The sequence below is a fragment of the Cornus florida genome, unplaced genomic scaffold (assembly GCF_030987335.1).
Source record: "Cornus florida cultivar Cherokee Brave unplaced genomic scaffold, ASM3098733v1 CherokeeBrave_3.0.0_Hap2_Chr11, whole genome shotgun sequence".
In the NCBI taxonomy this organism is placed as follows: Eukaryota; Viridiplantae; Streptophyta; class Magnoliopsida; order Cornales; family Cornaceae; genus Cornus; species Cornus florida.
The window spans coordinates 139,819,613-139,891,701 of record NW_026775581.1 but is presented as its reverse complement, the minus strand read 5'-3'; the positions used below and the strand labels follow the sequence as shown (position 1 = coordinate 139,891,701).

The following is a 72,089-nucleotide window of genomic DNA, read 5'->3' as shown; positions in this document are numbered from 1 at the left end:
AAGCTGACTTCTGCACCGGTTCTGGCTACTCCGCAGAGCGGGATAGAGTATCTTGTTTACACGGATACTTCATTGCAGGGTCTTGGATGTGTATTGATGCAGGAGGAGCGACCGATTTCTTATGGATCTCGGAAACTTAAGCCTCATGAGCTTAATTATCCAACACATGATTTGGAGTTGGCAGCAGTGGTTTTTGCCTTGCGTATTTGGAGGCATTATCTGTTAGGTGAGTCCTTCAGATTATTCAGTGATCACAAGAGTCTGCAGTACTTATTCACTCAGCGGGAGCTGAATATGAGACAGCGCAGATGGTTGGAGTTTGTAAAAGACTATCATTTTTCTATACAGTACCATCCAGGGAAAGCGAATGTGGTGGCGGATGCACTCAGTCGCCGACCTGTTGGTAGTCTTTCTGCTATATTCGCTATTGAATGGAATGCTTTGAAGAATGCAGATGAGTTGTCAGACGCTTTTATGGCTTGCATGGTGGTTACACCTTCCATCATTCGCAAGGTTTTACAAGTACAACTCACCGATCAGCAGTGTGTCGACAAGGTCGCAGAGATAGCTTCCGGAGAGGTTCCATTCTACTATGTTGGGGCTAATGGAGGTTTAAGGTACAAGGGACGGTTAGTGGTACCTTCTGCTGATAATTTGAGGAAGGATGTGATGACTGAGACTCACCACTCTGAGTTCTCTGTTCATCCAGGAGGCGATAAGATGTATCAGGATATGAAACGGCAGTTTTGGTGGGCAGGTATGAAGAGGGACATTGCTCTTTTTGTTTCTCAGTGCAGTACTTGTCAGATGGTTAAGATTGATCATCAGAGGCCGCCAGGAGCTCTACAGTCACTACTAATTCCGGAGTGGAAATGGGAGAGCATATCTATGGATTTTGTGGAAGGGTTGCCGAATTCTTTCAAGGGGCATAATTCCATATGGGTCATTGTGGATAGGTTGACCAAGTCAGCTCATTTCTTGCCTATTTGCACTGACTACACTTCGGAGCAGTTGGTGAGGCTTTACATTTCAGAGATTATGAAGCTACATGGCATTCCATTGTCTATTATATCGGACAGGGATTCGAGCTTTGTATCGGGATTTTGGAAGAGTTTTCAGCAGGCTTTAGGTACGGAGTTACACCTTAGTACTGCTTATCATCCTCAGACTGACGGACAGACTGAGAGGGTGAATCAGATTATGGAAGATATGCTTCGGTCGTGTGTCCTGGATTTCAAGGGCCACTGGGAGGAATATTTGCCACTTGTGGAGTTTGCTTATAACAATAGTTTCCAGAAGACTATTGGGATGGCACCTTTTAAGTCGTTATACGGTCGACCGTGTCGATCACCTGTTTGTTGGATGGAGGTGGGAGAGAATCGATTCTTAGGTCCTGAGTTCATCAAGGATACTTCTGAAAAGATTGCTCTTATTCGAGCTCGCATGCGTACTGCCCAAAGTAGGCAGAAGAGCTATGCTGATCGTCGCACTCGTGCTTTGGAGTTTCGGGTTGGGGATCAGGTTCTTCTCAAAGTATCTCCTATGAAGGGTGTTATGCGCTTTGGGAAGAAAGGGAAGTTGTCTCCGCGGTTTGTCGGTCCATTCATGATTACGGATCGAGTTGGAGCTGTCGCTTATCGGTTGGCACTTCCGGATAATTTGGACCGCATACACAACGTATTCCATGTGTCCATGTTGCGGAAATTTCTGCGTGATGAGGATCGGTATCAACATATCGATGTTGGGGAGATTGAGTTGCAGCCGGATGCAACTTATTTGGAGCCACCATGTCGTATTGTTGATCGTCGGGATCAAATCCTTCGCAATAAGGTTATCCCTTTGGTTCGTGTGCAGTGGAGCCATCACAATGAGGCCGAGTCCACTTGGGAACGGGAGGATGTCATTCGCTCGCAGTTTCCTGAAATATTGGAAGAAGGTAAGGGCGAATTCCGAGGACGGAATTCCTTTTGTTAGGGGGAAAGAATGTAATACCCCTAATTTTAAACGGATAGTCTCGGCATTTATTTATTATTTTTATTGTATTTTTGCATGATTATTGTATTTTTGCATGATTATTTGGATTAATTATTTTTATTTATTGTTTTGATGTAATTGGTTACCTATGTGTCATGTGTTTTAAATTGATTAAGTTATTTTTTATTCTTTAATTGGCGTTTATTGTTTAAGTGTTTTTAGTTATTTAATTGGGTTATTTAATTGAAATTAATTAGTTAAGTGGATTTAATTATTTAATTTTTTTTTTTTTTTCATTTAATTCTGTTTTAAGTTACAGTTAAATTTAGGGTTGCAATTACATAGGTGGCCGACGTAGGTATTTATCTTAGGTCGGTTTATGGGCCGAGATGGGCTCTGGCTTAAGGTTACATGGATTAGGGTTTAATCACTAAGCCTATAAGTATGTGTGTCACGGTGGTTTAGGGTTTGAGAATAATTAACCGGAATTTCTGTAAAAACAACAGAGACCGTGAGATACAGAGAGAGAGAAATAGAGAGCAGTTGTGGGAAAACAGAGTGAGGCTTAAGAGGATTTGTACAGAGAGGACCAAGGAGGTTGAGTAAGGATTAGAGACAGAGTTATAGGAAGCTTGGCGGCGTTCAGAATTGCAGGAAAACTTAGAGACGACACAGGGATTTCATAATTGAAATCACAGGCAAGTTATTCTCTTTCTCCTGCCCTTTGGCTCGTGTTCTGTGCACTTAGATAGTCTCTAGGGATTAACTAATTAGTAAATGAAACTTATGTGTTCAATGTATGCTTGTTGATGATTTGTTTGCGTTGAATCCAAATCTGTTTATAGTTCGTGTATTGTTGCTTCCTGTTCTGTTCATTAAAGCACATTAAAAATCTGTTGAGTTTTGGTTATGATTCTTGCCTCTATCTTCTGTAAACAAACCCTAGGGATGTTAATGGGATGTTATAAGACTCCTAAGATCAGTTTGTGAAGAGAAACAGAGAGGTTGGAATAAAATTATAATTTCAGTTTTGTTCCTAACGCACGTTAGTTCGGTAGCAAATTTAGTCTCTGTAATTGTTTTTAATTGTTGTTATCAAGCCATTGGGATGCTACTGGGTATTAATATGACACCTAAGTTTGGTTTTAAAAACTAACAGAGGGTTAGGAATAAGCCGGAGAAGGAGCACAAGAGCTGAAACGCGCACCGGGGACGAAGGCTCTCACAGGAGGTGAGAGCCGGCTCCATAGAAGTGGGAGCCGGCTCCCACAACAAAGTGGAGCCGGCTCTAGGCTGGAAAAGAGCCTGCTCCAAATTCTGGAGCAGGCTTCCTTGTTCTTTTTGGTTTATTTTAATTTTTTTTAAGTTTTTCTACGTACTATGTTCACTGTTTGGGCAATCTGGGTTATTAATCGGTTTTAAAATTTTAGTTGGGTGTTAAATAATAATTTTAACTTGTAAATAAGGTCTTGAATTGTATAAATTTACCCCTTAGTTTAAATGGAATTAACAGTACGCTATTTGACAACTTTGCGTACAGTTAACGGCTGGAAGGAGATTTGTTGACTAATTTTAATCTGATGGTTTAGGGTGCTATAAAATGATTCTAAATTTATTTTTGACGCACGATGAAGTCTTTTAAAGTAATATATTGGACTTGTGGCATAGTGGGGGCTCTGTGCTAAAGGTTACAACACAGTATAAGTATATGATTTAGTATTCTGTTACCGGATGGAGGGAACTAGATCGCTTAGTTTAATCTAGCGATTTATTGGACTATAATATTATTATAGAACTAATTTTAAATACACGATAGGGTCATTGTTTTTATTAAATTTGAACTATGCATGTGTTGGATGTTAATTGTTAGAATAGTTTATTCTCCGATGCAATTACATGGATTATTACTGGATTTTATTTGCTAGATTGTTAAGATTCCTTCTGCAAGTATTGGATGGTGGTTTTTGGACTGTAAATTATTGAACTGTTATATATGTTGTAATTTACATGGATATGGAGGATTGTATGTACCGGTATGGGACGGTGACATACTAGGGACGGTTTAGCTCAAAACGCATAAACCTAACCTAATGGATTAATGGAATGGATTGAAAGATATCGAATCCTAATTGTGGCTAAGTCAGATCAGCTGTAACCAAGTTGGATGACTTCCTGGATTAACGGATGGTAGTTAAGTCATATCCACTGAATAAGTTGAGTGACTAACTAGTTGGTTTATTGTAGGTCAGTTTAATAAATAGTTGAACTGCTTACCCTGGATTTGGACAGACTTTATATATATGTTTATGGTACCACGAGTTGAGCTTGAGTCTCAGACTCGTTGGTTAGGGTGCGTATATGCAGGGGATGCGTAGCTGGTTATAATAGGTTGAGGTGTACCCTGTTAGGTCTAGGTACTCATGCCCACCCTTGGGTGCGTATTCGCATGTTGCCTTCTATTCAGGTTGAGACCCCTATTATAGACTAGTGAATGTCCCTTAGTGTGGATATATTTATACGTATGGACTAGATAGATATTGTGAGGTGTCTACGGTATATCTGCGTATCGGGTCACTGTATGGATTGCAGTTAGATTAGAACTTGCTCGTGGGTCTGACCCACTCCTTCATTATTCTTTTCAGGTACAGGACGGTTCCAGCCTTAGAACTTGATCGTGCTTGTCGAGGACAGTCTCACATCCATCTGACTACGTAGGACTTCCCTCGATGTTTCTAGTATTATTTATTTTCAGTTTTCAGTTTCAGTTGAACTTTTAGTTAGGGGTCCATCAGTGGATTCCCAAGTTGTAACTTTGAAGTTTTGGAGGATTGGAGTTTCACTTTTCAGTTACACATGGAGGATTTTATTATTGTTATTTCTTTCAGTTTTATTCTATCTTTGTTGTTCTTTTTGTCATCTGTGTTCGTTTTAAAATACTTTAATTGTTTGATATTCCTTCGGGTTTGGACCTGGGCCTGATCAACCCGTGTCTCGGATCCGAGGGGTATTACATGCCCCCTTGTCGGTCCGAGAGGGGTCAAAGAATGAAGACGGTGCACTAAAGCTGCTTCGATGAGGAGGAATCAATGCCGTTGGAGGGAGAGCCTCCATCTCCCTAGGAAGAGGCGTCCGTTGAAGTTGCGCACTGAGGGCCGCGCGCACCAAAGTTCGTGCTTAGTCCTTGGGTGATGCAAACCAAGGTGAAGGGCGAGCATCAAGTCGACAGGAGGCCCTTGCTTGCTCGGCATGTCGCGGAGGAGGCATGACGGAGAAGAGTCTCGTCCTTGAGGAGTGGACATCCCTTTGGTCCGAGGCCTATCATTGGGCGAGTGCAGTGCAGGGAACTGCACAAGGAAGCGATGGTGGGAAGGCGAGCATACCGCATGGAGGCAGACTTTGTAAGGGAGTGGACGCAGTAGTGAAGCGTTGCACTGCGACGAGGGCGTCGCAGGATTTGGGTGGGGGAGAGTGTCACGAAGTGATTCCTAAGACGCTTGGAGTATGGAAGACACGCATGCTGGTTGGCAAATAGCAGAGTTTGACTGGGAATGGTTCCAAGGAAGGGGCGTGCAGGAGCACAGGATGAAACCTCTTCGACTTCAGGCAGGTCGACTCGGTTGAATGTGAAGAGCTTGTCGCTGGTCGTGGACTTGACTATGAAGAAGGGAGTTGGCCATCCCTGCACAAACTGGTCGGGAGCTGGAGCCGTTCCCTTGAAGAGACCAAGGCAGGTCGAAACTAGTTAACATGTATCCTTGGGAGGGCAGGTCGAGGTGGCTGACCAGGGCGCTTGCGCGAGCTGAAGCAACGCCTTGGTGCCGCACGAGCCGTGCCGCTGCGCCAAATCTCTAGGCCCGTAACACTAAGCTCATAAGGGTACACCATCCACCATTCTCTTTCAAGCCCTGAAAATGTTTAAAGTAAATGGGTGAGTACCACAGCTCAGCAAAGTATGCCTTAGGCATGACTCTTAAAGCCCCATGAATAAACACATATAGAAAAGGGAGAGCAAGGTAAGAGGATCATGCTATTACGGGGAAAATAACGGAATCAACAATACACAGGGACGAAGGCAGTTAAGGACTAGGGGGGATGTGCCCCCCTTGAATTTTCTCCAACTCTTATATTCTATATATATTTTATAATAATATATATGTTATTTTATAATAAAATATATGTTTTTTAATGAAAATATGGAAAGTCCCCCCCCCCCCCCCCCCGCCCCCTCAATTTTCTCATTCTTCATCAAATTCTATATATGTTTCATATTTTATTCTCCTAAATTGTTTCCTTAATACTTATATTCTATATCTGTAAATTAATTTAATGTCAAAAATATCACTATCTCTTATATATATATATATATACTTATATGCACATCCATTATATTGTAAATATATGTTATGGTATATAATACTTATAATGTGCCCCCCCCCCCCCCCCCCGAAATTTTTTTCTGGCTCCGTCACTGACAATACATGGCATTAGCAATAATCTATATGTATCGACTTAACCACATTCACATACACAAAAATCCACCACAAAATTAAAAATGCAATCAATTTTTATTCTATTAATCTACCCCGAAATCTCGGAAACAAGACCACCGCTTGTCTTCCGTTCATCACAACTTTACTTACTCAAAGTCGGAGAAAAAGTTTATTTGAAGTCCTTCAATGTATTGAACTTTTCCTCCAATGTATGACATGTGTGGTGTATTGTCAAAGCTACCCATGATGAATTTCTGATGTAAAAAAGTTGCTCCATCATCTAAAAGAAAGAAAAAAATTAAAATAAATAACAGTATGTTAGAAACATTTAAATATGTAGGTGTGTTTCTATCTAAAAATAGTGAATAAATAGGTATCCAAATACCATACTAAAATAAATCCACTGCTTGATAAATGAAATGGTTAAATACCTACGGAGCTTAAATTATAATAAGCTGTTTTTCAATTAAAAATGATCATTTCAGTATTGTTGGGACCTGCAAATGGAAGTGAAAACTTAATAAAAAGTTTTTGTAAGAAAATAAATAATAATAAAAAAAGACAAAAGTAAAAGGTGGAATCTAATTTTAGATACATTGAGTCCTTAGATAATCTTCTAATTTCAAACAGAAAAATAGAAGTAGACAATGACTTTAGCATAGAAAATAGACTGAATTTTCTTTTTTGTTTTCTAATACATGACAGGTTTTTTATTTTTTATTTTATTTTTTTAGCAAAGGTGGCAAGCTTTGATGACCCGAGCTTAATTGAAAATTATATATAGAATATCTCAAAGTACAGAAAATCCTCCTCAACTTGGAACTTTTTCCAGTAAACCCCCTTGTCAATTTTTTTACTAAAGAACCCCCCTCGACTTGTAACAATTTCCCAATAAATCTCCTTTGTCTAATTTTTTACCAAAGAACCCCCCTCAACAATTGAAGGGGCTAAAAGAGTTGATTTTTAGACTAAAATGCCCTTTTATTTAAATCTTAATTCTCCCGGACTTCAAAAATTCATATATCACAAACCATACATTTAAAAATTGTAAATAATATATGCACGGAAAGATTATGAAATAAGGATTTCACAAATATAAGACTTGCACAACAAACCTTCATAACCAGAGAGAAATATGTAATATAAAAATTTACTCCAACAATCATATTTTATTTTTTAAAAATAAATTACTCGAGATATTTGCAAGAAAATTTTAAGAACTATTCATTTACATATGGGGCCAAATATATAAAAAAATTAGCCCTAATAGAGATCGATTTCACGAGATATTATATTTTGCGTCAAAGTGTTTTCCTTTTTTTATATACTCACCATTTTAAAAAAAAAAATGAATATTCGGCCTCTATTGGGGCTAATTTTTTTATATGTTATGCCCCATATGAAAATGAATAATTCTAAAAAAATTTCTTGCAAATAAATTAAGTATTTTATAAAAAATAAAATTAAATTAAATTATTGCAGTAGATTTTTAGATTGTCTATTTCTATCTGGTTATGAAATTTTATTAAATAAATCTTATATTTCTGGAATCCTTGTTTTATAAACTTTCCGTGCATATATTATTTGCAATAGTTGGATATACGGTTTGTGATATATGAATTTTTGAAATTCAAAAAAAATAATATTTAAATAAAAGGGCATTTTGGTCCAAATATCAACTTTTTAACCCCTTTATATAGTTGAAGGGGATTCTTTGGTAAAAAATTAGACAATGGGGATTTATTGGAAATGGTTACAAGTCGAGGGGGATTCTTAAATAAAAAATTAGACGAATGGGAGTTATTAAAAAAGATTACAAATCGAGAGGGGTTTTCTGTACTTTGCTCCATAATAATATATATACATATACATATTTATGTAATACACGAGGAGGATAGGTTAATTGGCAAGTTAGGAGAGAGGAGGATTCTGTGCATGAACCCTTGATCAAAAGTATTTCATAACTTTTAAATTTTTTTCTATTATGTAAATGCCAATTATATTAGTATAAAATTAAGGGTCTAGACAGATAAATATCTTATCAACATGGGAAAGGAAATAAAAGATACAGAAGTAAACAGCTTAATGTAGATAGGCAATTTAGTAATTTCAAATAAATTTTTTTTATGTCAATTTTTTTGTTTTCAATAAGTGGGGGGTAATTTGTAATCTCCGATAGCAAATTGAATTTGGACTAAATTTTGCAACAATAGGTTTGTCAAGGGGTTTAAATGTCTAATTATTAGTCTAGGGAGGTTATCTGCTAATTTTGGATAGTCAAGGGGGTTTCTTGCATTTTTCTCAATATAATATATATATATATATATATATATATATATATATATATATATACCAATTTTTTCGTCTTCCCCAAACAACCACCTTAACCGTCCATGGGCTCCACCACCGCCTCTCTCTCCTCTCTTTACAATCCATCTTTCTTTTTTATCACTCCAACTATGACAATAAATTGAAGAATAGAATAAAAAATTGTAAAGTTCCTAAACCCTAAACTACAAGGGCATGCTTGGAATGTGTTATGATATAATTTTTCTGTTTGGGACGGCTGATATTGATTTGGAATAGTTCATAATATATAAGATTGTTTTGCCCAAACTCATATCACCAAATTGCAAATTTCCCAAAACAAATTTTCGTTACCAAACATGGTTCCAATTTTTATCCAAAACACTCTTACAACAAAACGGTTGTTTTGGTATTGACCAAAAACATAACGCCTAAAATATATTGCATACCAAACGGGCCCTAAACAAACAGCAAAACTGATGTGGGTTCATGAACCACCACCACCAAGCCATTGACTCATCTCTACTATTACCACTTTCATAGACCCATCTAAAGGTTGTAGAGAGAGAAAGTTTGGGTTTTGGAGAGGTTGCTAATTAAATTGGGTTTGGTACTCATGATATATATACACACACACACACACACATTGTATGTTTGACCAAAAGTTTGGGTTTGGAGGATTAATTGTATATGAAGGTTGCAGAGAGAGAAAATCACCGCCTCAATTGCACACCTCTGCCACCCACCCACCACCATCGATCATCACCGCCTATATTCGTCGGCAAACTTATTTTCTCCGACGAACTCTGTAATACCACTAATTTTAAAAGGATATTTCTGGTATTCTGGTATTTAATTTTTTTTTGTTTAATTGTCATTTTATTTGGTTAGTTTGTTACTTGTTTATGGTGTTGATTAAATGGCATATGTTTTGTTTAAATTGTTAATTATTTATTTGTTCATTCTTTGTTTAACTGTTAATTATTTATTTGTTTTAATTATTTGATTAATTGTTAATTGTTAATTATTTGTTAAGGGTCGTTTTATTTATTTATTTATCAAATTCATTGTTATTTTTTTTCTTGTACTTATAAACTCACGTAAGTTCATATAGCCGTCACTGTTTTAAACCTAGGTTGTTCAATGGGCCAAGTGCATTGTATTAGGGTCTAATTGAGCCTAGGGTTAGAGTGGTTTATAAATACTCATCTGAGGGGTCTGTCTAGGGTTTTAGAATACCATTACGACACAGTAAGGTTGTGAGAAGTTTTGGAGACGGCTGGGAGAAAACAGAGAGATAAACTAAGGTTTCGGCGGAGAATTTAGACGGGAAAAGGCTAAAGGCAAGTTCTAACCTCATCTCTTTCTCTTTTACTCGTGTTCTTTGCATGCCTAAGTAGTTATAGGAAACAATTAAATGGAATTAATTGATTGAATTAATTAACTTTGCATGTTCAGAACTCATTATATCTGTATGTATTGAAACTTACTGTAAACTGTTGTTTAGTGTCTAACTGTGCAATTGTTCTTTTAAATTACAATTAATCAATGCATGAAGGAGGTAGATGGCTTTTCTCTTGGTAGGTTTGATCACAAATAAAAGTGCTAAAAGCTGTATCAGAGAGGGACGAATGTAGTGCAGTCAAACGAAGACAACACAAGCATACCGAGAAGAGGGGGAAAGAGGAGACGGCTCCATGGAACCATGGAGCCAGCTCTACATGGTTAGGAGCCGGCTCTACCATGGTTGGAGCCGGCTCTAGCATAGGTGGAGGCGGCTCCACCTTGTGGGAGCCTGCTCTCCTTGTGTTTTTCCAGTTTTTTTTTTATTTTATTTTCTGCGAGGTTTGGACTTGTTTTGACATAGCAGATGTGTTTAGGGGATGTGAATGGGAATTGGGGTTGATGTCTGAGTTTAACTTATATCTTCATATGGCTTGTTAAAACATATTCAACCAATCAGTATTGTTGTTTGGAAGAATATAAAATTTCTAAGCAAACTAGTAAACTGTTTTGGAGATTTAGGATCTAAACTGCACAAACTGGGATATAGCAGTTTATTTGGTAATGGAGTTATGTTCTGTTCGTGTTCTGTGATGGACTATAAGCATGTAGGACTATAGAATTAATTACATGCCTGTAATGGATGGAAGGGGTGCACTTACATTAATTGTGTTCTTCACTCCTGAACAACGGTGGAGTTGTATAGGATAAGTATGTGATCGGTTGATCAACTATACATCAACCTTCGCAATAACACGAATCATTGTAAAATAGGGCTATTGGTCGGGTAAGTCGAACCACTGGGACTGCGCTAGTCTATGGCAACCTAAGTGTCTAGAATTGTTCTTAGAATGATAAGGGGTAATAAGGGTTTGTTTGATGGTCACTAAACTAGGAATTCAAATGTGCATCAAACAATAGTGACTTGCAAGAATTAGATGAGATAGAACAATAGAGAAGAGAATAGGGAAGAGACTCCACAACCATCAATAAGCATGCTAGGATATGATTTACTTAGGGGAATAACATATATGTATAACCATGGGATGCAACAACACATATTATTACATTCCCTTCAAGAAATTTATGAAATCAATAGGTAAGAATAACCTATCAAAGCATTGCATGTTTTGGTTACCTAAACTAGGTTGTAACCTTAGACATACTCACTAAGCATAGAGTTATCAAGCCCTTAATCACATAGTAGAAGTACATGACATAGAATCCAAGAATAATCTATCAAAGGAAGATCCTAAGCAATAGATTATCAAATCTCCTAAATATCATGCCATTAACAACACTTCCATAAACTCCATTCCATTGTCACTATGAAAATGTAGCAATATAATCATAGGAGAAAAACCATCTAAGACAAGATATTTAACTCAAGATGATTATGTATAGATATTGAAATTCATTACATCAAATGAAGAGCTCTAGTTCATGGAAGGATTACATACATATATTAACCCCCAAATATAAATCAAAACAAAGCAAAGCTTACAAAATGGAGCTTCATCACCTCCCTAGAGGAGGTTTAGTTACCCATAGGAGCAATGGAAGAAGGAAGAAGCTTGAAGACCTCCTCCATTTTCGTGCTCCCTTCTTCAAGCTTGAAGAACTCTCCCTCCTTGCTCTCTTCTCTCTCCTCTATCTTGTAAAAATGAAGCTTAATGTATTGTGTGGCTTCCCTCTCTTATCTTCTAGAGATAAGGCTCAAAAAATCCCCACCAACTAACATCTCCAACCAACCATTAAAGAGGGAAATTAGAATTGAGGAACCCAAGATGCAAGTGGCTAAAAATGGGCCATTTCCGGATGCAATTCTGCCCTGATTTCGAGCACTCGAAATAAGGGCTCGAGCACTCGAAATTGGAGCAGAATGCTCCATTCTTGCCTTGCTCCGCCCAGACCTACTTCGGTTAAACAGCCATAACTTTGCACTTTGAACTCCGAATGACGAACCGTTTAAATATTTGGAGAGCTGATTCAGAGCTTTAAAAACTTTATGTTTTGATAAAGACCCAAATCTCAAGTCTGGTTGGTCGAAAATGGGGAGAAAGGCAGTACTTTAGTGCTGCCAGGCAGTTCTGCGCACCTATGGTAACAAGGCCATAACTCTCTACTCCGAGCTCCAAATGATGAACCATTTGAAGATTTAGAAAGCTAATTCAGAGCTCTAAATCTTTTATGTTATGATGGAAGTCCAGTTCTCGAGCTTTCTGGGTCAAAATGGCGAGCAAAGTCCTGACTCCACTGCTAATCTCGTGAAGCAATCTGCCCTAATTTCGAGTACTCGAAATAAGGCCTCGAGCACTCGAAAATTGACCAGAATGCCCTATGCTTGGTTTGCTCCGCCCGGACCTACTTTGGTAAAATGGCCATAACTTTGCGCTCTGAACTCCAAATGATGAACCGTTTCAAGATTTGGAAAGCTAATTCAAAGCTCTAAAAACTTCATGTTTTGGTGGAGATCCAATTCTCAAGGATAGTTGGTCGAAAATGAAGATCAAGGCAGAATTTCATTGCTGCCAGGCAGTTCTGCGCATCTCTGGTAACAAGGCCATAACTCTCTGCTCCGAGCTTCAAATGATGAACCGCTTGAAGATTTGGAAAGCTGATTCAGAGCTCTAAATATGCCATTTTATAATGGAAGTCCAGTTCTCGAGTTTGCATTGTCAAAATGGTGAACAAAGTTCGGGCTTCACTGCTGCCAGAATTTCAGAATTGGCACATTTGATGTTCAAAACTCCACAAAGCATCCTTCTTTCTTCTTTTTGGCCAATGGACCTGAAAATGTGCAAAAACATACAATTGGAGATAATCTATATAAAATACACAAATAAATAACTTAACTAATGCAATTTAGGGCGCTTGAATATACAAGATTCGGCGCTTATCAGTATGTAAGTTTGTAAAACAAAACTGTCATGTTTACTTGGATTTATTTAAAGGTTATATATGTATGGTCTGTATTAACAATCATGGAACTGGGTGGAGTAATGATAAATAAGCTTGTTAAATAACAAAGGTTTAGCATGCATAATGTGAAACAGTTGATGTTTACAATTGACTGTTGATTGTTGGATATACTATAGAGTTGATAATTACATTTATTATTTATATGGTCAACTGTGGATGTTGGATTATTGCTGGATAGACTATATAGTTGATAATTGTATTTATTACCTGTGTTGTCAACTGTGGATGATTAGATAACATGCACCGGTATGGGACGGTGGCATGCCTAGGTTTAGATTAGTTCCAAAATACTAAATCTTACCTACACGGAATAAGGGAATGGATATTAAAATAAATCCTACTTATAATTGAGTCAAAGAAGCTGCATAAGCTGAATAACTACTCGGATTACTCGTAAGTTATGTTAAGTCAAAGAAGCTGCACGAGCAGAATGACTAACTGGACTTTGTATGGATAGGACGAACTTTAAATATATATATTATGATACTGCGATCTGAGCTTGAGTCTCAGAGTCGTCGGTTAGTGAGCGTATATGCAATAAGATGCGTAGTTGGATATAAGAGGTTGAGGTATACCCTGTTAGGTCTAGGTACTCATGCCCACCTTTGAGTGCATTTTCGCATGTTGCCTTATATTCAGGTTGAGACCCCCTCCATAGCCCCGTGAGAGTCCTGTAGTGTGAATATACTTATGTAAGGACTATTAGCTATTGTTGAACTGCTTATGATGTATATACGTATCGAGCATCCGCTTGGATTGTAGAAGGTTAGAACTTATTCGTGGGCTTGACCCACTTCTATTTTTCAGGTATACGACAGTTCCGGACTTAGACGTGTTCGTGCTGAGCAGAGGTTTCTATTCACTCTTTCGACGATGTAGGATTCTCTCCATAGTTTATTTTCTAGATTTTTATTTCAGTTGTTTTATTTCAGTCTGGATGTTTATTAGGGGTTCACCAGAGATGGATTCCCGAGTTGTAAACTGGTGGAGTTTTGAAGTTTGGATTGAATGGATTTCAATAATTATATTTTAAGGATTTTATTTTAGTTTCTTTCAGCTTAAACTTCATTTCTTAATTCGATTTGTATTCTATGTTTATTATAAAATATTAATTGTTTGATATTCCCTCGGGGTTTGGGCCCGGGCCTGATTAACCCGTGTCTCGGATCCGAGGGGTATCACAGTTGGTATCAGAGCACTCCAGGTTCAAGTGTCTCTAGGATTTTATCATATAAGACTTCCGCGTAGCGTTCTCTATTATTTAGAGCTTAAGTTTAGGATTCATTGTATTCCTTACGGTTCGTTTAGAAATGGTACTAATGTCTGTTCATTCCGTGTTAACAGATGGTTAACGCTAGGAGGGGACGGAACTTACAAGGGAACAGGCAACATAGGAGAGCTGCACGTAGGCAGCAGGAATGCCTACAGCGTCAGCAAATGGAGGAAGAGCCGCAAAGGGTTAGGTTTCAGGATGATAATAGTCAATTTTATGAGGAGGTTCAGCAAACTCGGATCAGGGAGGAGATCCAGAGTATCCTCCTCACATCAATGATCTCATTGCTCGGGCTATAGAAGCTGGGGTAACAGCTGCAATTCGTAATCAGCCTCAGGTACAGCCGGCATCGCTACCAATACCGGTTATTCAGACTGATACTTGAGAGAAGGCCAGGAGTGCTTTCACAAAGGGGAGCCCACCTGAGTTCATAAGTTCCAGCGATGCGAGAGTACCTCACCAGTGGAAACAGGACATCGAGCGACATCTTCGCTTGGTTCAGTGCACGGAGGTTTAGAAGCAAATGCTTGCTACCTTCAAGCTAGTGGGGGATGCACTGTAATGGTGGGAGTCTGTTACCACCATAGAGGAGAGGATGGCTTTGACTTATGATGAGTTCAGTGCACGCTTTAATGAAAAGTATTTTCCTTATGGAGTCAGGGCAGCCATGAAGACTGAGTTTCTCAATCTGCAACAGGGAAACATGACAGTGGTAGAGTATGAGCAGCAGTCTACACGCTTGTCTCTCTTTGCACCGGAGGAGGTGGATACAGAGGAGAAGAAGCGTAACAGTTTCGTCAAGGGACTGATGTAGTCTATCAAGAGAGCTATTACAGGTAGTCCAGCTTATACTACCTATGCTCAGGTGGTAGACGCCGCTCTATAGCAGTATCAGTTGACCGTGGACATCAGACAGGCCAAGGATGAAAAGCGGGGTGACAGAGACTCTGCTAACCAGTCAGCTGGGAAAGGGAATGGGAACGGACACCGACAGAATGACAAGGGCAGATTCCAGGGACAATAGCCTTGGAAGAAGCACAAGGGTGGTTCAGATGCTCCCAAGGATGTGGCACCTATTCAGCGTCAATAGAATGGGGGACCACAGGCAGGACAGGGTCAGCCATAGGCTAACCGACAAAGGAGGCCATTTGGTACTTTCCTGGGTAATTGTTACACTTGTGGAGAGTATGGTCACACTTCCAGACAGTGTCCTACAGTTAGACAGGGACAGGGACAAAGATAGGGGCAGGGACAGCATGTGCATCAGGGTCAGAGGGCGTCAGTGCCTCTACTAGCTCCACAGGTTCCACGGATTCAGGGACAGACACATCTGGTTTTACCGGCACCGCCGCAGACTCAGAGACAGGCACCACAGCAGTTGCACTATGGCAGGGTGTATAACCCCATGCCACAGGATGTTCAGGCACCTCAGACTGTTGAGGGTAAGTTTCCTATTCATGGTTTACATGGACGTGTTTTATTTAATACCGATGCTACACACTCATTTATAGCTAGGACTTTTGTTGCTTTATCGGGGATGAGGACGAGGGTATGTACTAGACCTCAGGGTATTTCCACACCATTGGGCGATATAGCCATTATACATGAGAGTGATGGGCCTGTGACACTAGATATTGGCAGACTCAGATTTCTAGCCAATCTACTGGTCCTGGACATGCACACTTACGATGTGATACTTGGGATGGATTGGTTGTCTCACTACCATGCCTAAGTTGATTGTTTTGATAGATCTATTATATTTACCATACTTGGTCAGGATATGTATGTAGTAGCTATGCCACGTTCTAAAGGGGGCGGTAGCACCTATTTGTTCCATGTGGAGGAGGAAAAGGAAGAGGGGATTACTGTGTCATTGGATCGCATACCGATTGTACAGGACTTTTTGGATGTTTTTCAAGAGATTTTAGGGTTGCCACCTAGTTGCGAGATCGATTTTGTGATAGACTTAGCTCCAGGCACTGCGCCTATTACTAGGGCACCCTATAGGATGGCACCGGTGGAGATGAGATAGCTGAGGGATCAGATTCAGCAGCTACTCAGTCAGGGTTTCATTCGCAGGAGTACTTCACCCTGGGGAGCACCAGTGTTATTTGTGAAGAAGAATGATGGTTCGTTCCACTTGTGTATAGATTATAGGGAGTTGAACAAGGTTACGATTCGTAACAAGTATCCTTTGCCCAGGATTGATGACTTGTATGATTAGTTAAAGGGAGCCACATACTTCTCCAAGATTGATCTGCGTTTTGGGTATCATCAACTAAGGGTTAGGGAGCAGGATGTTCCTAAGACAGCGTTTCTCATGAGATATGGTTCATATAAGTTTCGTGTCATGCCGTTTGGGACGATTAATGCACTTGCAGTGTTCATGGATTTAATGAACAGAGTTTTTCGAGCTTATTTGGATCAGTTTGTCATTGTCTTTATTGATGATATCTTGATCTATTCTAGGTCTGAGGATGACCATACTAGATATCTTCGCATAGTCTTGCAGACGCTTCGTGAGCACCAGTTATATGCCAAGTTCGAGAAGTGTGAATTTTGGCAGCGGGAAGTGAAGTTTCTGGGTCACGTAGTGTCAGAATGGGAGATAGTGGTTGATCCAGCCAAGGTTTCAGCTGTGGTAGAGTGGGAACAGCCTACTTCACTTACCGAGATTCGGAGTTTTCTCGGTTTGGTAGGATATTATCGTCGGTTCATCCAGGGGTTCTCTAAGATAGCAGGACTATTCACTCATCTGACCAAGAAGGGTGTACAGTTCATGTGGGATGAGCACTGTCAGCGAGCTTCTGATGAGCTGAAAAGGAAGTTGACTTCTGCACCGGTTCTGGCTACTCCACAGAGCAGGATAGAGTATATTGTCTACACGGATGCTTCGTTGCAGGGTCTTAGATGTGTTTTGATGCAAGAGGAGCGACCGATTTCTTATGGATCTCGGAAGCTTAAGCCTCATGAGCTTAATTATGCAACACATGATTTGGAGTTGGCAGCAGCGGTCTTTGCCTTATGTATTTTGAGGCATTATCTGTTGGGTGAGCCCTTCAGGTTATTTAGTGATCACAAGAATCTGCAGTACTTGTTCACTCAGCGGGAGCTGAATATGAGACAGCGCAGGTGGTTGAGTTTGTCAAAAACTATCATTTTTCTATACAATACCATCCAGGGAAAGCGAATGTGGTGGCGGATGCACTCAGTCTTTCTGTTTTATTCACTACTGAGTGGAATGCGTTGAAGAATGTGGATGAGTTGTCGGATACTTTTATGGCTTGCATGGTGGTTACACCTTCCATCATTCGCAAAATTTTACAAGCACAACTCACCGATTAGCAGTGTATCGATAAAGTTGCAGAGATAGCTTCCGGAGAGGTTCCATTCTACTATGTTAGAGCTGATGGAGGTTTGCGGTACAAGGGACGGTTAGTGGTACCTTCTGCTGATGATTTGAGGAAGGATGTGATGACCGAGACTCACCACTCTGAGTTTTTTGTTCATCCAGGAGGTGACAAGATGTATCAGGATATGAAGCGGCAGTTTTGGTGGGCAGGTATGAAGAGGGACATTGCTCTTTTTGTCTCGTGATGTAGTACTTGTCAAATGGTCAAGATTGATCATCAGAGGCCGCCAGGAGCTTTACAGCCACTACCGATACCGGAGTGGAAATGGGAAAGTATTTCGATGGATTTTGTGGAAGGTTTGCCAAATTCCTTCAAGAATCACAATTCCATTTGGGTCATTGTGGATAGATTGACTAAATTGGCTCACTTTTTGCCTATTCGCACTGACTACACTTCGGAGCACTTGGCGAGGCTTTACATTTCAGAAATTGTGAAGCTACATGGTATTCCATTGTCTATTGTATCGGACCGGGATTCGAGCTTTGTGTCTGGATTCTGGAAGAGCTTTCAGCAGGCTTTAGGTACGAGGTTACATCTTAGTACTGCTTATCATCCTCAGATTGACGGACAGACTGAGAGGGTGAATCAGATCATGGATGATATGTTACGGTCGTGTGTTCTTGATTTCAAGGGCCACTGGGAGGATTACTTACCACTTGTCGAGTTTGCTCATAACAATAGTTTTCAGAAGACTATTGGGATGGCACCATTAGAGGCGTTATACGGCCGACCGTGTCGATCGCCTGTTTGTTGGATGGAGGTTGGTGAGAGCAGATTTTTGGGTCCTGAGTTCATCAAGGATACTTCCGAAAAGATAGCTCTTATATGAGATCTCATGCGTACTGCCCAAAGTAGGCAGAAGAGCTATGTGGATCGTCGCACTCGTGCTTTGGAGTTTCGGGTTGGGGATTAGGTTCTTCTCAAAGTATCTCCTATGAAGGGTGTTATGTGCTTTGGGAAGAAAGGGAAGTTGTCACTGCGGTTTGTCGGTCCGTTCATGATTACGGATCGTGTTGAAGCTGTTGCTTATAGGTTGGCACTTCTAGATAACTTGGATCGCGTCCATAATGTATTCTATGTTTCCATGTTGCGGAAATTTCTGCGAAATGAAGATCGGTATCAGCATATCGATGTTGGGGAGATTGAGTTGCAGCCGGATGCAACTTATTTGGAGTCACCGTGTCGTATTGTCGACCGACGGGATCAAATTCTTCGTAATAAGGTTATTCCTTTGGTCCGTGTTCAGTGGAGTCATCACAATGAGGCTGAGTCCACTTGGGAACGGGAGGATGTCATTCGTTCGCAGTTTCCTGAAATATTGGAAGAAGGTAAAAGCGAATTCCGAGGACGGAATTCCTTTTGTTAGGAGGGAAGAATGTAATACCCCTAATTTTAAAAGGATATTTCTAGTATTCTGGTATTTAATTTTTTTTTATTTAATTGTCATTTTATTTGGTTAGTTGGTTACTTGTTTATGGTGTTGATTAAATGGTATATGTTTTGTTTGAATTGTTAATTATTTATTTGTTAATTCTTTGCTTAATTGTTAATTATTTATTTATTAATTCTTTGCTTAATTGTTAATTATTTATTTGTTTTAATTATTTGATTAATTGTTAATTATTAATTATTTGTTAAGGGTTGTTTTATTTATTTATTTATCAAATTCATTGTTATTATTTTTCTTGTACTTATAAACTCACGTAAGTTCATATAGCCGTCACTGTTTTAAACCTATGTTGTTCAATGGGCCGAGTGCATTGTATTAGGGTTTAATTGAGCCTAGGGTTAGAGTGGTTTATAAATACTCATCTAAGGGGTCTGTCTAGGGTTTTAGAATACCTTTACGACACAGTAAGGTTGTGAGAAGTTTTGGAGACGGCTGGGAGGAAACAGAGAGATAAATTAAGGCAAGTTCTAACCTCATCTCTTTCCCTTTTACTCATGTTCTTTGCATGCCTAAGTAGTTCTAGGAAAACATTAAACAGAATTAATTGATTGAATTAATTAACTATGCATGTTCAGAACTCATTATATCTGTATGTATTGAAACTTGATGTAAACTGTTGTTTGGTGTCCAACTGTGTAATTGTTCTTTTAAATTACAATTAATCAATGCATGAAGGAGGTAGATGGGTTTTCTCTGGGTAGGTTTGATCACAAATAAAAGTGTTAAAAGCTGTATTAGAGAGGGACGAAGGTAGTGTAGTCAAACGTAGACGACACAAGCATATAGAGGAGAGGGGGAAAGAGGAGAAGGCTCCATGGAACCATGAAGCCGGTTCTACATAGTTAGGAGCCGGCTCTACCATGGTTGGAGCCGGCTCTAGCATAGGTGGAGGCGACTCCACCTTGTGGGAACTTGCTCTCCTTGTGTTTTTCCAGTTTTTTTTTATTTTTTATTTTATTTTCTGCGAGGTTTGGACTTGTTTTGACATAGATGTGTTTAAGGGCTGTGAATGGGAATTGGGGTTGATGTCTGAGTTTAACTTAGGTCTTCAGAGGGCTTGTTAAAATATATTCAACCAATCAGTATTGTTGTTTAGAACAATATAAAAATTATAAGCAAACTAGTGAACTGTTTTGGAGACTTAGGATCTAAACTGCACAAACTGAGATGTAACAGTTTATTTGGGAATGGAGTTATGTTCTGTTCGTGTTCTATGATGGACTATAAGCATGTAGGACTATTGAATTAATTACATGCCTGTAATGGATGGAAGGGGTGCACTTATATTAACTGTGTTGTTCACTCCTGAACAACGGTGGAGTAGTATAGGATAAGTATGTAAGTTTGTAAAACAAAACTGTCATGTTTACTTGGATTTATTTATAGGTTATATATGTATGGTCTGTATTAACAATCATGGAACTGGGTGGAGTAGTGATAAATAAGCTTGTTAAATAACAAAGGTTTAGTATGCATAATGTGAAACAGTTGATGTTTACAATTGAATGATTGACTGTTGATTGCTCGATATACTATAGAGTTGATAATTACATTTATTATTTGTATGGTCAACTGTGGATGTTGGATTATTGCTGGATAGATTATATAGTTGATAATTGCATTTATTACCTGTGTTGTCAACTGTGGATGATTGGATTACATGCATCGGTATGGGACGGTGGCATGCCTAGGTTTGGATTAGTTCCAAAATATTAAATCCTACCTACACGGAATAAGGGAATGAATATTAAAATAAATCCTACTTATAGTTGAGTTAAAGAAGCTGCATAAGCTGAACGACTACTCGGATTTCTCGTAAGTTATGTTATGTCAAAGAAGCTGCATAAGCTGAATGACTAACTGGACTTTGTATGGATGGGACGGACTTTAAATATATATATTATGGTACTGTGATCTGAGCTTGAGTCTCAGAGTCGTCGGTTAGAGAGCGTATATGCAATAGGATGCGTAGCTGGATATGAGAGGTTGAGGTATACCCTATTAGGTCTAGGTACTCATGCCCACCTTTGGGTGCATTTTCGCATGTTGCCTTTTATTCAGGTTGAGACCCCCTCCATAGTCCTGTGCGAGTCCTGTAGTGTGAATATACTTATGTAAGGACTATTAGCTATTGTTAAACTGTTTAGGATATATATGCGTGTCGAGCATCTGCTTGGATTGTAGAAGGTTATAACTTGTTCGTGGGCCTGACCCACTTTTATTTTTCAGGTACACGACAGTTCCGGACTTAGACGTGTTCGTGCTGAGCAAAGGTTTCTATTCACTCTTCCGACGATGTATGATTTTCTCCATAGTTTATTTCTGGATTTTTATTTCAGTTGTTTTATTTTAGTCCGGATGTTTATTAGGGGTCCGCCATAGATGGATTCCCGAGTTGTAAACTGATGGAGTTTTGGAGTTTGGATTGAATGGATTTCAATAATTATATTTTGAGGATTTTATTTTAGTTTCTTTTAGCTTAAATTTCATTTCTTAATTCGATTTATATTCTGGGTTCATTATAAAATATTAATTGTTTGATATTCCCTCGGGTTTGGGCCCGGGCCTTATCAACCAGTGTCTCGGATCCGAGGGGTATCACAAACTCATCTTTGCCGACGACCACCGGCAAACTCATATTTTCTGGTTAGACAAACCCAAGAAAAGGCTACAAATTTAGTCGCAAAAGCCCAAAAAAATGTGTTTTCGTAGATCATTAAACCAACCCAATAGCAACTGTCCCCAAAATATGTGCTATTCTTTTTATCAATTCCCCTCTAAACACCAACCTCAGTGTTAGGAAACTAATACTAATTAGGCAGTCTTATTTTATAATTAGTATTTAATTAGGGTATCGAATTGAATAAAAACTAAGAACTTTTGTGGCTAATCCCCCAATTCAAAGGATTATTGGTGGTTGATCTCTAATCAACGGATCATTTTAGGGTCTAGAATCCCAACATCTTGTATCAGAGCATTCGATCTGAGACCCCTCAATTTTAATTATTTTCTTTCTTCTCTATTATCTTTACTTCTATTAGTGTTCTCAATATGACTGTCAAGGAACTCGGAGAAAAAGTTGTCGTTCTTACTACTAGTGACACTTTCGCTATTAGGGTGGATGCTCTTGCTACTAGGGTGGACGTGTTGTCTTCTAATTTTGAAGAGTTCATGCATGATAGACAAACCACCACTGCCATTCTTCAACAAATCCAAGAGATGTTGCAGAATAGGCAAGAGCCTCAACCTATTATTGATCATTTTCAACGTAACGATCGTGTTCTCCAAAACGATGTCAACCTTAATCCACCTATACATTGCGATAACAATATTGATTAGTGGGTTGGTCTGATTATTCAAGGTCAGACTCCCTGGATCAAATTTCCAAAATTTGATGGTGTTGATCCTGAAGAGTGGTTGTTTCAAGCTGAACAATATCAGCAACTCAATGGTATTTTAGATGAGCAGATGGTTCCATTAGATGCAGTGCATCTTGAAGGATATGTTATTTCTTGGTATCGTTGGATTAAACAATCCTTTGGTATTTTTAATTGGCAACAATTTTCTTGTGCAATATGTACACGTTTTGGGCCTCGACAACGTATTGACCATTGTGGTTCGCTAGCCAAACTCTCTCAAATGGGCACTGTTCGTGAATTTATTACTGAGTTTGAGCGACTTGCTAATATGGTTCCGGTTTGCATGAGTCGCATCAAGTTAGTTTTTTCCTCTATGGACTTTGTGTTAATATAACAGCTGGTGTTCGTTTGTTTCGTCCGATGAGTTTAACCGAGACATTTGAATTGGCACTCTGTCAGGAAGATGCAATTAGTGCAACCACAACTCATAATGTGCCAGAGTATGTTTGTCAGACATTATTTCGTGATGCCGGCTAGATTTTTCGGCTTGAGGACAAGCCGATGATTCGAGAGGGGTGGAATGTTAGGAAACTAATATCAATTAAGCAGTTTTCTTTTCTAATTAGTATTTAATTATTGTAGGTATTATATTATTTCCTTTTATATTTTGTTAATTCATCTATATAAGAATGTTATTGTAATAGAATTAGGGTGTTGAATTGAATAAAAACTAAGAACTTTGGTGGCTAATCCCTAATTTAAAGGATTATTGGTTACCGATCTCCAATAAATAGGTCATTTTAGGGTCTAGAACCCTAACACCCAGAAACTGAAAACAATTATTTGTCGAATGATTTTCGACCTTTTTGTCATTCTTATCATCATCGGAGTTGGAGGTCAAAAAGAAATAAAAGAGAGGTGGATTGGAGAGAGAGGGGTGGTGGAAACCATGGATGGTGCAGGTGGTTGTGAGGGAAGAAGAATAATTGTTGGGGAGAGAGAGCGATGGCGGTGGCGCCATGGATCGATGGTGGAGGTGGTGGCCATGGATGAAGGGTGAAGGTGGTTGGAAAGAGAGAGAGAGGGGGGAAGGTAGACGTAGGACGTATATCTGTGTATATATATGTGTGTGTATAAATGAAAGAGAGGGACCTATTGTTTTATAAGTGTATTTCTATACAATTTTATTTAATGGTCATAAGGTTATTTTTGTCTTTCTAATTTTTTTTTTCCTAATCACTGTCACGTGACTTGCATAGATGTATATTATTTTGGTCGACTAACGTTTTGCAACAAATGGAATAGTCTAGGGGTTAAATGTCTTTTTTTTTTTTATTATAGTTTAGGGGTTTTTTTTTTTTGGGAGAGAGAAGAAAGCTCACGGGTTTAATACAATTAACCTAATAAATACTCCGTATTTCATTTTCGTCGTTAGGCAGGAGATTGATGCTCCTTCCCTTTGGTAGCTGCAGACGGAAGAAAGAGGACTCTTTGCTTTTGCCGATCGAGATCGTTTTTCGAGATATAGTAAAACCCTGTTTGGGAGACCCATTTCAATTTGTCTGATAATTTGAATGAAAGTAGGGGTTTTGAGCTTCCTGGGTGGTTTAGTTTCAGCAAGATCAATATCAATGGAGGTTGTCAAAATATTAGTCCTAGTATTGACAATAATTTTGAGTAGTATTCTCTTTGTGGAAGTGGAATCCAAGTACATCGCATACAACACTTCACAGGGGATCGTCCCTGACAAAATCAACGTCCATCTGGTCCCTCACTCTCACGATGATGTTGGATGGTTGAAGACTGTTGATCAGTACTATGTTGGGGCCAATAATTCTATTCGGGTACGTCTAGCTCATTATCTATCTAGTATATCATCTCTCTCTTTCTATACACATGCACACATGTATATAGAACCTAACCTAGCAGAGTATTGTTTGTTTTCTTGAATAGGGAGCGTGTGTTCAGAATGTCTTGGATTCTGTAATTTCAGCGTTGCTGGATGATAAGAATCGGAAGTTCATTTATGTTGAAGTGGCAAGATTTTTCTATCCTTATTATCATATATATATATATATATATATATTTGTGTGTTTGTGTATATTTATTATATATATCTTTAGTGTTATCTTCTCCGAGTGTATCTGAGAAGACCAGTGGTTGGTTCTGTTTGAATTTTTTTTAGGCATTCTTCCAGCGATGGTGGAGACAGCAAAGTGAGGCACTTCAAACTAAAGTCAAGGAGCTCGTCAATTCTGGTCAACTTGAATTCATGTAGAACTATTGCATTCTCTTTATTCATTATCAATTTTTTGGTAAAAATTTGTATTTCTGTGAGTGATATATATATATATATATATATATATATATTCTTTGTAGAAATGGGGGTATGTGTATGCATGATGAGGCAACCCCACATTACATCGATCTGATTGACCAGACAACTATGGGACATCAATTTATCAAAGATGAATTCGGTCAGAAACCTAGAGTTGGTTGGCAGATCGATCCTTTTGGACATTCTGCTGTTCAAGCTTACTTGCTTGGTGCAGAGGTATGCCTTGTGAAGTCTGTATATCCTACTTGGTCATTCTTATTTTCCTTTTCCCTATTGGATTATTTTGCGTGCCTTCGTGTGAAAAGGTCGTTACCCAGGGGTAGGCTAGGTACAGGCCTGGATTTTGGCAATATCTGCACAAGGTGGCTGTCCTACCATTTTCACTAACTATCACAAGCTTTTACCATTGCACTGAATATTGCATGTGACAATTCAATTACTTTTGAATTAAGGGCGTCCGCTATAAAATTAGAAGATTGAGAGTTGATAGTCTTTCTATATATCCCATACATTGCATTAGCATTTTACCTTTTGCGGTATCTGAGCTTTAGATTCCATTTGAATTTTTACTTTCTTGCAGCTGGGATTCGACTCTCTCTTTTTTGCCCGGATTGATTACCAAGACAGAGCTAAGAGAAAAGATGAGAAAACTCTTGAGGTTGTGTGGCAAGGTTCTAAATCCCTTCGTTCATCTTCACAGGTTTGGGAATTAAAAACTCGTTTGAATCTCTTTTGAAATTTAAATTTTTGGGCTTGAGAATTTAGTTGTTGCTGTTGTTTCCTCATAACCTCCTCTTTATGATCATGAAATCAATAATGAGGCCAACATGGGATTCGGGAGGCACCCCTTGAAGTAAAAAAAAGAATTTGCATTCCCCTTCTTCAATCAATCCCTATTTTTTCCCCTTCAAAATTCTCACTTTTTTTTTTTTTTTTTTTTTTTTTTCTATTTTCCTCTTCTTTTTCAAATTTATTGATGCAATTTTTGAACTTAATGGTATTTAATGTTTCTGAAATTTCCTTTACTGCTATTGTTTGCAAATTGTGACATGCTGTTTGAATCTTGATTACTGCACTGTACTGCAATTCTATGTTATTTGGTAGAATTTTTATTTATTTATTTTTATCATGTTCAATGTGCCCCCACCGAAATAAATTCCTGGCTTTGTCACTGTATAAAATCTCAATAGATTTTTCATGCTTTAGCTACAATATGTGTAGTACCTGCAACAATCTTCTGATGCTCTCTAGAATGAAATCTAACTGTGCAGATATTTACTAGTATATTCCCCAGGCATTATGATCCTCCTGATGGTTTTACATTTGAAATAAATGATGTATCACCTCCTATTCAGGTAAATTCCTTAAAGATGGGCGTGTTTATTCCATGCCAGAACCTCTATTCACAATTCTCTTTTTTGAAGGATAATCCTCTCCTATTTGACTATAATGTTCAAGAGCGAGTCAATGACTTCGTAGCTGCCGCTGTAGCACAGGTAATATATGGGAAATAGTGTGTCCTGACTTTTCATGTTTCATTTACTCTTTTTATACTTTGTTTTCTTGTGCCTGTCACTTTTAACTATACACAACCAATTTTAAAAGAAAGCTTTGACCAGAAAGTATTAAGATGCTGTTAAAATAATTCCAAATCCCATTCTTTGAAGTTTTTGAAATCAAGTGTTTAAGAGAGTAATGCAGATTGGTGTGAGTGATCATATTTGTAAGAACTTCTGCTTTTCAATTATAGTTACGTACTTGTTTGGTTATGCCATTTCAAGTTTCAGGCAGGGAATCATCTTGACTTACCACAATACATAATGAAGAATTTAATTTTTCTGCCTTAAAATTTTCTAATCTTATGCAGTGTAACACACATTCTGCATTCTTTTTTAGGCTAACGTAACCAGGACAAACCATATAATGTGGACCATGGGGACAGACTTCCGATATCAATACGCAAATTCATGGTTCAGGCAAATGGACAAGTTTATTCATTATGTCAACATGGTATTCATTCTCTATAAGCCTTCCTGAATATGATTGAATTAAAAGACAGATATAAGTATTCCATTTTAGTGCTAAATGTTTCCATGCCCTAGTTTCTTTTTATTCTTTATTTTTGGACTCTAGTTTTGTATAAACTAAATCATCTTGGTTTCGATTACTCTCAGGATGGGCGTGTCAATGCTCTATATTCAACCCCATCCATTTACACTGATGCAAAATATGCAACAAATGAATTGTGGCCAGTCAAAGCTGGTGATTTCTTCCCGTGAGTGTTGTGCAAATATTATTTTTGCAGTGAACTAATCCCCTATGATTGTTATTTTTTTTTTTTGGTCCTGGCAATTAACTCCCCCAATGCACTTGGGGAGACTCGAACCCTCTAACTTCCAGATTGAAAGGAGAGGAAATACCACTAGGCCACAGGCCTTGGTCCCCTACTTATGCCCAATTCTCAGTTTTGCTCAAGGAATTCAATACTGTTTTTCAGGTATGCTGATCGTGAAAATGCATACTGGACGGGTTACTTTACTAGTAGGCCAGCCTTTAAAGGTTATGTCAGGATGATGAGTGCTTACTATCTGGTAAGATTTTGTGGCATCTTGTATTTTGGCCACACACATATATATTTTTCAGAAAGTGTGTTCTTAAAGTGTTGTCTTGTTGGACTGTCAGAACTTTTATGAATAATATTACTTACTTTGTTTCAGGCGGCAAGGCAATTGGAATTCCTTAAAGGTAGGAGAAGCTCGGGGCCAAACACAGATGTTTTGGCTGATGCATTGGCAATTGTTCAACATCATGACGCAGTTAGTGGTACGGAAAGACAGCATGTCGCTGCTGATTATGCAAAGCGACTTTCAATGGGCTATGCACAGGTGTAGATCAGTTTGATATTTTAGGGTACTTTAATATTAGGGAAGGCCAACTTGTGCTCCAACTTTTGTTGTACCAGCACCACCCTGTTATTATACCATATGGATTATTACAGAAAATTGCAGTAGAATTGGTGCTTCTGTTTCTATTTTTTCTGGCATTTGTGTGTTTTAAGCCTAATGTTCTAACATTTTTTAAGTAATATCTTCAGGCTGAGAAGGTGGTAGCGTCATCACTGGCTTTTTTAGCAGAGTCAAGATTAAGTATCAGACGTGAGAATTCAGTCACCAAGTTTCAGCAGGCAATATATAGTAACTAGCATATAGACTAAATTATATTTTATTAGAGTGTTGAGTATTTCACATTCTCATCATGTCTCGATGTGTCTATTTGATTATTTTCTGTTATACATGTGTGTGTTTTGTCACTTGAGCCATTAAAGCGGGCAATCTTTAAACATATAAACCTTAGGAGTTCCATATTGGAGTAAAAAATCTTGCTGAATCCTGATTTGTTAATCTTCTTTTGTCAGTGTCCTCTTCTTAATATAAGCTACTGTCCTCCTTCAGAAGCCGTTTTGTCTAATGGGAAAAGCTTGGTAAGAATAATAATTCATCTCATAATGACTATGATTATGATTATGATTATGATTATGATTATTATTACTATTGTATATTTGTTGCCTTGAAGGTTATAGCTGACATTTTTTTGGAATCCAAATTATATATTCTCTTTTGTAGGTTGTTGTTGTTTACAATCCTTTAGGATGGAAGAGGGAGGAAGTAATTCGAATTCCTGTGAGCACTCGTTCTTTGTGCTATTTAGTCTTCTAAGCGAATCTCATATCTAATTTCATAGAAGTTATGTGATTTATTGACATGTTATTTCTGTAGTAAATGCATTCACCATTTTCAGTATAAAACTTTCCAGCATGGATGAATTCATTTACATAATTTATAGATATTTTTTCCCCCTTTTCAAATCTTAAATAAGCAATGCATATGATTATATGCTTGTTTTTGAGGGACAAAATTGAATCACCACTGGCGTGCTGATTTCAAAGTTGAGACTTGGAAGTTTGTGAATGCACTGATTTCATGGCAACGTTGTAAAGATAAAAATATACAATATCTTCAAAACAATTGAAAATGTTCTGTTTTGATTTTTCCCTGACGTGCAAGAATACAAAAAAAGCTGTATTATCTTTTTTTCTTAGTACTCACACACACATGCCTCCACTGAGGCTCGAACCCCTAACCTCCCTTTGGGAAGTAGGGGCCTGGTACCGCTAGGCCACTAGCCTGTTGGTAAAAGTTGTATTATCAGTCACTGACTTAGACTCATTCATGGTGTGTCTGATACAAGGATAAAAATAATCTGAAGTAACCATTAAAAATTTTCAAATAACAAGAATTACAAATATTTGCACAAAATAAACTAAATGCTATTGCTTAAAGTATAATATTGTTTGAAAGATAGCCTTTCTACAATGTTACATAATAGTTGGATGATATCTGTTTATAATAAAATCCCAATATACATAGGTTATGCAAAGCAAATTAAATAGATAAAAGTTACTCATCATCATCACCATCATCATTATCTTCTCCAAACTTTCCTCAGCATCATTTGCATCATTATTTTTACCCCATCCTCATTCTCATCTCCACTTGCCTCATCACTATCTAATTCTCTTCTACTTGAGCATCCTAATTCTCCTCTTTCTCGTGATGCTTCTCCTCTATGTCATCCCATTCTTCTTTTTTGCAGAGCATTTGGTTGTGTAAGTAAGAACTCTTGACTTATTGGATTTGTGTCTAAAAATTTCTTGGGGATTGTAATCATGCAGCATAAAATTTTGCCCCTTTTCCCCCAATAAATGTTGTAATTTGAAGTAGAAATTAGAAATAATCCAAAAATTCTACATTTTTCGGAAAGATGGCAGATCCAAGTGTGGAACTTGGTTCCAAATTTTTATTATTTAGACATATTATTGATCTACAATTATTAACTGAAAATTAAATAACTTTTTTTTTTTTTATTTTCTTTTATAAAAAGCACTGGAATTTCAATAGTGAAAAAAGAACCATATAGATGTACAAGCGTTCACCTTGATCTAACTTCTAACATCTGTCATGGTATCACGAACATCTAATATGGTTCATTGTTCTGACATAATTTTTCAAAAAATCCATGTCATATGCATAATGAAACTGACAGCACTTTAAACGAAGGCATACTGTTGTGACAGAAGAAGGTTTTGGAAATCCAACCTAAAAGAATTGAAGAAGGATTTAATTGAATGTCTTGATGTAGGGAAGTGAATGAAAGCTTTTGTCTCAGTCGTGTTGAGGAGAAGTGTGCAAATGCGGAGGGAGGACAAGGAGGGAGAGGATAAGGGATGAGAAAAGTGGACGGTGGCCTGTTTGGCCAGCCAAAACATTATCCCAGTTTGACGTGGAATTGCCTTGTGGCAATTTATATTGCAAGTCACAACTGATCTGATGAGACAAGCAGACATTTAGCAAGTCATATATTTTCGGGTTTCAGGGTTGGCTGCTCCTGTCATGAACTTCAATTGGAACATGGAAGTTTTAAAGTAACAATTGAAGATTAACTTCTTTGAAGCAAATGTAGAGGTAATAGTGCTCAACTCAGACTTTATTCTTTATCAACAAGGAACAAAGATATAGTTGGAGGTCTCATTGCTTCTTTTGTGCAGAACACATATGTCTGGATAAGAGTTATGCTATTCCTTTTTGAGTATAAAGGTTCTCATTCTTATTAGCTTCTTTGGTGGGGACCTTGTTTCTTCAATGAATTGAGATTAGCCACTTAGAGAATGACAGTTAGTTTAGATCTTGATAGGAAGCATAGAACGATTTATAGAATAGGAGCTTTTTGGATTTTAGATACAAGGGCAGACATCTCTTATCCTAACTAGAAGAGGAAATGTAGACATCTTTAAGAAATAAAAGGTTGGAGCACCCTGAAGTTTTATGATCATTAAGATTTTCAAAGAAATGCCATTAGTCTTATATTTGGCCTCTTTGGCATCCATTGGGTTATGCCTCGGTCTTCAAGGGAGTTGATTGACATTTGGAGGGGCCAGAGGGTGGGGGCCCATTCTTGTGACTGTTGGAGGGTGACCCCCCTTTGTGTTTGGTGGAGCATTTGGAAAGAGTGAAATAAAAAATCTTTTGATGAGGAGGAAACCTCCATTGGGGCGCTGAAATTTTCTATTATTAGTTCTCTTTTTAGTTGGGTGAAGGGGAGAAATTGTATATCTTTAGATGAGACTCTGGACTTTTTGGGTTCTTTGGGACTTTTTCTCTTGGGATGCGTTCCCATTTTGAACGCTTTCTAATACATTTTATTTATCAAAAAAAAAAAAAAAGATTTTCAAAGAAATGAAATCCCAGCATCTGAAAGATTTGATGGAACTTCAAAGTCAGACAGGGGACCCCATAAAGGAAAGTCAGACAGGGGACCCCATAAAGGGAGTTGGTTCTAAAATGAATAAGGAAAAGAATCTTTGCAAATGTGTGCGCTCTTAAAACCAAATTTACGAGCTTTTTGTAACAATGAGTCTGGTGTGACAAGAGACCAATTTGCAGCAATTTTAAGGCACAACCTATAATTTGCAATGCTGAGATTGGTACTGGTTTAATTTTCTTTAGGCATAACAATTGGTTGACAAGTTTTTAAACTAAGTTTAAGTACATTTCGTTACCCGAAACTCTTTTATTTAAGATGCGTATACTTAGAAATGCCCTAGTGATAAGAAGCGGAGCCTTTTGCCTTAGACCATGGAGTTATAACATAAATAGAACAGAAACTGCCTTTCTGACTGCATTTATAGGAATTTGATGTTCACGTCAGTGTTTTCTTATAGCTTTTGTGTTTTGTTCTTGTATTATAACTGTATCACTGGTTCTACTATTCTTTATCATCTTAAAGTAGGCTTCACTCAATCTTTTTTATTTTTTCCCATGTAATGATAATCATTTACATGCATGCCGACTCACTTCATTCTTGTGATTTATTCTAGGTCCAATGATCTTTCAAATTGGTCAAGACTGTCTAGTTGTTGCTACATTGAATTTGCTAATTAGTGATATATGTGCTGGTCTAACATCCTTTTAACCCTCATAATCCCAATTGCTACTGGTCATATAGAGTGACTTGTTAAGAGGCCGTGATTTGGATAAATAAAAATCGTGTACAAAGTCCAAACATCAGACCCTACCTACCAAGGCTTTCTTTTGTTGGTGAGTTGATTTGCATAATTAATTGAGAATCAAAACTTGCTACAGGTTTCCACTGAGGGGATAGTTGTTCTGGATTCTGGTGGTAGAGTAATTGAATCTCAGCTTCTTCCTCTCTCAAATGCTTCTTTGAGCATCAGAAACTACCATGTCAAAGCATATCTGGGTAGTTACCCCGGTGACAAGCTCAAATATTGGCTTGCATTCTCAGCATCTGTACCACCTCTTGGATTCACTACTTACATTGTCTCAAGTGCAAAACGGACAGGTTAACCATAAGCTCAAGTGTCTAATGCCTTGTTTCCATAAAGCTAAACAAACAGTAAATTATATCTCCATGTTACTAATACAAAACAAAATATTATCTTCTTCTTTTTTTTTTTTTAATTATTATTATTTTATTCTTTATAATTAGGTACTGGTTCAACTATATCAGCAGTATATAGTTCAGAAGCAAATAAGGATACTACCGTGGAAGTTGGCCAAGGAAATCTAAAACTAATTTACAGTAACGATGAGGGAAGGCTTATTCATTACATAAATAGCAGAAATTTGGTATGTTGTGTTTGTGATGATTTAATTCCATTGTATGCCATCATATTTGCTTCTTGTGTTTCCTTCTCTGTGGAATTTAATTTTCTTTCTGATAATTATAACAAGAATAAGCTTATCCGTTGATTATCTTTTGTTAACGGAAAACTTTGATTTGTTTATGTTTTTTTTTTTTTTTTTTCTCTCTCTCTCTCTCTCTCTCTCTAAAGATGTTCTTTTATCCAATGTTGGAATCAATAATTACAACTTTCTAAATATTACTCCCTCTATCCCATATTTAATGTCCCTTTTGGGGAGTAGAAGTTTTAAAGAGGACATGTAATTATTACATTGGCTCCTTTGAAAATTTCTAAGTTACCCTTTGAAGTTTGAAAATATATATCAAGTTTGAAATTTTTTAAAACTTCAAGGGTATTTTATGGAAAGATGTGAATTATGTTGTTTGAACCTTTTTAAGTGGACAAGTATTTTGGGACAACCCAAAAGGAAAGATAGACAACTAAATTGGGACGGAGGGAGTATATGATAGCTAGTGACAGAAACAATATAGGCATTGAAAAATATCGAATGCCAGAACTTGAAATTGTAACTTTCTAAATATTGTATGATAGCTAGTGATGGAAACTGTATAGGTATGAAAAGATACACAATTTCATCAAATAAAGGGGGATATATTGGCATGGCATTGTTAGGGTGCGTAATTTTTCTATTTTTGTTTATTACTGAAGGTTACAGCTTCTGCAGAGCAATCATACAGTTACTATTCTGGATATAATGGAACTGATAAAGATCCTCAGGTATTTTATCTTCCTTGGCCTAATAAAATGCACATTATTGCATTGTTCTGTTTGCTATTGGTAATCATTGTGATGTTTTTGCTAATTGTTGAAGGCCTCTGGGGCATATGTCTTCCGTCCAAATGGTACATTCCCCATAAAATCTGAAGGCCAGGTAATCATTCTGTGCCATGTGCTTGACCTACATATTGTGATGATAAATGGAGCACTGTCACTATAAGTTAATTACTTGTTACAATATGTTTCTGACAGAAAATGGAGTTGATTCTTTGTTCCAGGTTTCCTTAACTGTTATGCAGGGTCCAGTAATGGATGAAGTACATCAGCATATCAATTCGTGGATATATCAGGTAGTTTACTTCTCAGTTGATATATAATTCTCTTTCGTGGAGTTGTGCTATTCCTTATTATCCAGACATGCATGGTACTTCTTGGTGGAATTTATTCATAGGAAGGTGCTTTTGGAGAAAACATTGATATTAAATGGTTGAAATCGATCTTCTGGAATCATGTCAAGTTCAATCTTACTAAAATGTGTAGATGATAAACCATCTGCTGTACTGGAAATTGTTTTTTGTGCTTCATACTTTCCATAACACAACAGCATGCATGCAGATCACCAGGGTATACAAGGGAAAGGAACATGCTGAAGTTGAGTTTAATGTAAATTTCTCCCTTCATATTGATTATTATAGCAAATGTTATGATTTTTAAAGGTGGGAGCTTGATTTGCTGACTTCATGTGTTTAATTTTAGATTGGACCTATACCTGTGGACGACAGAGTGGGGAAGGAAATAACAACTCAGATCACAACAGTCATGAAGACCAACAAAACATTCTATACGGATTCTAATGGACGGGACTTCATTAAAAGGGTATGTCTATGCTTGATACATTTCATTTTCACAATTAACTTAGAAATGAGCAGGGACTTTTGAATATTTATCTTCTATGTCGCCATATTACAGGCAATATGTCTCAATTTCTTCTCTTTATATATATGTGTGTGTCTCTGTGTCTGTGTATGTATTAATGCAGATACATACTTGACCAACATTTTACTTGCAGATACTAACTAATGTTCCTGGGTGGTTGAATTTTAAGGTACTGATCTGTTTTGCCATTACAGTTTGATTGAAAATGTTGTTTGCAGATTCGGGATTACAGAGCAGACTGGGATCTGCAGGTGAATCAACCAGTTGCTGGAAATTATTACCCTGTATGTCTTTGTAGATGAAATACCGCAAATCTATGTCCTACTTGCTTTTTCCACCCTCATTCCTCAGAATTGCCTTGATAAGTTTCTGGATTATATTTGGTCTCCATATTATTAGTTGGGAACAGATGCCATTACAAAAATGAATTTCTTGCTATTATTTTATATCTACTGTTTCGGTCTTAGCAACTTTAAATAGAAGACTCTCTTTAACCAAAAAGAAAGAGAACTAATGTTTTGGTTCAGATCTTCTGTTAATTGGTAGACCTTGCCACTTGGTGATAACTTCTTGATAGCATATGCTTCTTGCAGATTATGTGTTTGAAACCCGTTTGATTTGTATTCATTTATGCAGAAATAAATGAATAATTTGATAGTTACTTTACTTAAAATTCCATTTATATTTTTTTCCTTTCTGCTTTCAGATTAATCTTGGAATCTATGTGGAGGATGAAAGCATGGAACTCTCAGTTTTGGTGGATCGTTCAGTTGGTGGATCCAGTTTGGTGGATGGTCAAGTAGAGCTGATGCTCCATAGGTTTGTTTTTACCTATCATTTCTTAGTTCTTTTGTTAGTTTATATGTTCAGTTCTATTTTGATTATTGAAATAATACTAATTAGGATGCATTACATTGCCAGTGTCACTAATATATTTCTCTTTTATTAAATAGGAGGCTGCTTCGTGATGACTCTAGAGGCGTTGGTGAGGCACTAAATGAAGAAGTTTGTGTCCTTGATGAGTGCAAAGGTTTAACGGTAAGCATATCTCCAAATCATTTCAAAGTTTATATGTGATAGAAATCATCAGTTTATTTTGAAGATGGCATATACTGTTTAGCTAGGAACCTAATATGCCCAAAGCTTTCCAGCGGTGGTGGTGGTTCAAAGCATTTACTTCCAGGCTGCTACTTTTGTACCAAATAGTTAATACTGTGAATTTATTAAGCCATTAGACTCTTTTCTGATTCTTCTGAATAACAGACACATCTGTTTTTCTTTTCTGATGGAGCTCCCTTGGTTGCTTGGACACCGCATAATGATTACCGTACAATTTCCTTTTAACAATTATGTTGGGCTTGCATGAAACTACAAATTTTCTCTAGGATACCTGTTGTCTAAGCCAAGTTGATTTCAGCACTGGTGCCCAGGCTCTAACAGAGACACATTTGGCTTGAAAAAGGGATGTAGGAAAGACGGGGATGGAAGAGATGTCTTACATTTTAATTCCAAAGAACCAAATCCCCCTCCACCCTCTCCATCTTGTGTTTGCTTATGTTATCCTTAATCTCTAAAATCAACTATCTCTTATTGAAAAAGTATTGACCTTCCTCAAATAAAATGAAGTTCCATCCGGAACCTCTTAAAAGCAAAAGTATAATGACATTGTTAATTTCCCACTTCTAGTATCAATTTTTTTTTTTTTTTGATAAGTAATAATTGAAATAAAAAGGTGTTCAAGAGGGGAACGCATCCCTTATACAAAAGTGGAACTAGGGATTAAGACCCCAAAGAAGCCAAAAAAATAATTAAATCTTCGGAAGAAGAACAAGACTTCCTCTTCACGTAACTGAAAAGAGAGCGTATGATATGAAGTTTCAGAATCGCCGTGGACGATTCTTTTCCTTCGAACATTCTACTATTCTTCTCATTCCAAATGCACCACTAGATACAATGTGGTACAACTCTCCAATAATTGCGAACATAGCTACTCACACGGCTTCCTCTCCAAATGCGAATCAAATCCTTAGGATAACGAGGCATAACCCAACGCATACCAAACAGACAAAAGATAAGATTCCAACAATCCTTCGCCATAGGACAATGCATGAGAATGTGAGCAACTGACTCACCATCTTGTTTGCAAAGGCAACACCAGTTAACAAGACAATTGCCCCTTTTCCTTAGATTATCAATCGTAAGGATCTTACCCCATACAGCGGTCCAAACAAAGAATGCCACCCTAGTTGGAGCCATAAAATGCCAAATAGTTTTCCATGGAAAATCAACGATATTGAAATCAGAAAGACATAAGAATAAGGATCGAACTTCGAAGCGACCATGGGAAGAGGGAATCCATGTCATGTCATCACTACCTCTGCCAATTGCCTCCTATCGATACAACAAATTGCCTCCTGTCGATACAACAAATCCAGGAAAACACTTACCTCGTCCACCTCCCAATCCTGAAGAGAGCGCCGAAAGTGCATGTCCCACGCAATCCCTCTGCTATCAAGTCGATAACAGTTGGCTACGTAGGCATGTCTATCAACTACAATACTGTATAACCTGGGAAATAAAAAAGATAAAGGCCGGTCTCCACACCGAATATCCTCCCAAAAGCGTACACATCTGCCATCACGAACTTTGAATCTGATATGAGTAGAAAAAGCGTCCCATCCCTTCCTAATGAATTTCCACGCCCCAACTCCTCCCACGAGAGAAACCGGACGAGTAGACCAACCACCACTCTCTTCCCCGTATCGGCATGAAACAAGCCTTCGCCAAGGGCGATGTCTTTCCCTTCCGTACCTCCACAGCCATTTTCCCAGAAGAGCTTGGTTAAAGGGGACCAGTCTTCTAATACCAAGACCACCAAACTTCATTGGCTTGCAGACTTGTTCCCAATTGACGAGGTGATACTTAAATTCATCTCCTCTTCCACCCCAAAGGAAATCCCTTTGAATTTTTTCAATCCTATTAGCAACAGAGTATGGAATTTGGAACATAGATAAAAAATAAGTGGGAAGGCTCGATAAAGTGCTCTCTATAAGTGTAACTTTTCCCCCCTTAGACAAGTATTGCTTTTTCCATCATGCTAATCTGTTCGCATACCTATCAATTATAGGGTCCCAACTCCCCACCGTTATAGAGGAAACCCCTAAAGGCAAGCCCAAATACGGAATTGGAAAAGAACTCACCATACACCCAAGGACTTTTGCTAAAGATGAAATATCCTAAACATCTCCAACCGGAACAAGAACACTTTTAGCCACATTAACCTTCAGACTAGAGACGGCCTGAAAACAAGCCAAGATGTACCTCAAATATCTAAGCTGAGACACATTAGCATCACAAAAAACCAAGGTGTCATCTGCAAAAAGTAAATGAGAGACCTCCATTTGATGGACAGGATCGCTTCCCACCATAAAGCCCTTAATAAGGTCAAGATCCTCTGCCCTTCGCATAAGTCTGCTTAATCCCTCCATAACAATAAGAAAGAGGAAAGATGACAGGGGATCTCCTTGTCTTAAACCCCGAGAACACCCAAAGAAACCAACAGGAGACCCATTCACAAGAATAGAGAATTTGACAGACGAAAGGCATGTCTCTATCCATTTCCTCCATTTACTTCCAAACCCCATTCTCTGAAGCAAATAAAGCAGGAAATTTCAATTCACATGATTGTACGCTTTCTCAATGTCAAGTTTACACAAGACTCCGGGAACACCACTTCTCAATCTAGAGTCCACACATTCGTCTGCAATAAGAACTGAATCAAGAATTTGCCTTCCTCCAACAAAAGCATTCTGGGAGTCCAATATAATCCCATCCATCACTCCCCTCAACCTAAGAGCAAGGACCTTAGCCATAAGCTTGTAGATACAACCTACTAAGCTGATAGGACGAAAGTCTTTAATATCAGAAATACCTCCCTTCTTAGGGATAAGGGCAATGAAAGTTGCATTTAGCGACTTCTCAAAGGCACCAGTAGAATAAAACTCTTGAAAAGTGCCCATCACATCGTTTTTCACAACTGCCCAACTTTCCATAAGAAGCCGCATAGTGAACCTATCTGGCCCTGGAGCTTTGTCCCCATTACAACTAGATAAAGCCTCTAGAACTTCTTCTTCTGTAAATGGAATCTCAAGCCCTTCCTTATCGATCTCAGAAATGGCCTCAAAATGAAGACCATCAAGTTTAGGTCTCCAAGCAAGCGGTTCGGTATAAAGCTTCTGATAAAAAGAAGCAATCCCATTTCGCACATCTTCCTCCCTCCACATTTCCACACCTTCCACCCAAATACGTCTTATATGATTACTTCTTCTATAAGCGTAAGCGAGTCTGTGAAATTTTTTTGTATTACGATCTCCCTCTTTAAGCCAAAGAGCCCGGGATTTTTGTCCCCTAGATATCTCCTCCATACTCAGCAAGAGCTTCCTGACAATAAGCTCTTCTAGAACGTAAAAACTCCACATCCCCACCTGCCTTTTCTAAGTGATCAATCTCATAAAAATTAGTAAGGACTCTATTCTTCCTCCATTCAAGATTCCCCAAAACGTCTTTATTCCACTTCTTAATATCGTATTTGAGAGCCTTCAACTTTGAAGTTAACATGAAGCTAGATAAGCCTATGACAACTACTCCCTCCCACCAAGACTGAACTTTCCTTTGGAAGTCCTCCGCTCTTAGCCACATATTCTCAAATCAAAACGGAGACCTTTGAGAACATAAACCTCCACAATCTAAAACCAAAGGAACATGATCAGATATGACCCGTGCTAAAACTGCTTGAACGACATCCGAGAATTTCTCTTCCCACTCCCCAGAAATCAAAAAACGATCCAGCCTTGAAAAAGTGACTGGTTCCCTGCCATTTGACCATTTATAGGCTGCGCCTTCTATTGGTAAATCAATGAGAAGATGCTTGTCAATGAAATCAGAAAACTGATCCATTTCAGAAGACTTCCTTCCTCTTGTGGACCTCTCTAATGGGAATCTAACAGAATTGAAATCCCCACCCAAACACCAAGGAAGAGACCACATTTCTTGAGCATGTCAATATCAACAACTGGTCCATATTCCCCAGTGAAAACCCAACTGAAATTGTCCTCTTCCAATTTGAACTTGCAAGACACTGAGAATCTCCCCACCCACACATCCAACCGAGATAACCATCTACTATCCCACATAACTAAGATACCGCCCGAAGTACCTATAGCATTCAAGACCTCCCATTCTACAAGCCTTCCTCCCCATAAACTCCTAACCACCCCATCCGAAATGGATGCCAACTTTGTTTCTTGCAAACAAACAACCTGGCCCCCCACTTTCTCAAAGCAACCTTTACCACCCTCCTTTTATTCGGGTCGTTGAGACCATGAACATTCCAAGAAATAATTCAAAGCTTCACTAAAAACCAAATAAGATGATCTCCCCTCCTCCTTTCGCCAAGCTCTGACTCCTAGTCCTTCCCCTCTCCATCACCACCCCTTTCTTTCCATCATAATTGACTTTAGAGATAAGATTCTTGATCACCTGTGCCCCTTTCCAGGACGATAAGGGCATCGGGTTCACTACCTCTTTAGTCACAGCTACCTCTCTGCCTTCCACTATTGCTTGAAGAATGGAAAGTGTATGGTTACTCTTCCCCTTTGAAGAAATACCTAGCAACTCATTAGCAGCCCCTATGTTTTCAATCATCCAGTCCTTACCCAAGTCAACACTTGTTTCTGAACAACCAAGTCTCTCAATTGCCAAAGGTTCCTCCTCTATCACTTCAAAGAAATCATTATCCATCCAGGGTACAAACTCGTTGGAACAGACTTCTTGGATAGAAACCAAATCTGTGACGGCCCTAGTTTTTCAAGCCAGTGCGTCCTGTGATAAACCGAAGCTTGACCCGATAACGGATCCGAATGCGGAAGCGAAAACAGAAATCAAGTCTTTAGAGATACTATGTATCTCTGAGACGCCAAAGTGACCTTCCATGAGGCCACAAAATTCAACAAGAATGACTCGGAAGGAAAAGATCAGAAAAAGACCAAATAAGCCCCCAAGGGCAAAATAGTTTTTTACATGGAACGTCTCTAGAAATGTACATCATCCCTAAGACACAAGCGTGACTTCCCATGAACTCACGGAACTCGAAAGAAAGCAAAGCGAAAGCAATTTAAAAAGGAAAACGGAAAAGTTTAGCCCCAAGGGCAAAATGGTAATTTCTGAAAATATTTGGGTGCTGTCGAGCACACCAATGGATAGACAACGAAAAGCTAATCAAGTTAAGACTCAAAAATCGCTTGATTCGGAATCCAGATGAAGAAGTTATGGCCTAACGACAAAAAACGAACAATTAAAAGCCCTAGGGGCAAACTGGTAATTTTTCAGAAAGATCCAAGTGTAGCCGAGTACACCGTTGGATAGACGATGAAAAATTAAGCAAGTTTGGCTAAAAAATCCGCCCACAGGGTCATCACAATCCACCCCCCTCAGAGACCCGACGTCCCCATTGGCACACTTTCGGCTGAGTCGGGCTCTGATACAATTTGTAATGACCCACTCTACAACATGGTATGATATTGTCTACTTTGGGCCTGAGCCCGCACGGTTTTGCTTTTGGGCTTTTGCCCAAAAAAGCCTCATACCAATTAGAGTGACACACCTACATATAAGCACTTCATCTTTTCCTTACTCAGGCGATGTGGGATTGTGCACTCGTAACTCGCCAGTGTGGTAGTCTGCCAGTGTCTTGCACCCGCCCACGGCACACCGGCCCATAGGGTCATCACACGATCAAAATGAGGATTTGAATGGCGTTGATGACGGGTGTTATGCGCACGCCTCGGAGGTCTGCCTTCCCCACTCGCAGCCGGCGCGTTGGCAAACGCTCCTCTCTTTCCTTGAGTACTCAGTTGAGTCTTCAAATACCGATGACGTCCACCATTGAACTCTCCATCAGACATAAGGAGGGAAGCCTCACCAACCCCATAATAGGATTTTGGAAGGATGCAAGGTGAGGTTTCCTCAATCAAATTGATTTTAAAGGCCACTTGTTGGTCTTCTACAAAAACATACTCCAGCACATCACAATCATCTACAAAACAAAATCTGCGCTGCAATTAATTAAAAATTCGTAGAAAATTCATTTTAAATCGAAATGGAGCAAACGAAAATGATTTGAAAACTAGATTCAATGTGAAACACAGCTGAGCAACTCACGGAGGCTGAAAATTTTCCAATTAAATCAGACTTGAGAAGTAAATCAGCAGTACATAGTTCGAAGAAAATCTGGGCATCAGATACCTCTGAATTGGGCAAAATAAATTTTTTTTGAAAGTGGACTTATGAAAGAATAAATCTGGAAGTTTTGGTAATGATTCGGTGTCAAGAAGTTGGTCAAATAATCCATTAAAAACCTGTTTTCCAACTGCGATTTAAAGATGGACAGCATAAAAATATCTGCTGGTCTAAAAATTACAAAATTTTACGGAGCAATACTAGATGCATAAAGGAAACTGTGGTAAAATTTTGAAAGCATTTGGAGCTCTACAACCCCTTATAAAATTTTCGTGATAAAGGAAGACTTGAAGATAATTTGAAAAGAAAACTGCAAAAGGAGTATAGCCCAACCTAGAACAGCCACCAATTGCCAACACCCCTCACCAATTTCAGCCCACAGTAGCACACATTTAAAGTCACCCTTTACAAAATATAACCTCAGTCCATACATATAGAACAATCTGACTTTAATTACAACATGTTCATCATATAACCTTTTTACAAACATTTCATCAAACATTTAATATACAAAACTAGATTGTCTCCTATTACATAATTTCCAGCAACTCCAGTTGTTCTCCAATAATCATAAAAACCTGCAATGATGGTAGGGTGTGACTTGAAGTCCCAGTACGAAGAACAGTAACATGTGTTTATATGAAATTTCGTAGGGTACAAGAGCAAGCCACGAAAATTGAAGATGTAGACAATAACAACATAATCATGTACAAAGATTTGTGATAAGTCATCAATTAGGAACAGGGAACCCATGAAATAAAATGAGATTTCCGAGACCTAGAATTATAGAGCAATTCAAGAAGACAAGTATACGAGAATCACATGAAAGGACATCTATGGCATCATCAAGAGGATTTAAACACACAATAACCATATAAACAAATGGTACAGCAAACCCTACCTTTTGAATTCATGATAAATTGGATGATGATGAAATGGAGATGAACATGGACATGAGAAGAGCATGGATATGGAAGCATTAGCTTGATGGTGGATATGGCTCGGCCAGCCCATTCTTTCCTCTTCCCTTTTCTTTTTCTTCCTTTCATTCCTCAATCTCAGCCGCCCTCTCTCTATCCTCTATCTATGTGTGTGTGTAATGAAATATGAGTGTTAAGATAGAAGTAATGTATTGGGGCAAAACGTGTCCTTGTTAGTTGTGGATTGCATAAAGAGAACAGGTGTAAGGCATAGAAAATAAACATGTCCTATGATAGTATATGGTGTGAACAGGTGTTCCCAAGTAAGGCCTTGAAGTGTATCTATACTTGCATGGTGAGAACAGTTGTCATGGTGATTTCCCCATGGGCTGCCAGACATAAATCTATTTACCCTAAGTCTTCCAAATTCTAAAACAAACACCACAATTCAAATAATTATATAAGTCTCCCGAGATAATATCCCATAAGTCTATAATAATTATTCTTTTAACAACTCATATCTCCAATAATAGAGTAAAGAGTCCCAATTAATATGACATGGTTTCCAATAGCTCAAAATCAACCATTAATCTTGATTAAAAGCCTAATGAAAATATGGGGTATTATAATAGCGCTGACGGGAAAACGAGTGAACAGCTCCCGCCTGTTCAGCTTATCTTGAACCTGCAGATTCTATGGAGTCCACAGGTTGTTATAATAAGAGAGGGCAATGGGCCCATTTTTGAACATGGTGTCCAGGGGAGTCACCATGACATCATTTCCTTGGGCGTCCATCTTAAAGAACTTTGGACTCCAGGCACTGACAGGCACATCAGATCCTTCAGGATCAGTTGCCTGAGCCTGATCGGATGGACCAGAGCCAGAGGCAGATCCAGCCCATCGGAGTCTTCTCCTAGGAGTGCCCTCCCCTTGATTAGCAACAAGTCTCTTCCCAAGAGACGTGTTCTGCGTAGATGTTTAAGCCTCAGGAGGCTGTTGTGCCCCAGCATCGTGTTGGGTTTGAGCGCCTTGATTGGTTTGAGCATCTGCAGGATGCTTACCAAAGGAAGGAAGCTGAAGTCGGGCTGTGTGTATAGATTCAAAGGCGATGTTGTTAAGGTGTTCAGGAGTTAGCAGAGAAGAGCTGAACGGGATGCCATTCCAAACGTTAAACTTCAAGTATCTGAGTCTGCCCAGACAAAACGAATAATCTAAGAGATCAAAAGGTATACCCAGAAATTGGCAAATAAACCTGCAGAAGTGAGGAAGACATGTTTCAGATACACATTCATACTTATGCTTTTTATAAGAGGGATACAAAGAAAGAGCACATTTCCCGAATTTGGTGGGGATAATGACAGAGTGGGCAACTTTCCAATTCCCCTTTACCACAACCATCTTATTCCTCCAGCCCTTTTGGGATTCAGGGTTACCCTTACAAAAAGGACGACCGGGGATAGGAAAGAAATGGTACTGGAAATCGGTTCTTCCCGAACGATCCATGTAACGAGTCTTTGCAATTTTGTAGCAGAAGAAAAGATCGATTATAGAAAGATCTAAGTTATTACTAAAGGTTCAAGGCCAACAGAACAGAAATAATTCTAAAGAAATTTGGGTTTATTTGCATAGGGGCAAGATTTGTCTTATTCAGTGCAAGATGATATAAAGCGTGTAAGGGAAATCTGAGCACCTCTAAATAAGAAGCGAAGAAGATCATCTCATCCGCAGCAAGACCCTCACCCACTTCATAATCGGCATTTGTGGGGTAAGGTCTAAGTTGGACATCAACAGGGATTTGACAATGCCTACACAAGGCATCTATGTCGATGGACATGGTAAAGGAGAACTCGAAAACCCAGAAAAAGAAAATAAAGCAAAGGATCGAACCAAGGAAAAGAACACAACTGACCTCGCTGGAAGAGACAGAATCGCACTGGAAAATTTGCCGGAAAGGAGAGATCATCGAAAGAGTAATTGACATTTGCAACTCAAAGGAAAGTACAGAGGCAGCAGAAGGAAAAGAAGTGAAAGGAAAGAAAAGTATGTAAGGACAAGGGAGGATACGCGCCGCACCAAATACTTCGTAAACATGAATTAGCCATCAATACATACATGGCCCAAAGACACAATTGAACACAACTGTCCCCCATTAATGAGAGACAGTTGTAGGGGCAAGATGAAGGGGCAAATTCATCTTAGCCTAGTTGCAAGCCCAACCCCTCTGACCGGTCCAGGAAAGAAATCGGGACCGAAGGTAGGCCGTCCAAGTCCACGTCAGAAGCCCAACAAATTAAGCCCAAATCAGGAGGGCCCATGGAGTCCAAGATGTGGGAGCCAAGAAGGGAAATTAGGGTAAAAAAAGAGGTTCTATAAATAGAGGAGGGAGAGAAAATAGAAAGGCGACTTTTTGTACCTACAGCCTGTATGCTAATTGAAAATTTTGGTATGCATCTAAAATAACATAAACTAAATTTGAACCACACCCATTATTCTCTCTTGTGATGCCTTCCCACCATGTCCATGTCACAAAATCCGTTTGTGGAAGACTGTTGAAGCAACTGAGCTCTGAATTTTCTGCCACTTTCCATCCCAACGACCAACTTAATTTTTTCTTCAGTTAAACCACCTTCTTTGGGAGATGGTCTGTGGCAACAGAGGCGGGTGTACCCTCCCCTGCCCCCGCAACCGTTTAAAAATCCCGCCTCCATCCCCATCCAAAACCGCAAAAACGGGGGGACTTTCCACCCCATCCCCGCAACCGTTTAACATTTTTACCCCTGCAGGTACCCGCCCCGCCCCGTTTAAGACCATAATTTATTTATTCTTGAAATAAATTTACTCTTTTTTTTTCCCCTCATCTTTAGTTCTTCACCATTGCAACTTTTCTTCTAATCAAATTCATTTGTTACTTTAATATTGTTAGGGTACTTAATATATATACTAATGAAATAAGGTTACTTAAGTAATTTGTCGATCTAAACAGGGCGGGGCGTGCCGACCTCCCCCCGCCCCCGTACCAAACCCGCGTGGGTTTTTATTACATGAAACCATCCCGGCCCAAATAAGCTAAACGGTTCCCCAAAACCGCCAAAAACGGGGTGGGGTGGGGTGGGGTGGGGCGGGGCGGGGCGGGGCGGGTAACCGTGGGGGCGGGTCAAATTGCCAGCCCTATGTGTGGCGTTTTGAAAAATATAGAGACAAAGGTGGAGTTTTGGAGAGCTTTGGAGCAAATGTCGAGAAAGTTTTGAGAGAGAAGTGATTTCATTCTTGGAATAGATAACATGCATTTTGGGGGTTGCTGAATTTGAATTGGGGAGAGAGTGAAATTATAGGGTTTTGGTATATAGGGAAGAGGGAGGGGGGGGGGGGGGGGGGGGGGGGGTGTTGGGGGCCGTGGATTCATGAAATTGCTCATGTCACAGAAGACTTATATCAATCTTCCAAATACTTATGAGTTTCAGATTAGATATGAGCAAAAGCATGAGAATCAAATCCATTTAATACCCCAGATTTAAGGTAACAGAACTGCAAGCAGATGACATGTAAAGTTGTAAACAACAGACAACGGTTGTGTTTACTGTGCCTGATTTTCAATGGGTAATCCTGACACTACCGGAGTGGTTTAGATGGACATTGATAAACTTTCAAGGAGATTTTGAACAACCAACCTGGTAAATGTTTTGTATAAATTTGAAGACATTTTGAAGGCCCATTCGTATAGTTGGGAAGATTAAAGTCAGATTTGTAGAGATATATATATATATATATATATATATATATATATGTTGTTGGGATTTTTATGCCTAGCATATCGAATTCTTAATTGGATTGGAAAGACATTATGTTCCTTGCTAATCTGAAATGATATTTATGCTTTATAAAATTGGTGAATGCAAATGTTTCGATTCATTATGGAATTGAATGTGTCCACTTGATTGCAAGAGATATTTATATGTATGTGATGACGATCAATACAAGAGTATAAATAGCAATCATAAAAAGTTCATGGTAGGTAATTAAGGATGGACTCTTAATTAACCAAGACTTGAACCAAATCCGCGATGGGTAAATATATATTGCGAGAGCCGTCGTATGCAATTGCTCCCCGTCACTGTCATGACATTTGACTCTTAAGCATGAGAGAAGTATAGAATCTTTTATTGAATAGTAATTACTTTGATTTGTTCGGCGGAACCTCTAAGATCCTTTGATCGGTACTTTGGGTAATTATGTAATTAATAGTTAGAGGGTTATATTCTCAATACTTGCATCCATGCTACTTTTATTTATTTTATATTGATTATGGTTGATCACAAAGTAAATTCAAAGGCCTTCGTGTGTTTTAGACAAAAACAATTTAATGTATTTATTTACTAAAGGGTTAAGTGCAAAAAACCCCCCTTGTTATATAAAAAATGTGTAAGAAGCACCCATATTAAAGTGCATATAACTCCTTGTATTATTCATCTTTTAAGCAATTTACCCCCTATTGAATAGATTCGTTGAAAAAGAGCAGTTGGTGAGTCATTTTTTTAAAAAAATAATCCAAAAGTGCCCTTTTTGTGTGACAAGAATGCCCCTACTAATTTTGTATATATTTGAACACTAAATGGGCTTGTTTGGATGTGCTTCAAGATGTGTCCAAGGAAAACTCTCTCTGTGTTGCCATAATCTATCTCTAAAAAATATATATATCTCTCTAAAATATCTCACCGCCGATATTCGCTCTCTAACTTAAATTTTTTTCTCTAAAATATCTTTTTGTGGCCGCTGGTATTATCTCTCTTTCTATTTTTTTTTCTCTCTAAAATTTCTCTTCGCTACTAATAGTATCTCATCTCTAAATGATAGATGGACTATATTTTCTTGTAAATGATGAGCCTCCCTTAATTATATATTTACATATATAATAATAATAATTAAATAAATGAGTCTATTTTGACACAAATTGTTATCAGATGAACTTAGGATTTTTGTCAAAATTAAAATTTTGATTTAGTTATTCTTCCGCTAGACACAAACTTAAGCAACACTTTTTTGAAAATTGTTTATTTTAATTTTATGTTATTAATGTCGATATTTTTATCATATCATATTCTTCATAATAAACAAGCGCAAGGCTTTAACATCACGCGAGCCAAACTTTTTGAGTTTACTATTAACTTTTCAAGTACAGTTTCTCAAAAATCATTAATAAGTAGGATAAAATGCAGTTTAAAAAAATTATTATTGATAAGTGAGATAGAGGTGTAGTTAGTGACGTAGGTCTATAGTTTTTTTATTTTTAGCAACTATATATATATATATATATATATATATATATATATATATATATATATTCTTGAATGTATTGAAAGGATGATGGTTGAATTTTGTAAAAGATAACTAAACGCCCACATTCCAATTTTGTTTTAAATATTGGGACACTGATTTATAATATATTGTTATGTTATCACTTTAAGGATAATTTTGACTTTTTATTTATTTATTTTATTTTTTTATAAGTAAAATTTTATAAAAGAGCGCTCAAAAGGGGAGCTAATCCCAAAGAAATACACAAGGCCAAAAAACTCCTCAAGCCTTCAAATAGGCAAAAAAAACAACAATCTCCTCTACAAATCTATAATAAGCATAGAAATAGGCTTCTCCTTTCCATCGAAATATCTCCAATTTCTCTTAAGCTAAATGCACCACCAAATACAAAGAGGCGTAGCCCTTTAAGCATCCCGAACAATAGCCCCAACTGAAAAACCTCTATAAGCCTCAATCAACCCTTTAGAGGATCGAGGCATTACGCAACAAATCCTAAATAACCTAAGCATCAAAACCTAACAGTCCTTAGCCATACTGCAATGTAAAAGAAGGTGATCCACTGTCTTCTCATCACGCAGGCACAAGTAACAGCGATTAACCACCACTTGATTCCTCCTCAAATTATCCTGGGTTAAAATCCTACTCAAAATAGAAGTTCAGGCAAAGAAAGCCACCTTGAGAGGAGCCTTGGAGCGCCAAATAGACTTCCAAGGGAAATAGCCTCCAGAACCAACCGTGAGACACCTAAAGAAGGACCGAACTTCAAAGTGGCCCTGAGAGTTAGGGTCCTAAAGCCAACAATCAGAATCCCCATCCACAATCACCTGACAGTATAACAACTCCAAAAAATGAGTGACCTCCTCAATCTCTCAGTCCTGAAAGTGCCTACTGAACTGAACATCCCAAGACAGTCTCCCGTTATCAAGATGATAACAGTTAACCACCATGGCCTGCCTATCAGAAGCAATCCTGTAAAGCCGTGGGAAAACGAGAGCAAGAGGAAGCTCCCCACACCAAGGGTCTTCCCAAAACCTGATCCTCCTACCATCCCTGATCCGAAAACGAACATGTTTGGAAAACTCATCCCATCCCTTCCGAATGAACCTCCAGACCCCCACCCCCTAGGACCACGCACCTCCAGAGAGCTCCACCCACCGCTACTCTCCCCAAACCTATTCGCGACTATCCTCCTCCACAACCAATGCCTTTCCACCCCAAATCTCCATAACCATTTCCCAAGGAGAGCCTTATTGAAGGGCGCCAACCTCCTAATCCCTAAACCTCCATTCCGGATCGGACTACAAACCTGGTCCCAACAATCCACATGAAACTTGAACTCCTCTCCTCTTCCCTCCCATAAAAAATTGTGCTGCAACCTCTCAATTCTCTCAGCCACAGAAACAGGAATCTGAAAGAGAGAGATAGAATAAGTGGGAAGGCATGAAATGCTGCTCTTAATCAAAGTGACTCGCCCCGCCCCCCCTTGGAAAAGTACTACTTGTTCTAACCCGCCAACCTCTTCTTAAATCTATCCACAACCGGATCCCAGCTCCTAACACACCTCTAAGGAACCCCCAGGGGCAAACCTAAGTAAGAGATGGGAAAAGAGCCAGTGTGACATCATCCAAGAATTTGAGCAAACATCTCAATCTCTGGGACCTCCCCAACCGGCACCAACAAGCTCTTACCAACATTCACCTTAAGGCAGAGACAACTTGGAACCAAATCAAAACGCGTTTCAAATACCTTAGCTGTGACGCATTCGCATCACAAAGCACTAAAGTATCATTAGCAAATATCAAATGGGAGATCTCCAACTGACTAGCAGCATCCCTTCCCACTCTGAAACCTCTCAAAAAACCTAACTCAACAGCCCTCTTCATCAATCTATTTAGAGCCTCCATCACCAAAAGGAACAAGAAAGGAGAAAGCGGATCCCCTTGTCTGTCTCAATCCCCTCAAACTAGAGAAGAATCCCGTCGGAGCTCCATTCACAAGTACCGAGAAGCGAGCACTAGAAATACAAAAAAGAATCCATCTCCTCCAACGCACTCCAAACCCTATCCTCTGATGACCTCCCACAAAAGCATTCTGAGAGTCAGAAATAACGCCGTCCAAAACCTTCCTCAATCTAGAAGCCAGGACTTTCGCAATCAACTAGTAAATACACCCCACCAAACTAATAGGGCGAAAATCTCTGATATCTAGCACCCCTCCTTTTTTTGGAATGAGAGCAATGAAGGTGGCATTCAAACTCTTCTCAAAAGAGCCCCCAGTATGGAAAGCATGAAAAGTGTCCATTACCTCCTCTCGAACTAGCTCCCAGCACTCCAAAAGGAATCTCATGGAAAAACCATCTGGACTTGGGGCTTTATCCCTGTTACAGCTCCTCAAAGCAATCAATACTTCCTCTTCAGAAAAAGGCTCCTCCAGAATAGAGCACTCCTCACTCGAGATAGCATCAAAATGAAGCCCTGCAAGCAAGGGTCTCCACCCAGCAGATTCTGTGAACAGCATCGAATAGAAATCAGCAATACCCTTGCAAATATCCTCCTCCTTACACGACACCTCCCCATCCACCCGGATCATCCCAATGTAATTGCCTTTCTATGAGCATTGGCTAGTCTATGGAAAAACTTCGTGTTGTTATCGCCCTCCATGACAGCAATCTCAGTGAACTCCACTTGACATTCCACCCTCTTACCTCTCAAGGAATCCACCAAGTTGCCCTGGCTCTCCATCCGATCAATAACAACAATCTCAGAAAGAACCCAATTCTTCTAACAAACCAGATTCCCGATGACCTCTTTGTTCCAAACTTTTAAATCATTCTTCAAGAGGCGCAGCTTACCTACAAGAGAATGACTTGGGTTGCCAACCATTCCATACCCCTCCCACCAGGATCGAACCCTCTCCAGAAATCCCTCAGCTCGAAGCCACATATTCTCAAATCTGAAGGGATCTTTGACTACACATCCCACAACAATCCAACATCAACGGAACATGGTTAGAAATAGGGCGAGCCAAAGTGGCTTGGACAACATTAGAAAACTTCTCCTCCCAATCACTTGACACAAGGAATCTGTCAAATCGAGAAAGTGTAGGAGGAGAGCGGCCACTAGACCAAGTGAAAGGACCACCAACTAAAGACAGGTTAAACAATCCTTAGGCATCAATGAACTCCGAAAAAGACTCCATGTTTGTCGTCCACCTACCCCTCGTCGACCTTTCAAAAGGAGATCGAAGAACATTGAAATCCCCTCCAATACACCAAGACAAAGACCATCTCCTTTGAACCTCTCCCAGCTCACCCCAAAGCAAATGGCTCACACTATCCTCTGTAGGACCATAGACACCAGAAAAAACCCAACGAAATCCATCCTCCACCAAGGAGAGAACACAAGAAGCAGAGAAAACCCCAACCTGAGAGTCAACCAAAGAAACCCATCGGTTATCCCACATAATAAGAATACCACCCGAGAAACCAATCGCATCCAACGCAATCCACTCCACAAATCTCCCCCCCACCCACCATAAAGTTCTAACAACCAAGTCCGTCATCGATGCAATCTTGGTTTCCTACAGACACATAACATGACCACCACCATTGCGAATAACCGACTTCACAACTTTTCTCCTAACCGAGTCATTGAGACCCTGGACATTCCATGAAAGAATTCGTAGCTTCATAGGGAAACAAATGAGTTTGCAGTCTCTCTCTTTCTCCCACTGTCCCTCTCCCTGGACCCTTACTCCTCTTTTCATACGTGACAAAAGCCGTGGGACTCTGCACCCCCCTTTCCATTCACCCCATTCACCCCAACCTGAACACATCCTCTACAAAAACCTTTCAATCTGTTGAGAATTAAGAACATCAAGGAACAAACCTGTCGCCTCCTCTATCCTGCCCTCGAAAGAAACACCCAAAAGAGACCCCACCTCAACTCCCTTTTTCTCACCCAATCCTCCTCCACATCATCCACACCTTCAACAACACCAGCCCCATCCTTAAACTCCCTTTCCGGCCTCACAACAGCCAAAGGAACAGCAAAATCAAAATCTGGTTCACCTCCATTCCACTGAACCAGCCCCAGCTCCCCATTAAAAGAGGACCCTGATAAACCCTCCCCATCCCCAAGGACAGAAGAAGGTGAGCAACAGTCCAACGGAGTCCCAAAATTATGATAAAGTAAGGTTAATTTAGTAATTTTACCACCAAAATTATGATTTGTCCTTATTTGCACAAATTGAAAACAGTAAGGGGGGTTTTCGAACAAGAGGGGGGAAATTGCACATTTTGCATATTATGAGGGGTCTTTTTGCACTTGACCCTTTATTAAATTATTATTTTTGTCACACAAATGATTATTGTGATCAAGGGGGGAAATAAACAAGGAACCAAAATAAATATATTAATTAAGCGGTCAGATTGATGACTTTAATTATCCGATAGCTAATTATGCATAGAGGGGTCAAAGTGTAACATTGACTTAGTGGTTATTACTATTTGATTGGAGGTCAATTAATTTCTTTTAGTGGAGTATAGATTAATTTATGAATTAATTAAATTAGGTCCATGGTAGTTAGACCTGGTCAATTATTAATTCATTGGAGCCAAGAAAATAGTAAGCCCAAAGGATTCTCACCAATAGCCCAACTCGATATTGGACGCCCATGAGATTGGAGTTATCACTTTTATTTGTAGAGATTGAGAATTGTTATTTCCACTCCGTGTGTCTATAAATTCATGTATGCCATGTGTTATTAGTAAGCCTTTTGGGCACCATTAGAGTGTGAAACCAAATACTTTCTCTCTCTATAATTAGGGTTTGAGTGTACTCATCTTCTAGGAGCTCCCACAAGCTAAGCATCCAAGGTCATTCACGGACGCATATTGGTGATTCCTAAAGGCAAGTCCACCTACAAGGAAGAAGGAGACCTAAGGAGTGGAGATCAAGTTTCTATAAGTGAGAACATTCACTTTTGAGGAGAATTGTGAGTTTTACTTAAACCTCTATGTGAGTATTCTATCACTTTTGTGAAGGGTATCATCTTCTTCTTGCGTTAAAATTGCTTCTAGACATGAATCAAGGTCCAAAGATGAAAAACCCTGTAAAAGTTTTCTAAAAACTCCATTTCCCCGACATATGTATATATGTATGATATTGCTAAGTACGTTATATATATATATATATACACATATATATACTAACACGCCTCATGGCAATGGAGTTGGTGGTGGGTGGAGAGAGAGAAGGGTAGTTTTGTTTGTAAAAATAAGCTTTTTTATTTTTTTTGGGGGGGGGGGGTGGGCATCACAAGGTTAATAGCGGCTTCTCATATGGTCAATGGGCATTGCGTTCTGTACATGCCAAATTTTGGATGGAACTAACGGTTTTTTGGACGGAGAGGGGTATTTGTAACAAGTGATCTAACATCAAATTAGGGAAAACCTCAACGGAGGTCAGTGTATTACACTTTAAAATAATACAACTTCATATAGTATGTTTTCCTAGAAGTGTAAAAAAAGTTACATTCTATTATACTATGCTTTCCCGGGAGTGTGGAAAAAAGGTACTTTCTATTTTGACGTGGGAAGCCCCCATATGATTTTAATTTGCTTATGAAGCGGTGCAACATTTAATATTTGCAGGTCCAAGGAAAATATTATCTCAGAATCGATCCTCTAGGTGAAGGTGCCAAGTGGCGTCGCACACTTGGCCAAGAGATATATTCTCCACTTCTTTTAGCATTCATGGAACAGGTAAAAGTACCTTCAAGTTTAAAAAATTATGTGGTTCCGTGACACTTTGCTGATTAGTTTTTCTTCTTTTTCGCAGGATGAAAACAATTGGACGAATTCCCATGTGCCAATATTTTCGGGGATTGATCCTTCCTATAGTTTACCCGACAACATTGCAATTTTAACCCTCCAGGTAAATTAATAGCATGAAATTTTTTTTTTCGAAAAAAAAAAAATTGTAATAAACAGTGGCATATTTATCCTTCAACTAAAGCCGTAATATATATAATTAACATATAAGAAGATCTAAGATACGATTATTTATAAACAATATTTCATTACCCATTAAATTCATGCAAAATCTAGCCATTTATGTCATAGATATGCATAGAATGGAGAATAATAACAATTTTGCTTTATGTCTAGTCAAGTAAAATGTAAATGTGTGTAAAATTAGAGCAAAAAAGTGATCTAGTATCTCCTATCAAAATTTTCTTTTAAAGAATAAGAACCATCTATTATCAAAACAAACATCTTGAAAAATTTTCTTTCAATTAGTTTAATCACGACTAATGTAAATCAAGAACATGACATAATATACATCAAGTAGAGAGCATCCAAGTCATATAAATGTTAACTTGCTCATAGCAATGAGGTTTTATAGATTTAAACAAACACATGTGGAGAAGCCCGAGTCATTCGTCAACTTAACTTGAACATTTGATGACACCTTAAATAAACAATGAACATGATTATACAATACCCTCAAGACTGAGCATAAGCATATGAATGCTATTTCATCATCATCATCATCATTATTTCTTTTATATTACAAGTCATCTCACAGGTTGGTACCCATACAATGTTTAGAAATTTTGTGAAGTGCCCATGCTTTAAAAAGATATTTTTTTTGGAGTACCATATTACAATTTTCTTAAAACTAAGTACCTATAAGTACACCTACTATAAAATAAGGTTTTGAAAAATTTTAGCTCATTGTTCTGCCCTGGACCATGATCTATTTTGGGGGACCATGTTGTAATTATGTTAAAACTATTTACCTGTAAGCTGACCTATAAAATAGGATTTTAATTTTTTGGGGGAAAGCCGTGGCGTCCAATCTCTTAACAGTTCTGCCCCTGGGGAACGCCACAAGCCATTTTGCAGATTAAATTCCTGTACTGGGCGTAGATAGAGCTCCATGCAGATGGCTGGTAGATTTGTTCTAACTTAGTTTACTACTCCAGATGAAAAAATGTTCCTTTCATTAATATTGCAGGAACTTGAAAGTGGAAAAGTACTCCTTCGGTTGGCTCACCTATACGAGGTATCAACTTCTTTCTTTCTTTGTGTATTTTCTATTCAAAAAGTGCAGGTCTTGTTTGAGTGCATATCGACTGAGTAGTTCTTGGAACTCTGTATGGTAATCTAAAGTACCAATTCCCTAGGAAAATAATAATTTGTAAAAGAAATGCATATTGTGATGAAGTAATTGACATTTTCTAGACCTTAATTATTAGTGATCTCGCTTTTCTTCTTGAAGAATCCAACGTTTGTAGAGAATACCCAGGTTTGTGTGCTTGCTTTTTTTCTTTTTCGGTTTTTCGTTCAGTCTCTCTGTTACTTTTGGTAATTAATTACATTCAGTGTCTCATATTCTTAAAATTTTTTGTTTACTTCTCAACCCGAAAAGAAATTCATGATTTCTCTAGTATAAAGTTTTCATAGATTTCCTTTGCAAATTATTATGGAGGCAGTAAATTTTGAAATAATTATGCAAGCTTGAAAATGGTGGAAGTCCACTGCTAATCCATGCTGTAGATAGGGTTGCAAATAAGCCAAGCCGAGCCGAGCTTTAGGTTGCTTGGGCTAAGCTCGCCTAGATGAAAGAAGTGCTCGGGCGAGCTTCGTCTAGCCAAGCTTGTCTCGGCACTTTTTGGACAAGCTCGAGCTCGGCTCGTTTTTGTGTTTATATATATATATATATATATATGTATATATATACACTGACTGTATCTAACCTAGTTGGGAGGTAAAAAATTGCTCCTCCTCCTTCAATCGCAGCTTCCAATCTCACCCATTGATCTATGACCTTCATCCTTCCTTTTGCCAGCTTCAAATCTCAACCAGAAGAATCAATCACCAATTCCATTAGCAATCAGAGTAGAGAGAGCGAGAAAAATAACATGTTGCAGATGGAGTTTAGGGATTTCCATTGCAGAGTAGTTGCCTAAGGAAGGGTGTTGTCGCAGCGGCTGTGAAATTTGTTGTCGGAGTTCAAATTGGTTGCCAAGCATAATGAAGGGTGGTGGTGTTGCAACTATCTGGACTTAGATGTACCTATGTAAGAACTTAATCTAATGGCTGAGATTAAGTATGACTATGAGTTGGGCTAATGGGCTCAGTAAGAAGACTTAATATATATATACACAGTTAAGATGGGCTTTTTACCATTAAAATATTAATTGGCCCTTTGAATTATAAGGGACCTGGACTAAATAGAATAATTTAAATAAAATGGGCCTTGTGTAAACGAGCCTGTTTGCGAGCCTAACGAGCCGAGCTCAACATTGTTCAAGCTCGGCTCGTTAAGTACGAACCGAGAACAGCTTTGATGAACTGTCCAACTGCTGCCTCAAAACCTTTAAATGGAACTTGTTACATCTGTTTGAAGTTATTTTATGCATCTAGCTGGATTGCCGTCAGATGGTGGTGTTCCTTATCCATTGCTAATGAGTTTTCATGTTGCTACTTTATCAGCTTTGATTCTTTTTTACTTAATTTCATAATGATACCATTAATCTAATTTCACGCTCTTATGTTCGTAATGATACCATTAATCTTATGGGTGTTCCATATGTGGCAAAGATCGGAGAGGACAAAGAGTATTCTGTAATGACTAGTGTGGAACTGAAAAAACTGTTTCCAGACAAGGAGGTAAAAACTATATATTAAAATTCCTAGATGCTCTCCTCATTGATAGCCACGTATGAGATTTGTTTTATTGCCAAATACTTTTCAGATCCGCAAGGTGACAGAGATGAATTTATCAGCTAACCAAGAGAGAGCCGAAATGGAGAAGAAGAGACTAATTTGGAAAGTAGAAGGCTCTTCAGAAGAACCCAAGGTATTGAGGGGAGGACCTGTTGATCCTGCAAAACTTGTGGTTGAACTTGCCCCGATGGAAATCCGCACCTTCTTTATTGACTTGGATCATATCAAAATGTTTGGTTCCTGAAACAGCAAATCTCGGTTTGCTGTTGCAATGTCTTTGTATCTTCATGCTTATTTGAGCATCCTCCTGTCTTGCAAGTTTGTAACCCCATCAACTGAGAGATGCAAGTCATATTTCATACTAAACCTTTTCTTTTTATGTTTTTGTTTTTGTTTGTTGAAGGGAAAAGCTATAATTGAGTATTAATTTACCGAGGGGGAGGGGACTGTTCTCAATGAGTAAGCCTCTAAGCGGTTGGATTGAGAAGCTGTGAGGGTGTCCTTTTAGATCCTAACGGCTTAGGAAATTTTAAAATGATTACTGGTATGAATGTTGCGAAGAATGTGTGAAAGTGAAAATGCAATAAATGATAAAATTATAAATGAACTTATTAGTAAGACGGTTAGATTAGCACCGATAGAAAATAAAATAAAAAATTATTAATTAAGATGGTTATGCACAAAGAAAATCAGACGGTTAGAGAGTTTGGATAAATTTAGTAACGCTGTGGTATCACAAGATTTTATTTCTTGCATGTATTATTTTTTTTTAACCGAGCGTTCCGCATCACAAGAGTCTATGACTTTGGATAGAGTAGAATAACAGGAAAACAAGACACGGATAACTTATCCCAAGCGGTAGGGAAATAACCAATAAAAAATTTGTTGGGTTGAATTTTGGTTTTTATTATTTGTTATCTTCATTAAAAATTATTTTCAAAAAATTAAACCAAACCCACGGAACACTTTGTGTAAATTTCTCCGACGTTTTTGGAGTTTGTCCAAATTGTGACGAATGAAATTATTTCGAAAAATGTATTCAACTTGAATTTTACATAATCATCTTGACGTCAATCTTCAGAAATAGCCTTGCATGATGTAAAATTACTTTAATGCCCAGAGGTCCTTGGTCAATTAAATAATAACAGTGACAGCATGACCACGGTGACATTCGGTGGGAGATGAGGGAGTGTTTGGTTGGGAATGGGAGGGATTGGTATTTAATTGAAGATCTGATAGATTGTATCGAAGATGTTATTGTTTTGTTTGGCCAAACGAAACGAAATTGCTTATCTGAACTAAACCTTCCTTCCTATTCCTGCCTCAAAAGTCCCTTGGCGAAATTTTGATGTCCATCTTGCCCTCCTCGCAAAATCAAGCTTCAACATCGTCGTCTTCATCGTCCAAGTCTCCTTCTCAAAACCCTAATTCCGATAATGGACTCCTCATCTTTCGACAACTGCAACTCTCCTCTGACTCCCTTCCCCAACAAACTCAAACCATGCAGATCTCTAATTCTCCATCGTCTGTTGATTTGTCCCACAACATTACAGGTAGGTGATACTTGATTTTTTTCTAGGGTCTTTTATTTTTTCCTTCTTGTTTTGCTTGATTTGATTTGTGAATGAAAAACCCTAAAAAAATTTAAAACGAAAGATTGTGATTAATTTGGTGGGGGTTCGTCCTTTATTCTCCTTCCTTACAGTTCCTCGACATTTTGAGTGATGTAAATCTAAAAGCTCTTGCTTTTTCGAAATTTTTTTTTTTTGGGTCTAAATTAGGAGACTAATTTCAGCAGCACTTGGAAATCAATAAAAAGATTTTCAAATATATGGGATTCTTGAGGTTTATAATTGGGGAATTCTAGTTGAATGGTCTTTGTATATGCAACATGTCGAGGTAATAATATGCGGGAAATTTTAGTTTGTTTCGGGGGTAATGGTCTGCTTACTGAGGTTTTGTGCTACTTATTGTTACTGAAGTGAATACATACATATTACCCTTATGAAGTAATACGTATGTATTACTCCATTCCACCCATTCTGGTGGATATTAATGTAACTTTGCTTTACAGGACCGATGGCTTCAACTGCGAAAGATTCTGGTGGATCTTCCAAAAAGGTATATTTGATGCTTGCTTCTTGTTATTTTGAGGATTATATATACACGTGTAATGCATATTTACAATGTCCTTGTTGCAAAAACCATCAGTATGAAAAGTGACGCATGTTGTGTCTGGTTTAATACACTATTTTATGTACTTAGACAGGATTGTTTCTGTATTTAATTTCATCAGCTGATGATGCTTTTTTTTCCCCTTTTAGGTGAATGAATCTGTCAAACCCAATTGTAAGAGAAGCTTGGCTCACCAAAACAGTGGCACAAAGCCTTCTGTTGGCCGAGGAGGGACTGGATCTGCCCAACGTAGTGAGGAACTGTTCGGAACCATTGCTCCCTCACAAAGTCAACAGACTTCTGGGTCTAGCTGTTGTCAAGGGCGCACTATGCATTCAGCCGGCAGAAAGACACAGATTGTGAACGGTAATCATTTGCTTAATTTTCGTTATGACCCTATTTCTCGTCCACAACCAAGGGCTCCTCCTCCAAGAAGACAGCAGAAGAGAAAGCCTTACAACAAAGATTTGTTCCTTCAAGCAAATTATAAATTTGTTATGTTGCATTCTGGAAACTATGCACCTGATTCAATGGATCCAGATAAAACGTTACAGTGGGAGGATATTGTCTGTGTCAAGTACTCCACCCCGTTTCCGGTACAGTGTCCAATATGTTTGGAAGATCCACTTTGTCCACAGATAACTTCATGTGGTCACATTTTTTGCTTCCCATGTATTCTCCAGTACTTTTTAATGGGCGAAGAGGATCGTAAACTTGAAGGCTGGAAAAAGTGTCCCTTGTGTTTTATGATGACATCTTCAAAGGATCTGTACACCATCTATATTGAGAATGTTAAACAGCATTGCATAGGTGATGTTGTAGACTTTATACTTTTAACCCGCCAAAAAGATTCATTTACGTTATCTTTGAAAAACAAACAAGAGATGGATGCCAATGAGGAAATGAATGATTCCTTTTCCAAGTTTACTTTTACAACAGATGTGGACCTGTCAGTTAGAAAAGCCATATCAGACCTTGATAGTTGGTTAGCTAGAGCGGATTCAGGGCTTGTGGATGACCTAGAGAAACTTCCATATATTTGTGCTGCAATGGAACAATTAGAGCAGAGGAAGAAGTATTGGAATGAGCATGGTGTTGATAATGGCAATAAGGAGTGTAAATATGGTGATTGTCAGACAAGATCTCATGTATATCCACCATCCGCAAATGCTACTAATGCTGATCATGAAGCGCCTGACTTCCTTTGGGGAACACTCTCTACTAATGTCAATGACAAATTAAAGTGTTTAGGGAGCCCAATTACAAATAAGTTAGATGGAGAGCCTTCTTTGGATAAAACTGCATATGTTGTTGAAGCATCAGAAGACCAGGATGGAGTTTTATCTTCTTCATACGATGATAGCAAGAATATGCAAAGCAATTCCAGTGGTTTTAGGGATAGAAAGGACAGGGATTCATACAATTTCTACCAGGTAATAGAATTTGAGATAGTTGTTTGTTTGTTTGTTGTTGTTTTTTTTTTTTTTTTTTTTTTTTTAACCTCTTCTAGTATTTTTCTAATGGATTCAGCTGTGGAAGAAAGGGATGTTATCAATTTAGGAACTCAGTCAGATGAATTTTTTTTCAAGTTATTGGTCATTGTATGTGTACATAAATGGTATCCAGTGAGACCTCGCTTTTTTATAAAATTTATATACATGCATATTGTTTAACTTGTTTTGGTTCCAAAGAATCCAACACTTCTAAAAATGACATTGATAGTAACGCTCCCAATAATTTAAAAATGAAATTCTTCATTGTGGACAGGTGCTCAATGCTTCTTGACACTCGTCAATATGTGATGAGAGACTTGGATGTTAGAATATGTCCTTTTTTTTTTTTTTTTGGTATGGATGAAAGTATAATTATAAATAAAACTAAATTAAAAGGTTTGTATATAATTTATTAAGAAGTTTTATCATGGTTAAATTGTAAAGAGCAAAATTTGTTGGAAGGTGCTAGAAGGGTTAATTAAAAAGTGGCTATGGAAGGGGGAAGGAGGCACCACTTGTATATACATCATATAGATGTAGGTATCTATATACTTAGGTACACACAAACACACATGCAGTGCCTTCGTTGTGTCATTGTATATGGATCATGGGGCGACTATTGAAACAGAGTTAATCGTTGTAAAGCTTATCTTTTGCAGTATGATGCCAAATAAAAAATTACATCTTCATTTGTCTTATTTTTTGTCGTTTTTGTGCCCTGTGCTTAAGATTTATTTTGACAGCATGTTTTTGTTGTGTTGTATCTGTGTTTTGTATTCATGCCTTTGCTTGATAGGGATGCAGTGCCATTAATTAGATTTGCAACCAAAAAATAAAAGGAATTTATATACATCAGGACTCTGGACTAAAGTCTCTAGTCATATTTGTCCTCCTTTTTTTTTTGTCTTTTCCCCAGAATAAGGTGATTGTGGACATTAGTTAGTTCTGGAATGAATATAACAAGGCCCTGGGAAGGGAGGACTTGAGACAGACCTAGAGTTTGGAGTTTTACAAAGTGACTGCTCTAAGGCTCGAACCCACACAAATGGCACTAATGTTTCATTGAACTAGGCAATGGCATGACTGGGAGGTGACTGTAATGATCCAGTTAATTTAAAAGCACCCTTGTCGCATCTGTGTCTTGATCGGGAGCCAAGACAATTCAGTCATGGAACGAAGTTTGAAAGAAAAAAAAAAAAGAAAGCAAAATATATAGCAAATGGTGCAAGTATTCAAGTGTAAGAAATTTATTACATAAATGGACTCTTCCACTTGTGAAAGCATTGGATTATTAGTTAGGATAAATAAGACACTTTGACAACTGTGACATGCTTTGTTAATTATCAAAATGAGATTGCTCACTTGCAATTTGTTGATTTCACGAACACCATTTCAATGGTGGTAATGAGAGACAGAAGCTTTTTGGATAGTATTGGTGACCGACATTCAGCCATTCACCATAATTTGTTATGGATAATTTTTTTAGTTACGTGAATTATCTTAAGCTGGTAGTTGTTTATGTCCTGTGGGTGCCTCTAGAAGCGCCAATATTCTCATCCTATAGTTTATGTATGGTACAATCGAGTTATTTATGCTCTATTTATTTGGCTATTTCAGGCAGTTGATGGTCAGCACCTCATCCTTCATCCGTTGAACATGAAGTGTCTTCTACGCCATTATGGGAGCTATGAGATGCTTCCACACAGGTTTGAGACTAACTAAAAGTTTAACACAATATATACTCTTAATATAAGAATTAGAGCGTTGCCTGTTTGCAGATGCTTTGTCTTGTACGATGTAGAATTTTATTAATTGTTATGCAGGGCATAAATGGAATTGGTAGATTTTGTTATTTGTGTTAAAACATATTTTGTTTATGCAGAGTTTTGAATTGTATAGAAAATTCGTAAGTTATACTAGTAAAATGTTTATTTTTTTGTTTCGTTTTAAGTGATTGTTGCAAAGAATCAATTATTACGAGGTTTTTTTTAGAAAAATACAAAAAGAAAGGAAGGGTTGAACAACTGTTGCCAGAAGGGTTTTGTTAAATTGTGTTTTAGATGTAGATCTTTTGATTTTGAATCACTATTATAAAGAAAGGGAAGAAGTTGAGTCGCAGTTACTGAGCGATAGAAGAGTTTATATCACATCTGCATAGAGATGTCACAAGAAAAGAGGATTGATTGTAGCTTGAGGAGTGGGAGAGAAGCAGCAGTCAATGGATTCCACATACGCGTCAGATCTCTCTCTTGCTTGTCTGTTCTATGTTTCACAGATGCTTCAATGACTGAAGCATAGATGTCTTGGAAGTAGGCATGGATTTCATCCACGTTTTCCCCCCTCACTGTCTTATGTTTTCCCCCCTCAATGGAAAGTTGTCAAATTTGTTTATGTCTTGCCCTTGCCTAAATCATATTGAAACTTCAACAATCAGAGCAGAGTTGTTTGGCTATGGCTGACATTGATCATCAACATGGATTTTGCTGCTTTCCCTTCTCCCACTCGGTGATGGACCCAAAAAATTGTATGAGAAGGGACGGACTTTAACAAGAAGAATATCTAGTGGGTATTATCAAAAATTGAGTGGGAACGTTTTTTAGATTTAAACAAAAATTATAGGTAATTTTGTAAATAAAAAAAAAACCAGTCGGGGCGGCTGCCCCCACTGGGCCCTTGCCAGGTTTATCCGATTCGACCCTTTTACCTCCTACTTCTTACTATCTGTCTATATTATCTATGAGTTACTCCAATTAAGTTTTGTGTCTGATTTATTTGGCTCATTTTGAATTTGATACCTTGCTGATTTCTTTATAGAACTACTAGGTTTTTTAATCTAACTGTTGATTGCTGTGATCTACTGAGAGTGGGCATACAAAGGTTGTAAGTGCACAGATCTTCTAATGCATTGAGCTTTTGCCTATGCATATGTCTTACTTTGATTTTTATGAATTTACTTGTAATCTTCCTTGTAGGAGATATTGTCCATGTCACTTCTCCTATTGATTAAGATACTGTCATGGAAAAGTTTTAGAGTAGTTATCTCCGTGTTATGTAGTGCTCTTGTTAATTGTTATGCTTGTTTATAACTGTGTGCTAGTATCATATTGGACTTTTATGCCATGTTAGAAAACAATAAATTACCATAACATGTTGGCTTTTGCATGGTATTTCCGTTACTCTTGAAATATTGGTTGCAAAACAATTTCTTATTTTGTTCGATATTTTTTTGAAGAAATATTTCTTTGTTATTTTCTACAATAACCATCATCTCTCTCCATATTAACTACTGTCCATGAAATGCAGAATTAGTGGAAAGATTTTGCAGTTGGAGACAGTGACTCAATCAGAGGCCATGCGGAGGCGCTATCGTTACCTAAGCCATTTTTCTTTGACAACAACATTTCAGGTACCTGTTCTATATGGGAACCTGTGGAATCTGGTGTGGTTTCTTCATTATATCTGATCACTTATTTCCATATTCTTCAGCTTTGTGAAATTGGTCTCAGCGAGATATTGCCTCCTGATGCCTTTTCTCCATTTATGGATGAAATAAAAAATCGGGAAAAGCAGAGGAAGCGGGTTGCCAGAAAGGTATGTTATTTTTAATAATTTGTATATTTTGCTTTTTTTTTTTTTTTTTTTTAGTTTAAATTCATATTGCAGAGGTAGAGAAAAAAACATACTTCTTCTGTTCATTTTTTCTGCTTTGCTTCTTGGTCATTCAAATTCTAATTAATGATTGGTTGGGATGTGCTAGGAATACTTGTTAAAATATTTATGTTTTATGTGTACATTGTAGGTGTTTAATGGCCAAAAATATATCAAGAGCTCCTAAGACATTGTGGTTACAAAAGTTTGGTAGTTCATGTCTTTAGACATCTTCTGAGATTGGATATCACATTTGACTCCTTAGCAGCATTTCTTTTCTTTCTTTCTTTAGGACACTGGTTTATGCATTAAACCTTCACGGTTGTGCAAGAACTGCTCCTGGTACTGGTACGATGCCATTGGACATGTATATTGGATTTGGAAATGCATTTCTACTTTCTGCCAAATCAAGTTCCTTTTCATGCTGAAATATTTACGGACCTCTTGGCTCCAGATTTTACCACATGCTTAGTTCGCATAAAGTGGGGAATTGATATTGGTCAGTTATAGGTATTTGTGCCACACTAGATTTTATGTATCCAACACGATCTACATGCAAAACAATTGTAATACAACTATCCTTCAGTTGCCTGAACTCCATTGTAGCTTATCTAGTATTGAAGACTTGTTTTACATGACCTCGTGTGTTGGCACTCGAGTGCCTATGTCGACACAATGTATGGGACACAACTGCTTGCTCACCACGTTCAGTCTTGTTATTATCAGACACAATGTATGCCTTTTGCTGCAGGTGTACCTGTGATGAAAAAAATAAAAATAAAAATAAAAATAAAAAAAGGTCTATGTTCTCATGAAAATTATTTCAATTTTTAAATTTAGTGTTCACATTAAGATTATCCTCGTCCCTTCTGTAATTCATTGTGAATGAAACACTTCAGATCCGGCAATAAGTTTCATGTGCATGGACATACACTTTACTGTATAAATATAATTGTGCCTGGCATTTCTTGATACTTGGAAAGTGTGTTCTATATTGCAAAATTTTCTCAGTTTTTCATATCAGGGTGTGCAACTAATGCATTAATGCTTAAGGAACTGTTTAGATTCCTCATGATATTTTTATTTCCAGGAACGGGAGGAGAAGATCAAGGCTGAAGTTGCTGCCACACATTGTGTCCCGGTACCATTTAATTTTGCACAGTCCTCTCATGATGATCCCCCAACTTTCTCTGTGGATGACTTTGAAGGTAATGTTATGCTTCTCCTGGATGTCAGTCGAGTGTAACTGCATGAACTTTAAGGATTATATTCGGAGTAACTTTTGATGTTAATAATGTTCAAATCGAAGGAGTTTTAGTTGTACTTCTTAAAGAGGAAATCAATTGAATTTAGAACTTGTGCTGAACATGAAGTTTTGCATGGCATGGTAGGGATTAGTTCTATTATATGTGTGGTGGTTTCATTATGTTGAATTTACCAGGAATTACTAATTTCTAAAGACGAGCATCTAAATGACGCTGATGTGATCGATTTGTCAATTTTTAGTGTATTGGGTGTTAATGGTTCCTAAATTGAACTAATGCTAGGTTTGGTGTGAAGGAATGAAATGAAATGGAATGTCCATTCCTTTGTTTGGTATGCAATTTAAAGTGGGAATGGCCATTCCATTCCCAAATAATTTTTTTTTTTTAAATTCAAGTTCCCAAAAAACCATCATGCTTCAAGTCCAAAAACCACCTTCCCACCACAACCACCGCCGACTTTCACCATCACCACCACCACCACCTTCATTGTCTTCCACCACTGTCATTGCCATCACCACCATTGTTGCAACCTTCAACCAACGCACCGCCGCCACCTCCACTGCCTTCCACCACTATCACCATTACCACACCATTATCGCCGCCTTCACCATCACCATCACCGCCACCTTCCACCACGTCCACCATCGTCATTGCCACCACCACCACCGTAGCTATCTTCCACCACCATCACACTGTTGCCGCCTCCATTGCCCTCCACCGGCACCTCTACCACTACCGCCACCGACCTCCACCACCACCACCACCACCACCACCTCCACCTCCACCACTATCAGCACCTCCATCGCCACCAACTTCAATCACCACCACCACCGTCGCCGCCATCTCCACCTCCACCACTATCAACACCTCCAACGCCATCTCCACCAACTTCCATCACCACCACCACCACCGCCTCCACCTCCACCGCCATTGACTTTCACCACCTTGCACCACCGCCAGCTCCGCCTCTGCCTCTACCGCCACCAAATTCCATCACCACCGCCACCTCTACCTCCACCTCCACCACTATCGCCACCGTCACCGCCACTGCCACTTCCATCACCGCCACCACCTTCCGCCACCGACTTGCGCCACCACCACCACCACCTTCCGCCACCGACTTCCATCAACACCACCACCTCCCACCGAAATCCACTGCTGTCTTCCACTGTCACCTCCACTACCTTTCACCACCGCCACCTTCCACCACCCACACCATTGTCGTATTCCATCACCACTATGCCACCGCCACTGCCACCGCCACCGCCACTACCTTCCACCATCATAACCTACAACAATGACGCCTTCCACCATCACCACTATTGTTGCCTTCTACCAACGCCCTGCTCCCTCTTGCCTTCCAACACTACCATCTACACCACTACTGTTTTCCACCTCCACTACCATAGCCACCACCATCAACCATTACCACCATTTTTTAATGTCATTTTGTCAATTAAAATTATTTGTCACTAACAGGGGTATTTTGGAAAATTCAATTTGAAATTCATTATTTTCAAAATTTTGCATTAGTCCATTCCTATAGATTTCATATTGGCAACTAAACAATAGAATGAGAATGACCATTCTATTCCATTCACATTTGCATTCCATTTCATTCCTGCACACCAAACACAACATAAGTTCAACCCAGGGGACCGTTGAAAACTCAAAATGCCTTCTACTCTTTGTTTCTTTACATGTTACTCGAACTGCTGACAATATAAGTTGACAATTTTTATTTGTATTAATTCATTGATAGATTATTATATTATTTCTTTGCACATTTTAAGCTTTGGGAAGTTGCCCTGTAACATCATCAAGTCCTCCAACTGTTGGAGAAAGGAAACTGTTCTCAAACATTGCAAGGCTTGGTTTCGCTGCTGGGCATGATTCTCCAGCTTTGAAAGTTGAGGAAGCTCATTTGCTTCCTATAATTCGTGGTGCAAGTGATTCTTCTAATGTAACCGGTAGTCTCTTGTGCCATCATTTATTCTTCTTTACTGCTTGAGATTGAAATGAGTAATGTTTTCATTTTTCTCTGTAAGTTGCTTGATTTTTGTTTCATTTACTGGAATGCGTATTTGTAGGAATGAGAAACGCAGGCACGCCATCATTTGCCAATATAATATCCAGAGCAAAATCTGTTGAAGGTGAAGATGTATCAAAGATGAATGAGGTTGGAAAGAAGGGGAAAAAATCAAGTCGAGTACTCCTGTCAACGGCTGGTGGTCGGCGCTACTGAAAACTTCAGGTCGAACGCCCTTGAATGGAGCCTGTTTGACCGTTTAGATGGCGTCAGTGAATGAATTCATATATGATCTCTGTAATTGGATAGGGAACTCTGGTGGCTAATATATTCTGTATACTCTTTTCCTATTTGTAACTGAGCTGTTTATAAAGTAATGGGACAATAAGTACACTTATGGGTGGTGCGTGTGTTTTTTTTTTTTTTTCAAGTGAAATAAGAGAAGCATAAACCAGTGGTACATTTGTTTTGTGGTGGTTGGATGGAATTAATTCAGTCTCGCCCAGAGTACCGGAAGATAGATAAGAAAAAACATTTAAGGGTATGTCCTGATGCCTGATTGACAATATGTGAATCCGTACATAAAAGTTGTTAAAATGAAAGCGTGCTTGATCTAAATTGCTGCTGGTGGTCATATAACTTCCCAAATCTTTGTAGTCATCGGTCATAATTGGGTTGATATTTATTGCTAGTACGTACCCTTCCACGTCAAAATGTCTCTTAGTATCCTGTTCAAGTATGGATGGAATCCCGTTGCTGTTCCATTATGCTTTAAACATTCTAGGCCGAGTACTGGTGTGGTGGCTTGTTATAAATCTTTTAAGGCCGAGTAAGAAAGGATGAGAGTAACAATTTTGCATTTTATTCTCTAAGGCCGCTTTCTAAAAAGAAGAGCTGAGATGGGGTTGTCAATGTTGGTAAAGTCTAGACTACTGGATAGGGCGCCGATATATAAAGAGGGAAAGACTGCCCAAAATATGTTATAGGAGATATCACGAGGGAAAGAAGCCAAATAAGTGGATATGTAGAGGTTAGAAGCTTTACCCCAAAGGGCTAGGAGACCTTTCCTTGGAGTAGTGCCAGTAACTTGCTACCGTACTCATCCATTTCTTATTGCTGCGAAGACCATGGTGCCAAAATATGGTCATGGTTGATGCGAAACTACAGGAACTTATGTAGCAAGGGAATTCCACCATTTCAGCTCATTAGCTACAACACAGCCATGGGTCAATTTTTTATTACATAATTCATGATAAAGAAATATCCTTATCCTTTTTGAAGTAGTTGCACTCGCTCACTCGAACCCCAATAAGAACTTTCCTTTAAAACTTTTTAGAGTTAAAATTGCATACCAAATTTGAGAGGCAATGCATTGGGTTCTAAGTGCAACGAGCCTTCTGGGATACCATGTTTTTCGATACCTGGAACAGTGAAAGCCACTATTCGGTGAGAAAAACTAAGCATCTCAGTTCTTGGAACGGTGCGGACCAACTCAAATTCATTGGACAATTGCCTACGAAAAAATGTCATGCAACCTGACAGTGGTACTAAGCTGGCTGTTTTGAGCTCAGAATCCTTGTCGATCAAATCTGAAATGATTTCAACAATTTCACATCGGTAGTGAGTAAAGTCCGATTGCTTCCATCTGCTATTCCAGTTCCTGTACATTGCCCAAACTTCACCTTTCTTGGGATATATCTTGTAGAAAGACTTGTTTGCACTTGGGTCACAGTCAATCAAATGTGAGAAGTGAGTTATACTTAAATTGAGAGTAGTTGTACTAGCTCTAAATAACCCAACAACAAAAGGTAGGTTCTCTTCAACCCAATAGATTTCATCATCAAGCATGGGATGAGGGTCCAAGAACGTCACACAAGCTTCATTATCTGAAATTAGGTTGTTCACTACAACGTAGCGACGAGGCATAGAATCAGGACCATCATATACAGCCCATATTTGTTCTGAAGCAACATGTTCTGCTGACCATCTGAATTTTATTGATGATTCTGGTGTATGTGGGGAAAATAGGGGACAGTGGGTTAAGGAAGAATACTCACTAGAAATTCCATTTTCTGATGTTTCTTCCTGGGCCATGTTTTTCAGAGCATCAGGAATGGCGGCCAAGGGGTCCAGCTCATTTCCAGTAGATATTTCAGCACTATGAACAACCTCCTCCTCCTCCAACTCTCTACCTGGGGCTGGAATCGCATATTGATGTGTATGAAATTGAAATTGAAATTGTTGTAGTGGGCAGCACACATGATGATGGATACCATTACCATCCAATGTCTCACAAGTAGCTCCTCCTTTACATATAGGTGCTGAACTATATTCTCTCTGAAATGAAATTTGACCCAAATCATCAAAGCTTTTCTGGAAAATCACAGCAGATTCATAAGCACCCAAACTTGTAGCCCTTTCCAAATCAAAAAGTGGGCGCTTCTCTGGATGTGAAAGCACAGAAAAGGCATCCTGGATGATTTTCAAAGCAGATGCAGTGCCAGGGAAGCAGTTGTTAATGGGAGGTTGTTGTAAAAGAGCAGTGATTCTACGATACTGATGTTGTATTTGGGTTTCCCTGGCTGTAGGATTGACTTGAAGAACCTGGTACCAGTCCGTACCATAATCTGACAACTTATTATTAAAGTCTGCAGTGCATAGTATGTCACAGACGCAGATCATCTCAGATATGTTGTTAACAAGAGCTGGAAAATGATGTTGCACTTTCAGCAACTTATCTCTAGCACCCACATAATCATTTCTTCTAATCATCTTCTTAACAATTTCTATTTCTATTTCTTGAAGACCCGTTTCCTCCTCGTTGTAATCCATAACTAAACTGTAACTGTCAATTATAGATATAATTAATTCCATGATCCGTTTCTGTACGTATTCCATATCATACAACAGCACTCACAATATACATTATACATCATATACATACAGGGTGTGTGTAGTGTAGTGTGTGTATATATATATATAAACACTAGAATGGCCTGGTCCTGCCCTACTAATTAAGAACAGTAGTATTCTTGGGTGTAATTTTGTCTGTCACTAGAGATTGAATGAATCAAGGCATAATTACAACATGTAATGCACAAATTAAGCATAATACACCAATATATTGGAATAATGTGGTATGAATGTCCTACAAAGACCGAGGAGGGGGATGATTACTCTAAAAAATCGAACCGATTACAAACTCATAAAATTACGTACCTAATCGTTTAAAATCAAGCCCTAAAATGAAAATGCAGTTGAGTTAGGGGTGGTAACTCACTTGTTATCTGGCAGCTACCACTTTCTTTGCTTCTTCAGATTCGAGTTTGTTCCACTTCAACACCAACACCAACACCAACACCAACACCAACACCAACACAAGCTAGCCCATGACGTCTTTAGAGGGTAGGTGGGTGGGAGGGAGAACAAGAACCAATTTTCACTTCGCTTCTCGCGGAAAAGCAAAAGTACCCATACCAAGAGTCCCTTCTTTTTTAGCTTAAGCATTCACCGTCCATTTGTATTTTGGGATACACTACAACTCACTCGCGATGGAAAAGTACCGACTAGAAAGAAATATATATACATATATATAGGTGTGCTATAAAATTTTTATAACATAAAAAAAATAAAATAAAATAAAATAAAAAAATCCACACTTCTAAGTTCTAACAAATAATAAACATTTATTCAGTATAGTCTTTTATTACAAAATTCTCACCACTACTTTTACAAATTTCGCTCTCTCAATTGCCAATATTTTATAAGGGTCAAGTACAAAAAATACTCTAAAGTAAGTTTACAGTGCCTATCCACCAATTTAAACTATAAAGTGACTAAATTATCCTTACTAAACTATTTTATAAAATATATAAAAATAAATATTGCAAAATGACTGAAAAGGAGATGCCCCTCACGAGCAAAAAAACCTCTAAAGTTTTAATTTTGTGCAAATAGGTCCTTCTGACAAATTTAAACCCTAAGTTGACTAAATTACCCTTACTAAATAATTTTATAAAATATATAAAAATAAATAATTTTGTAAAATGACCGCAAAGGACACTATTGGAGGACACTGATAATGGACAAGTAAAGATAAAAATAGAAAATATAAATATAAATACAAATATAAAAGAAAAGTAAAGATAAAAATAGAAAATAAAAAATGAAAATAAAGTGCAAACTAACGAAAACAAATTTGCTCCAAACTCTGAAAACCATTGCAGGCTGATATTGGGATTTTTTTCCCCCCTCTTTTTTTTATTTTAATAGTGTTGATACGAAAAAAATTAAAATAAAGAAAAAAAATTAATAGAAAACAAAAACTGAAATCTCAAAAAATTCAAATCCTTGTTTTACAAATTCTCAAAGTTAAAAATAAAAAATGTTTAAGGATATATATAGAGAAAAAATTTTTTTAAAAAAAGATAAGGTAATGTGCACATAACACCCCTGTATTATGATATTAGTAGCGTATATACACCCTTAGACATTTTCGAAATGGTAAAAGGGCAAAATGGGTATTACAATACTAATTTATGTCAAATTTCTGATTGAAGGGTATTTTTGCACAATATGAAACGATTAGGGGTGTTTTTTGTACACTTTTTCATATATGGGATAAAAGTGTTACGCATAATATACTTTAAGGGTGTTTTTTATACTTAGTCCCATTTTATAACTAATAT

General features: G+C 38.3%; 3 protein-coding genes across 5 annotated transcripts; 2 read left to right on the top strand and 1 right to left on the bottom strand.

Annotated features, from left to right (window-relative positions):
* Positions 1 to 24,125: 24,125 nt before the first annotated feature.
* LOC132286879 (alpha-mannosidase At3g26720) lies at positions 24,126 to 57,247 on the top strand. 3 transcript variants are annotated; one of them, XM_059789296.1, is made up of 29 exons: positions 24,126 to 24,595; positions 24,705 to 24,788; positions 24,937 to 25,025; positions 25,131 to 25,305; positions 25,670 to 25,789; positions 26,361 to 26,444; positions 26,514 to 26,585; positions 26,986 to 27,099; positions 27,264 to 27,364; positions 27,587 to 27,680; positions 27,807 to 27,974; positions 28,184 to 28,273; positions 28,505 to 28,570; positions 28,713 to 28,769; positions 32,289 to 32,508; positions 32,656 to 32,795; positions 33,521 to 33,589; positions 33,684 to 33,743; positions 33,868 to 33,939; positions 34,205 to 34,252; positions 34,346 to 34,465; positions 34,744 to 34,776; positions 35,232 to 35,344; positions 35,479 to 35,563; positions 53,708 to 53,818; positions 53,895 to 53,990; positions 55,077 to 55,124; positions 56,666 to 56,734; positions 56,820 to 57,247. In XM_059789296.1, exons 1-29 carry the CDS (start codon positions 24,326 to 24,328, stop codon positions 57,033 to 57,035), a joined length of 3,084 nt encoding a protein of 1,027 aa, XP_059645279.1. In that variant the 5' UTR covers positions 24,126 to 24,325; the 3' UTR covers positions 57,036 to 57,247. The 3 variants fall into 3 exon arrangements, with proteins under 3 accessions (XP_059645279.1, XP_059645280.1, XP_059645278.1); XM_059789295.1 differs by having other exon boundaries at positions 24,128 to 24,595; positions 34,744 to 34,809; XM_059789297.1 differs by lacking the exon at positions 34,744 to 34,776.
* A 743-nt stretch (positions 57,248 to 57,990) lies between these two features.
* On the top strand, positions 57,991 to 67,827 carry LOC132286881 (uncharacterized RING finger protein P8B7.23). Its single transcript, XM_059789298.1, has 9 exons — positions 57,991 to 58,344; positions 58,866 to 58,912; positions 59,116 to 60,399; positions 62,077 to 62,165; positions 63,763 to 63,865; positions 63,946 to 64,050; positions 65,198 to 65,315; positions 67,166 to 67,342; positions 67,463 to 67,827. The coding sequence occupies exons 1-9, from the start codon at positions 58,140 to 58,142 to the stop codon at positions 67,615 to 67,617; spliced, it is 2,283 nt and encodes a 760-aa protein (XP_059645281.1). The 5' UTR covers positions 57,991 to 58,139; the 3' UTR covers positions 67,618 to 67,827.
* Positions 67,548 to 71,871, bottom strand: LOC132286882 (uncharacterized). Its single transcript, XM_059789299.1, has 2 exons — positions 70,682 to 71,871; positions 67,548 to 70,246 (listed from the first exon to the last, which is right to left on the bottom strand). Exon 2 carries the CDS (start codon positions 70,231 to 70,233, stop codon positions 68,740 to 68,742), a length of 1,494 nt encoding a protein of 497 aa, XP_059645282.1. The 5' UTR covers positions 70,234 to 70,246; positions 70,682 to 71,871; the 3' UTR covers positions 67,548 to 68,739.
* Between the last annotated feature and the right edge of the window lie 218 nt (positions 71,872 to 72,089).

What these genes read in the sequence shown, in the direction of transcription:
- LOC132286879 (XM_059789295.1), top strand. Translation starts at nt 24,326, where the DNA reads ATGAAAGTAGGGGTTTTGAGCTTCCTGGGTGGTTTAGTTTCAGCAAGA. An exon ending in TGTCTAATGGGAAAAGCTTG is followed by an intron (nt 28,571 to 28,712) that starts GTAAGAATAATA and finishes TCTCTTTTGTAG; the next exon opens with GTTGTTGTTGTTTACAATCC. An exon ending in TTGCAATTTTAACCCTCCAG is followed by an intron (nt 53,991 to 55,076) that starts GTAAATTAATAG and finishes TTAATATTGCAG; the next exon opens with GAACTTGAAAGTGGAAAAGT.
- LOC132286881 (XM_059789298.1), top strand. Translation starts at nt 58,140, where the DNA reads ATGTCCATCTTGCCCTCCTCGCAAAATCAAGCTTCAACATCGTCGTCT. An exon ending in TTTGTCCCACAACATTACAG is followed by an intron (nt 58,345 to 58,865) that starts GTAGGTGATACT and finishes TTTGCTTTACAG; the next exon opens with GACCGATGGCTTCAACTGCG. An exon ending in GGAAGCGGGTTGCCAGAAAG is followed by an intron (nt 64,051 to 65,197) that starts GTATGTTATTTT and finishes TTTTATTTCCAG; the next exon opens with GAACGGGAGGAGAAGATCAA.
- LOC132286882 (XM_059789299.1), bottom strand. Translation starts at nt 70,233, where the DNA reads ATGGATTACAACGAGGAGGAAACGGGTCTTCAAGAAATAGAAATAGAA.